Genomic DNA, 72,089 nt, shown 5'->3' with positions numbered 1-72,089 from the left:
AAATACCAGTATGGTACTGATGTCTGACTCCCATCCTGTAAGGACCCTGCCATCATGTAACTGGGCTATTTTTGGTTCCTTCATCTTCCCAAACTTGGTTAAAATGTTAGAGTTGTCCAACTGGGAGTTAGGGTCCAGCATGTAGATCAGCTGTCCCAGGTCAGGTGATTTGGCTACAATTTGGGTGAGAAATTGTACCAGGGAATTCTGGTACACCCTCTCCTCTTTTTCTCCCTGTCCTCATCATCACTCTTGTGGGTGGGCCTGGAGCACAAAGAAGGTAAAATGGAATAAGCCTCCTCCTTAGTGGAAAACCTTGTCAATCCTTAATTTGACCTGACTCTCTGAGGGAATGCAGCACATTTTTTCCTACTAGGTCTCCTCATTCATTGGTTCACTCATTTTTCCAATGAATGATTGAATTCATCCATTCTTCCTTGTCTCTCTCTCTTCTTTCTTCCCTTCTTCCATTTCCCCCCTGATTGTAGAAATTTGAGCAGCAGGGCTGCATCCCCATGGGGCCGCCTTGTAAGGTTATGCTCCGAAATAACAACACAAAACTATTCATTTTAACACTGCCTGCCCCATTATTTTCAGCCTCTTAACCCATGTTTAATAATGTATGTTGCAGCACGAGGTGCGCTTAGAAGGAAAGATTTAGCATGTCTGACCTGGTAGCTGGCTGTATCACCATCTGCCTCAGAGTGCAGAGCTACCATTTCTGCCCATGGGAGAGGTGCATGGCATCTCTAAGCTCAATTCCTATTCCTCCCAGCATTCTCTTATGTTTATTCCACCCACCTATGTTCTAACCTTTCAGGCCAAACAGTTTCTTTATTTAATTAACCAATGACCTATACTCCATCATTACTCCTATTTCTGTTTAAACAAGAACGGAATCTTTAACTTTAACATAGCAAAATTACATATAACAAAACAGTTATCAAGCAAGAATTGCAGTTACAATATTTATATCTATTTTATCTTTTATCATAACAATGGAAAACTATAACTATCTATCTATTCTTCAACTCCATCAGAGACTCCAGAATAATACACTATTACCTAAGCAAACAAAAAGTAAGCCATTTTCAAACTCTAGAAATGACAGAGACATCTCGCTGCCTGGACAGTCACCCAAAGTTCCTCTGTACCGTTGGTGTTTCCATCCTCAGCCTACAGGCCCATAGTTTCCAGCAGACATTTCCATGAAGCAGGAAATTTCAAAGGCAGTCACTATCTGCTCGTCTTGAAGAATGTTTTGCTGACCCTTTCCTGAATCAGGAACACGAAAAGATCATCTCACCTTTAGGCAAGTTCAGTAGTCCTAACTCTGAATGTTTTCTGTGTACAGTTTATGCAACAATCCAGGCAAGAGCAGTTTCTTCCCCAAATGGCTATCGAACTCCATAAGGATCCTCTTTGATGCCCATCTTCTTCCTGAAGTAGATTTGTGCTGCCAAGAGTAGAGTGTCTCACTGTCATGAAAAACCCTAAGGTACTAAAACATTAAATACCCTATTTTGTAGTCTAGAGAGATATGAATAATGCCTATCTGACTGAAATATATATATCTATGTAGCTAGAAAATCTAACTAACATGACTACAAACTTGACTATTATTAATGATTATCCATTAATAACCTATATACATTATATTTCTAATGAACTACACAATCACAATACCTTAATTAAGATCAAAAATGCATATACATATAACAAAATTGACCTAAAATCTCTATCAGTAAAGCAAAATCTATACTAATGCAAATATTCATATCTATATCACATCCCACGTTAAATGTAAAAGAACGTTTATAAGCCATATTTGGGAACGTGGGTGCAGTTTTTACTCTCCAAATAGCTTCCTGCTGAATGGTGGCATCATTATTGATTTATCTCAGTTGGCAGTTGAGTGAAGCAATTTTTTAAAGGTGTTCACAGCAACCTTTAAGTAGGGCGTGGTCCATCCTACCATATTAGTATAGAGGCATCCACAGATTATCACCCTCTGTGAAAACAAAATAGAAACTCCTTTCCAAAGCATCATGTCCTTAGATCCAAATTTCAAAGTCAAGGCATTTTCAAAATATCTATGTTGGATTATTTCAGCAGCTTTTATAAAGAAACATCTTTTAGCAGCTATTGCTACTGCCTCAAAATTCAAATGATTCAAAAAGAGCATAATAGCATACAATATCAAAATTCGCTGTGAATTTTCCATCTTTGTGCGCTTCAATTTAACCTCTATTTTGTTTATTTTTCCTTTTTAATTTTTGTCTTTTGAGACAGGTTCTCTGTATCTTTGACCTGGAATAACTCTGGATACCTGTCTGTCCTTGAAGACTCAGAGATCTGCCTCTCTCTGCCTTTCAGGCATTGGGATTAAAGGTGTATGCTACAACACATTGAACTCACAAAGATCTGTTTGTCTCTGCCTTCAAGGCACTAGGATTAAAGGCGTGTGCTACCTCACCTTGAAGGTACAGAGGTCAATCTCTGTACCTTTGTAAGACTGTCCCAGCAACAATATAAGCAATTCTAGGACACCAAAGATGCAGAAAATTTGGTTAATTGGTAATATAGATCGTTCTGATGGGACAAAATAATTTAGAATAAAAAAAACAGATTGGTGTACTCACGATGAATTTATGTGATATGGCAAACACAGGATTCTGGTATTGAATACTTCATGCTCGGTGGGCTTTGGAGATTGTCGTGACCCTGAACCTAGCTGGAGGCTTTGGGGCCTTGAAAAAACAAGACTTAATATTTCAGGACATCCTTGTACTTGGTGCCCACTGTTTACTGATTTCCTTACAGAGAATGAGCAGCCATCTACTCCTGCTGCCATGCCTTCCCCACATGAACAGAGAGAAGACCCTATACACACAGGTCGCTTGTATCACATGTGAAGGCATAAGTCACAAACAAACTCCCACAGTAGTTTAGAATTGTGATTAATAGAATGATTAGTTCTTGAAAGGGGAAAAACTAAGAGATCACAATCCCTTACAAAAGCCCTCTGCAGGATCAGAAAAGGAGCCTAGTAGCCAGAAGGGAAGCTCAAGCAAGGTATCAAGCTGAAGGTAGAAGTTGCTTTTAAAAGAGAGAGAGACCACAACTCTATGGGCTGGTATCTCAGTGGCTATTCAGGAAACATCACAGAGAAAGGATCTGCTTCATGCGTGAGAGTCACCCATGAATTCCCTTTAAGAACAAAACCCATCAAAACTCCCAATTACATCATCAGCATTCAACAACATGTCTATGATTTCTTTGCCTTGCCTTTGATTGTGCAGTAAATGATGCTGATAGTTAATCTGTGCAATTAATGCAAATTTCCTTGTAACTGACTAGACAGAATTGACAGGTTATCTTAAGCACAGCAGGGAGTCACTCTACGATGGAACTGGTTCATCATCACCTGTGTGACAGTGATATAATTAAGATCTAACCTTTGTCTATAAATCTCATTATGTTCAACATGATATGTTGTCATACAGATTTCTTAGGGTTTTGTCCCACTGGTGTGCTTACATAATTTTTGCCAGATCCAATCAGTTTTGCCATGCACTCTCAGCTCCACGTCATTGTGTTCCCCTTATGTTCCAGTCCAGGCATTTTAGACCTCTTGTAACTGTTGTAAGAGTATCTCATCTTCCACCTAAATGATTTAGGGTTTTATTTAGGCTGGCTTTTATCTTCCGTCACTGAGTTCATTGACTTTCCTTGGGCGTAATTCCTGGGACACTGAGCCTAACTCCTGGGGGATTCCTCCAGTTATTTCTCCTTTCTTAGATAGTTTACACTCTCACTATCACTGTGAGAGTGTTTCTGTAGCAAATATTCTTCTCAAGATGAGAAGAAACTTCAATATTACAATCCATTTGTTATTGTGATTCAAATACACACACACAAACACACACATGTTAATGCACATACACTGATGATATCTCAATTTATGGGGCCATTCTGGGGATGTCAAGATCGATATCTCTCGAGTGGTTCTCAGAAGGCCATAGGGTGACCCTCTCTAGGTACTTAAGCAGGGAGGAGAAGTTGACCGCACTGTGACATGTCCCTAGGAACTATGTGTGCCTTGTCCCATAGTCAGACTGATGACTGACTATCTTGAAAACCACCATGGAACTTTTATTTGTCAAATGATGGAGATCAAGTCAAGGTCAAAATCAGAAAACTAGATGGAGCTTCCAAGCTCCAGTGGAAGAGCAGATGGATGGAGATAAAGAGCAAGGATGTCAGGAATATAAGGGCTTGGTCCACACTATGAGACACTGTGCCTGAACTAAGGGGATTTCAACTAATCCAGTGACGTGGGAATGAAAGAACATGTAATCAAACTGGAAGCTATGAATGTGGCTGACAATTGGGGCAGACGGAGAAGCCAAAGATAATGGCACTTGCAATTGTCTGCATATCATACACTGGCTTTTTGTGATCATATTTTTTGTGGATGCATACCTTGCTAAATCTGGATTGATGAAGCGTGGGCTTGGACTTCCCACAGCTCAAAGTACCCTGCCCTCTATTTGGACTGGTGTTTGAGTGAAGAGGTTTATTTGCTGAGCAAGAAGAATGTGGGAGGAGGAAAAGAAGTGGAAAGTTTGATAATTATTATTATGAAGTAATGGAAAAATCAATAGAAAATAACAAATGAGGACATTGGAGCTAGGAAAAAAAACATTCATGTGAGTTGTTGACTCAGACCAAAAATTATTTTACAGAAAAAAAAAACACATAAAGGGGTTGAGTTACTTGGAAAATATGCCTCAAGTAATTGGGAAGAAGATTGGGGTTTTTATTTTGGGTCTTCATGGGGCTGTATGAGCAGCATTTTAGGACCTGTATGCTGGATATTTCTGGGGGTTAGTAGGGAAGAAACCTGGCTAGGAGGAGTTTTATGACATAAGTAGAGCCTTGATGATGTCACAAAGCTTTGGTTGGGGGTGACAACTCTTTTCCACATGAAGCACTAGTCTTCTGTGAAGGTGGGTTTACTATCTTCACGGTGGCTGAGGAGGTCATTTAAGCTCTTGGGCTCCACAACTGTTCAACCGAATTTCCAGAAGTTGGAATCTAGAGAGCCAAGATATTTTCTTTTGGTAAATATGTTTAGGAAGCAACTAGGACCTCTGTAGTCAAAGAAAGGTTTCTTTCAAATCTGCTCTGGGTCCAAAATTTATGTCGTTAACAGCTCCTATATTTGAGAGCTGGGGGACGGTTAATGTCAGGTATTCTCCCCACTCTATCTTTGCTAAAAATGTCCAATTCCTCAGTCCACTTAAATGGCAAAGATCCTCTTTGTCCATATGTGTTTTAAAAGATAATTATTTCTAAGAGGTGCTGTTGCACAGATTAATGTTTCTTTCTTTTGGCAGTTTGACTCACAGTACTCACTTCTCTAATGAAGATACAGAATATCTTTATGTAATCAACCTGGATCTGGATCAGGAGACACAATAGAGAGAGCCAGTGGACTGTAGTGCCATGACCTCGGACAGGTGGTTATAGATCAGCCAACTAACCAGTAGCTTGAGTGGTAAGGAGAGGAGTGGCTCTTCTTTGAATTCTTTGCCATCTGTTCAGATATTTCTTTCTCACTTTAGGTATAGGCATAGCTTCGTCTCTCATTGATATAGTAAGTCAAGAAGTAGGTTTCTCAGTAGAGGTCAATTGCATTTTGCAGCAGGAATATGTCTCTGATACACATATACTGAGCTGTAGACAAGAGTTTGATAATTTTCCTATTCATTTCTTAAGAACATATTCCATTTAGGTATCCAAATGTATTCAGCCCTGCCTTTTTCACCTGCTCCAAAGTTATTCCTAAAAAGAGCCTTGACCTCACATCCTCACCTTCTTATCCTTGCAGGCAATTATGGTGGAGGAAACCACTTTGTGTCTGATTTAAACTGAAGAGTTCTTCCTATGCAGAGATTGGCAACTATGAAGCCCAAGCACAGAAACAGAGCCAAGAGACAGTGGAACAGGAGTGCTGTGGCCTATCTCAGAAAGTCTCCTGCCATGATGAAGATGCCTCTTAGTATGAGTTGCATGCCACATCTCCAGAAGAAGAAAGGGCCATGGCTCTAGAAGCAAAAACTTAGTAAGCCTTTTCAGGCCGTGGAGAATATTGTTGGCCGCAGAATTTCTCATGGCCATAAGGAAGCCAATGAACCAGTCACCCATTGGAAAGCCATCATTCTAGATCAACTGCCAACATATCCCTCTCTCTATTTGTTGAAATATGATGGGATTGATTGTGTCTATGGCTTGGAGCTTCATAGTGATGAAAGGATTTTAAACCTGAAGATCCTGCCTAATAATGTGCCATTTCCTCAGGTGACAGACACTCATCTCTCAAACACCATAGTTGGCAGAGCAGTGAAACATACATTCATGGGCACAAATTGCTCTAAGAATGACTGGAACGGGATGGTCCTAGAAGAGGTGCCAATCATGAAGACCTGGTTTTATATTACCTACAAGAAAGATCCGGTCTTGTACATTTACCACCTCCTGGATGACTACCTGGAAGGCAACCTCCACATCATGCCAGGCTCTAAGGATGAGTGGAGTGGCGTGGTCCCAGATGAGGTGCAGACCATAACGACCTGTTTCTACATTGTCAACGAGAATGATCCGGTCCTGTACCTTTACCACCATCATAATGATTCCATTGAAGGCAAACTCCACATCACGCCAGAATGTCCTTCAGTAGAGGTGACTTTGGAATTAGGCAGGGATTCCTTGGAGTGCAAAAGAGTGCAGTACAACAAAAAAGATGGAACCCAAGAGATAGGTAAAATTATTTGCCAAGTTCCCAACAAACCTTCTGTGTATTTCATCAAGTTTGATAATGACTTCCATATCTATGTCTATGATTTGGTGAAGATCTGTTAAAGTGAAATTCTCAAATTTTGAGGGGCAGACTTAATTCTCTCTTTGGGAATGTGTTTTTTTCAGAGATACCTCAGGTCTTCTATGAATCCTGGTATCTTCTCCAATGGATTATTCTTTCTCAAAGAATAAAAATTTGTTAACATGTTGTGTTATTTGGTCAATGATGGATTGTGTTTGGTGGATGGGGTATCACAGAAACACATGCCTCAAAACAAAGCAGGATTTATGGTCATTTCCCCTTGGAGAGTAAAGGACTGGAGATGCGTGGTGTGGTAAAGGACAAGATGGCTGTCAAGGAAGCAGTGGAGAGGGGACAAAAATTTGTATGATCTCGGGGCGGTATGAAGCTTGAGGGAAAACCATGTCAAATGGAAAGATGTGACCGATATCAGCGTGAGGTATTGGGACTTAAGAGGATAAAGAGTAGATTAATCAGGAAGGGACACAAATGTATACTCAAAATCAGAGAAAATTAGGTTTCATTTGATGAATGGTTTAATTCGTACTGGATGTAAGTCAAAAGATGTTTGATCACCACTACAGCATGTTGCTTAGTGAAAAGTGTCTCTGCTCAGTTGTTCTTCTCCAGTAAGTTGGACATCAAGCTACCTACTTAGTTTTGCCAGAATTCTGTCTGCCACCTACTTTGTCATGCCTGGATTCGTTATGCCTTGAACTCTCATAGGTCTTATCCATGCCATCCAACCCTTGTCAGTTCATTTAAATAATTGCCCTGCCATATCTGGAAAACAGTGTTCCCTTTCATTGATCATGTTCTGTAGTACTTGGGCTATAAAACTCATGAACACACTCACCCACACACAGGATAAACATGTACATATGATGCCCACTAGTGTGTGACATGCACACATATGATGAATGCACCGAACTCCATAATATCAGTAAAGTATGGAATCCATGATGCTAGGTGGAATCTGGCAAAGACCCCACACACCCATCAAACCGCCAAATACCAGTATGGTACTGATGTCTGACTCCCATCCTGTAAGGAACCTGCCATCCTGTAACTGGGCTATTTTTGGTTCCTTCATCTTCACAAACTTGGTTAAAATGTTAGAGTTGTCAAACTGGGAGTTAGGGTCCAGCATGTAGATCAGCTGTCCCAGGTCAGGTGATTTGGCTACAATTTGGGTTAGAAATTGTACCAGGGAATTCTGGTACACCCTCTCCTCTTCTTCTCCCTGTCCTCATCATCACTCTTGTGGGTGGGCCTGGAGCACAAAGAAGGTAAAATGGAATAAGCCTCCTCCTTAGTGGAAAACGTTGTCAATCCTTAATTTGACCTGACTCTCTGAGGGAATGCAGCACATATTTTCCTACTAGGTCTCCTCATTCATTGGTTCACTCATTTTTCCAATGAATGATTGAATCCATCCATTCTTCCTTGTCTCTCTCTCTTCTTTCTTCCCTTCTTCCATTTCCCCCTTGATTGTAGAAATTTGAGCAGCAGGGCTGCATCCCCATGGGGCCGCCTTGTAAGGTTATGCTCCGAAATAACAACACAAAACTATTCATTTTAACACTGCCTGCCCCATTATTTTCAGCCTCTTAACCCATGTCTAATAATGTATGTTGCAGCATGAGGTGTGCTTAGAAGGAAAGATTTAGCATGTCTGACCTGGTGGCTGGCTGTATCGCCATCTGCCTCAGAGTGCAGAGCTACCATTTCTGCCCATGGGAGAGGTGCATGGCATCTCTAAGCTCAATTCCTATTCCTCCCAGCATTCTCTTATGTTTATTCCACCCACCTATGTTCTAACCTTTCAGGCCAAACAGTTTCTTTATTTAATTAACCAATGACCTATACTCCATCATTACTCCTATTTCTGTTTAAACAAGAACGGAATCTTTAACTTTAACATAGCAAAATTACATATAACAAAACAGTTATCAAGCAAAAATTACAGTTACAATATTTATATCTATTTTATCTTTTATCATAACAATGGAAAACTATAACTATCTATCTATTCTTCAACTCCATCAGAGACTCCAGAATAATACAGTATTACCTAAGCAAACAAAAAGTAAGCCATTTTCAAACTCTAGAAATGACAGAGACATCTCGCTGCCTGGACAGTCACCCAAAGTTCCTCTGTACCGTTGGGGTTTCCATCCTCAGCCTACAGGCCCATAGTTTCCAGCAGACATTTCCATGAAGCAGGAAATTTCAAAGGCAGTCACTATCTGCTTGTCTTGAAGAATGTTTTGCTGACCCTTTCCTGAATCAGGAACACGAAAAGATCATCTCACCTTTAGGCAAGTTCAGTAGTCCTCTCTCTGAGTGTTTTCTGTGTACAGTTTATGCAACAATCCAGGCAAGAGGAGTTTCTTCCCCAGATGGCTATCAAGCTCCATAAGGATCCTCTTTGATGCCCATCTTCTTCCTAAAGGAGATATGTGCTGCCAGAGTAGAGTGTCTCACTGTCATGAAAAACCCTAAGGTACTAAAACATTAAATAGCCTATTTTGTAGTCTAGAGAGATATGAATAATGCCTATCTGACTGAAATATATATATCTATGTAGCTAGAAAATCTAACTAACATGACTACAAACTTGACTATTATTAATGATTATCCATTAATAACCTATATACATTATATTTTTAAATGAACTACACAATCACAATACCTTAATTAAGATCAAAAATGCATATACATATAACAAAATTGACCTAAAATCTCTATCAGTAAAGCAAAATCTATATTAATGCAAATATTCATATCTATATCACATCCCACTTTAAATGTAAAAAAACGTTTATAAGCCATATTTGGGAAAGTGGGTGCAGTTTTTTCTCTCCAAAATGCTTCCTGCTGAATGGTGGCATCATTATTGATTTGTCTCAGTTGGCAGTTGAGCGAAGCAATTTTTTAAAGGTGTTCACAGCAACCTTTAAGTAGGGCGTGGTCCATCCTACCATATTAGGATAGAGGCATCCACAGACTATCACCCTCTGTGAAAACAAAATAGAAACTCCTTTCCAAAGCATCATGTCCTTAGATCCAAATTTCAAAGTCAAGGCATTTTCAAAATATCTATGTTGGATTATTTCAGCAGCTTTTATAAAGAAACATCTTTTAGCAGCTATTGCTACTGCCTCAAAATTCAAATGATTCAAAAAGAGCACAATAGCATATAATATCAAAATTCTCTGTGAATTTTCCATCTTTGTGCGCTTCAATTTAACCTCTTTTTTGTTTACTTTTCCTTTTTATTTTTTGCCTTTTGAGACAGGTTCTCTGTATCTTTGACCTGGAATAACTCTGTATACCTGTCTGTCCTTGAAGTCTCAGAGATCTGCCTCTCTCTGCCTTTCAGGCATTGGGATTAAAGGTGTATGCTACTACACATTGAACTCACAAAGATCTGTTTGTCTCTGCCTTCAAGGCACTGGGATTAAAGGCGTGTGCTACCTCACCTTGAAGGTATAGAGGTCAATCTCCCTCTGCCTCCCATGTGTTGGGTTTACAGGTGTGTACTACCACACCCAACAACTCACTTCCTTTTTTTTTAAAATTAAGAACTTCAAATTTTAGCCTGCACATATTTTTAACACACTGTAAATCATTTAAATATTTTCTGTGTCTTTGAATCTCTCTTTACTCTATTTCTCTCTCTGTTTTTCTGACCACATGAGTCTTTCATTTACCAAGCAATCTCAGTAGGACTAAAGCCGTGGCTTTGCTGGCAAATTGTAGCCCATTACTTAGATTTCTGCCATTCCAACCTTGTGGCTGAGGTACCTAACAGAGCCGCATTCAGTGCCACAAGACTACAGTGTTTCAAGGTCCTTGCCATCAAAGAGGCTGCAACAGACAACACTCAAGCCCTCTTTCTGTAGCTGGCCCTCCTTCCTCAAACAGTCAGAGTTTGCCCAGGCAGGATGGCCCAGAAACCCGGCATTTTAAAACAACACAGTTTTTTTTCCTGCTATTGCTGAAAACATACAAGCATTCAGTTGGCTTTTATCAACACCATTTAAATGTTTTGTGGCAGGACCTCTTAAGGGCTGCAGGGTTTTGCAGCTGAAGCTGAGTCAGCAAGCCTCTTTTAGATGAGAGCCCTTGCTTTCTTCTAGCAAGCAGAGTAGACCGAGAAATTGCTGCTACCAAGAAAACATGCTTTACTCTTTCCCAAGCTTTCTTAGGCTTTCAGTGGATTCAGTTGTCCACAAGGCTGCAAGACATTCTGTAGTTATTAGAGCGGCGAGGCTGTGTCCCCAGCACTACGGCCGCATGAAGGTTATGCCTGAAATAAATACACAAAATCTGTATTCTTTTAAACACTGCTGGCCCATTAGATTCAGCATTTTAACCCATTTCTAATAATCAGTGTAGTATAACGAGGTGCACTTACCAGGAAAAATTCAGCATGTCTGACATGGTGGCTGGCTGCATCGCCATCTGCCTCAGAGAGCAGAGCTATGGCATCTGCCGGGGAGAGGGGAGCATGGCTTCTCTGAGCTCACTACCTCTACCTTCCGGCATTCTATTTTGTTTACTCCACCTACCTATGTTCTAACCTATAGGCGAAGCGGATTCTTTCTTTAATTAATCAATAAACTTCTTCTGTCACTTTATCCTTTCAACAGCTTGCCCATATAAATCTCCCATGTGTCTTCTGTTGTATAATCTTTCATTTGTAAAGAACTTGCACTCTCAGGGGAGGATTTTTCTGACATCTCTGTGGATGGAGATCATATGAGGAAGATCAGATGAACAACCATGACAACTCTAATGCTGTAGAGTTAGGTGGACCAGAGATTGATGGCTGACATTCCTGTGCTATGCATCAGATGCCCCTGAACTCTGGCCCTGTTGACAGACAGGCAGACATCAAGTTGGTCACACATACTTAACTCATTCGGGTTCACAGATACTGTAAATGGAGTTTTAATTCTTCTCCTAATCTAATAAAAAAACCAAGATTAGGAGAAGAGAAGAGCCTGAAGTAAGGCCTCAAAATGGGTCATTTTGCAAAGGAAAGGTTACCTGCCTCCATGTATGCTGTCTCCCTTTCTTAGTCAAATCCATCCTTCCAGTGTCTAGCTAACAGCTAACCATAGGATTGAACCCAACTGCCTTTGATTTCTGAAATAAGTGCTGTCCCCTTAAGGTCTCATAACAGCACAGGAAGGTTTGTAAGACTGTCCCAGCAACAATTTAAAGCAATTCTAGGACACCAAAGATGCAGCAAATTTGGTTAATTGGTAATATAGATCGTTCTGATGGGACAAAATAATTTAGAATAAAAAAAAACAGATTGGTGTACTCACGATGAATTTATGTGATATGGCACACACAGGCTTCTGGTTCTGAATACTTCATGCTCGGTGGGTTTTGGAGATTGTCGTGACCCTGAACCTAGCTGGAGGCTTGGGGGCCTTGAAAGGACAAGACTTAATATTTCAGGACATCCTTGTACTTGGTGCCCACTGTTTACTGATTTCCTTACAGAGAATGAGCAGCCATCTACTCCTGCTGCCATGCCTTCCCCACATGAACAGAGAGAAGACCCTATACCCACAGGTCGCATGTATCACATGTGAAGGCATAAGTCACAAACAAACTCCCACAGCAGTTTAGAATTGTGATTAATAGAATGATTAGTTCTTGAAAGGGGAAAAACTTAGAGATCACAATCCCTTACAAAAGCCCTCTGCAGGATCAGAAAAGGAGCCTAGTAGCCGGAAGGGAAGCTCAAGCAAGAGATCAAGCTGAAGGTAGAAGTTGCTTTTTAAAAGAGAGAGAGACCACAACTCAATGGGCTGGTATCTCAGTGGCTATTCAGGAAACATCACAGAGAAAGGATCTGCTTCATGCATGAGAGTCACCGATGATTTCCCTTTAAGAAAAATACCCATCAAAACTCCCAATAACATCATCAGCATTCAACAACATGTCTATGATTTCTTTGCCTTGCCTTTGATTGTGCAGTAAATGATGCTGATAGTTAATCTGTGTAATTAATGCAAATTTCCTTGTAACTGACTAGACAGAATTGACAGGTTATCTTAAACACAGCAGGGAGTCACTCTACGATGGAACTGGTTAATCATCACCTGTGTGACAGTGACATAATTAAGATCTTTCCTTTGTCTATAAATCTCATTATGTTCAACATGATATGTTGTCATACAGATTTCTTAGGGTTTTGTCCCACTGGTGGTTTCCTTGGTATGCTTACATAATTTTTGCCAGATCCAATCAGTTTTGCCATGCACTCTCAGCTCCACTTCCTTGTGTTCCCCTTATGTTCCAGTCCAGGCATTTTAGACCTCTTGTAACTGTTGTAAGAGTATCTCATGTTCCACCTAAATGATTTAGGGTTTTATTTAGGCTGGGTTTTATCTTCCATCACTGAGTTCATTGACTTTCCTTGGGCGTAATTCCTGGGGCACTGAGCCTAACTCCTGGGGGATTCCTCCAGTTATTTCTCCTTTCTTAGATAGTTTACACTCTCACTATTACTGTGAGAGTGTTTCTGTAGCAAATATTCTTCTCAAGATGAGAAGAAACTTCAATATTACAATCCATTTGTTATTGTGATTCAAATACACACACACAAATACACACAAGTTAATGCAAATACACTGATGATATCTCAATTTATGGGGCCATTCTGGGGATGTCAATTTCGATATCTCTCGAGTGGTTCTCAGAAGGCCATAGGGTGACCCTCTCTAGGTACTTAAGCAGGGAGGAGAAGTTGACCGCACTGTGACATGTCCCCAGGAACTATGCGTGCCTTGTCCCATAGTCAGACTGATGGCTGACTATCTTGAAAACCACCATGGAACTTTTGTTTGGCAAATGATGGAGATCAAGTCAGGGTCAAAATCAGAAAACTAGATGGAGCTTCCAAACTCCAGTGGAAGAGCAGATGGATGGAGAAAAGAGCAAGGATGTCAGGAATATAAGGGCTTGGTCCACACTATGAGACACTGTGCCTGAACTAAGGGTATTTCAACTAATCCAGTGACCTGGGAATGAAAGAACATGGGATCAAACTGGAAGCTCTGAATGTGGCTGACAATTGGGGCAGACGGAGAAGCCAAAGATAATGGCACTTGCAATTGTCTGCATATCATACACTGGCTTTATGTGATCATATTTTCTGTGGATGCATACCTTGCTAAATCTGGATGGATGAAGGGTGGCTTGGACTTCCCACAGCTCAAAGTACCCTGCCCTCTATTTGGACTGGTGTTTGAGTGGAGAGGTTTATTTGCGGAGCAAGAAGAATGTGGGAGGAGGAAGAGAAGTGGAAAGTTTGATAATTATTATTATGAAGTAATGGAAAAATCAATAGAAAATAACCAATGAGGACATTGGAGCTAGGAAAAAAAACATTCATGTGAGTTGATGTCTCAGACAAATAATTATTTTACAGAAAAAAAAACACATAAAGGGGTTGAGTTACTTGGAAAATATGACTCAAGTAATGGGGAAGAAGATTGGGGTTTTTATTTTGGGTCTTCATGGGGCTGTATGAGCAGCATTTTAGGACCTGTATGCTGGATATTTCTGGGGGTTAGTAGGGAAGAAACCTGGCTAGGAGGAGTTTTATGACATAAGTAGAGCCTTGATGATGTCACAAAGCTTTGGTTGGGGGTGGCAACTCTGTTCCACATGAAGCACTAGTCTTCTGTGAAGGTGGGCTTACTATCTTCACGGTGGCTGAGGAGGTCAGTTCAGCTCTTGGGCTCCACAACTGTTCAACCGAATTTCCAGAAGTTGGAATCTAGAGAGCCAAGATATTTTCTTTTGGTAAATATGTTTAGGAAGCAACTAGGACCTCTGTAGTCAAAGAAAGGTTTCTTTCAAATCTGCTCTGGGTCCAAAATTTATGTCGTTAACAGCTCCTATATTTGATAGCTGGGGGACGGTTAATGTCAGGTATTCTCCCCACTCTATCTTTGCTAAAAATGTCCAATTCCTCAGTCCACTTAAATGGCAAAGATCCTCTTTGTCCATATGTGTTTTAAAAGATAATTATTTCTAAGAGGTGCTGTTGCACAGATTAATGTTTCTTTCTTTTGGCAGTTTGACTCACAGTACTCACTTCTCTAATGAAGATACAGAATATCTTTATGTAATCAACCTGGATCTGGATCAGGAGACACAATAGAGAGAGCCAGTGGACTGGAGTGCCATGACCTTGGGCAGGTGGTTATAGATCAGCCAACTAACCAGTAGCTTGAGTGGTAAGGAGAGGAGTGGCTGTTCTTTGAATTCTTTGCCATCTGTTCAGATATTTCTTTCTCACTTTAGGTATAGGCAGAGCTTCGTCTCTCATTGATATAGTAAGTCAGGAAGTAGGTTTCTCAGTAGAGGTCAATTGCATTTTGCAGCAGGAATATGTCTCTGATACACATATACTGAGCTGTAGACAAGAGTTTGATAATTTTCCTATTAATTTCTTAAGAACATATTCCATTTAGGTATCCAAATCTATTCAGCCCTGCCTTTTTCACCTGCTCCAAAGTTATTCCTAAAAAGAGCCTTGACCTCACATGCTCACCTTCTTATCCTTGCAGGCACTTATGGTGGAGGAAACCACATTGTGTCTGATTTAAACTGAAGAGTTCTTCCTATGCAGAGATTGGCAGCTATGAAGCCCAAGCACAGAAACAGAGCCAAGAGACAGTGGAACAGAAGTGCTGTGGCCTATCTCAGAAAGTCTCCCGCCATGATGAAGATGCCTCTTAGTATGAGTTGCATGCCACATCTCCAGAAGAAGAATGAGCCATCGCTCCAGAAGCAAAAACTTAGTAGGCCTTTTGAGGCCCTGGAGAATATTGTTGGCCGCAGAATTTCTCATGGCTGGAAGGAAGCCAATGAACCAGTCACCCATTGGAAAGCCATCATTCTAGATCAACTGCCAACATATCCCTCTCTCTATTTGTTGAAATATGATGGGATTGATTGTGTCTATGGCTTGGAGCTTCATAGTGATGAAAGGATTTTAAACCTGAAGATCCTGCCTAATAATGTGCCATTTCCTCAGGTGACAGACACTCATCTCTCAAACACCATAGTTGGCAGAGCAGTGAAACATACATTCATGGGCACAAATTGCTCTAAGAATGACTGGTAGGGATGGTCCTAGAAGAGGTGCCAATCATGAAGACCTGGTTTTATATTACCTACAAGAAAGATCCGGTCTTGTACATTTACCACCTCCTGGATGACTACCTGGAAGGCAACCTCCACATCATGCCAGGCTCTAAGGAAGAGTGGAGTGGCGTGGTCCCAGATGAGGTGCAGACCATAACGACCTGTTTCTACATTGTCAACGAGAATGATCCGGTCCTGTACCTTTCCCACCATCATGATGATTCCATTGAAGGCAACCTCCACATCACGCCTGAATGTCCTCCAGTAGAGGTGACTTTGGAATTAGGCAGGGATTCCTTGGAGGGCAAAAGAGTGCAGTACAACAAAAAAGATGGAACCCAAGAGATAGGTAAAATTATTTGCCATGTTCCCAACAAACCTTCTGTGTATTTCATCAAGTTTGATAATGACTTCCATATCTATGTCTATGATTTGGTGAAGATCTGTTAAAGTGAATTTCTCAAATTTTGAGGGGCAGACTTAATTCTCTCTTTGGGAATGTGTTTTTTCAGAGATACCTCAGGTTTTCTATGAATCCTGGTATCTTTTCCAATGGATTATTCTTTCTCAAAGAATAAAAATTTGTTAACATGTTGTGTTATTTGGTCAATGATGGATTGTGTTTGATGGATGGGGCATCACAGAAATACATGCCTCAAAACAAAGCAGGATTTATGGTCTCTTCCCCTTGGAGAGTAAAGGACTGGGGATGCGTGGTGTGGTAAAGGACAAGATGGCTGTCAAGGAAGCAGTGGAGAGGGCACAAAAAGTTGTATGATCTCGGGGCGGTATTAAGCTTGAGGGAAAACCATGACAAATGGAAAGATGTGACGGATATCAGCGTGAGGTATTGGGACTTAAGAGGATAAAGAGTAGATTAATCAGGAAGGGACACAAATGTCTACTCAATATCAGAGAAAATTAGGTTTCATTTGATGAATGGTTTAATTCGTACTGGATGTAAGTCAAAGGATGTTTGATCTCTTCTAGAGCATGTTGCTTAGTGAAAAGTGTCTCCGCTCAGTTGCTCTTCTCCAGTAAGTTGGACATCAAGCTACCTACTTAGTTTTGCCAGAATTCTGTCTGCCACCTACTTTGTCATGCCTGGATTCGGTATGCCTTGAACTCTCATAGGTCTTATCCATGCCATCCAACCCTTGTCAGTTCATTTAAATAATTGCCCTGCCATATCTGGAAAACAGTGTTCCCTTTCATTGATCATGTTCTGTAGTACTTGGGCTATAAAACTCATGAACACACTCACCCACACACAGGATAAACATGTACATATGATGCCCACTAGTGTGTGACATGCACACATATGATGAATGCACCGAACTCCATAATATCAGTAAAGTAGGGAATCCATGATGCTAGGTGGAGTCTTGCAAAGACCCCACACACCCATCAAACCGCCAAATACCAGTATGGTACTGATGTCTGACTTCCATCCTGTAAGGAACCTGCCGTCCTGTAACTGGGCTATTTTTGTTTCCTTCATCTTCACAAACTTGGTTAAAATGTTATAGTTGTCAAACTGGGAGTTAGGGTCCAGCATGTAGATCAGCTGTCCCAGGTCAGGTGATTTGGCTACAATTTGGGTGAGAAATTGTACCAGGGAATTCTGGTACATCCTCTCCTCTTCTTCTCCCTGTCCTCATCATCACTCTTGTGGGTGGGCCTGGAGCACAAAGAAGGTAAAATGAAATAAGCCTCCTCCTTAGTGGAAAACCTTGTCAATCCTTAATTTGACCTGACTCTCTGAGGGAATGCAGCACATTTTTTCCTACTAGGTCTTCTCATTCATTGGTTCACTCATTTTTCCAATGAATGATTGAATCCATCCATTCTTCCTTGTCTCTCTCTCTTCTTTCTTCCCTTCTTCCATTTCCCCCTTGATTGTAGAAATTTGAGCAGCAGGGCTGCATCCCCATGGGGCCGACTTGTAAGGTTATGATCCGAAATAACAACACAAAACTATTCATTTAAACACTGCCTGCCCCATTATTTTCACCCTCTTAACCCATGTCTAAAAATGTATGTTGCAGCACAAGGTGCGCTTAGAAGGAAAGATTTAGCATGTCTGACCTGGTGGCTGGCTGTATCGCCATCTGCCTCAGAGTGCAGAGTTACCATTTCTGCCCATGGGAGAGGTGCATGGCATCTCTAAGCTCAATTCCTATTCCTCCCAGCATTCTCTTATGTTTATTACACCCACCTATGTTCTAACCTTTCAGGCCAAACAGTTTCTTTATTTAATTAACCAATGACCTATACTCCATCATTACTCCTATTTCTGTTTAAACAAGAACGGAATCTTTAACTTTAACATAGCAAAATTACATATAACAAAACAGTTATCAAGCAAGAATTACAGTTACAATATGTATATCTATTTTATCTATTATCATAACAATGGAAAACTATAACTATCTATCTATTCTTCAACTCCATCAGAGAATCCAGAATAATACAGTATTACCTAAGCAAACAAAAAGTAAGCCGTTTTCAAACTCTAGAAATGACAGAGACATCTCGCTGCCTGGACAGTCACCCAAAGTTCCTCTGTACCGTTGGTGTTTCCATCCTCAGCCTACAGGCCCATAGTTTCCAGCAGACATTTCCAAGAAGCAGGAAATTTCAAAGGCAGTCACTATCAGCTTGTCTTGAAGAATGTTTTGCTGACCATTTCCTGAATCAGGAACATGAAAAGATCATCTCACCTTTAGGCAAGTTCAGTAGTCCTCTCTCTGAGTGTTTTCTGTGTACAGTTTATGCAACAATCCAGGCAAGAGCAGTTTCTTCCCCAAATGGCTATCAAACTCCATAAGGATCCTCTTTGATGCCCATCTTGTTCCTGAAGTAGATATGTGCTGCCAAGAGTAGAGTGTCTCACTGTCATGAAAAACCCTAAGGTGTTAAAACATTAAATAGCCTATTTTGTAGTCTAGAGAGATATGAATAATGCCTATCTAACTGAAATATATATATCTATGTAGCTAGAAAATCTAACTAACATGACTACAAACTTGACTATTATTAATGATTATCCATTAATAACCTATATACATTATATTTTTAAATGAACTACACAATCACAATACCTTAATCAAGATCAAAAATGCATATACATATAACAAAATTGACCTAAAATCTCTATCCGTAAAGCAAAATCTATACTAATGCAAATATTCATATCTATATCACATCCCACTTTAAATGTAAAAGAACGTTTATAAGCCATATTTTGGAATGTGGGTGCAGGTTTTTCTCTCCAAAATGCTTCCTGCTGAATGGTGGCATCATTATTGATTTGTCTCAGTTGGCAGTTGAGCGAAGCAATTTTTTAAAGGTGTTCACAGCAACCTTTAAGTAGGGCGTGGTCCATCCTACCATATTAGGATAGAGGCATCCACAGACTATCACCCTCTGTGAAAACAAAATAGAAACTCCTTTCCAAAGCATCATGTCCTTAGATCCAAATTTCAAAGTCAAGGCATTTTCAAAATATCTATATTGGATTATTTCAGCAGCTTTTATAAAGAAACATCTTTTAGCAGCTATTGCTACTGCCTCAAAATTCAAATGATTCAAAAAGAGCATAATAGCATACAATATCAAAATTCGCTGTGAATTTTCCATCTTTGTGCACTTCAATTTACCTCTATTTTGTTTATTTTTCCTTTTTATTTTTTGCCTTTTGAGACAGGTTCTCTGTATCTTTGACCTGGAAAAACTAACTCTGTATACCTGTCTGTCCTTGAAGTCTCAGAGATCTGCCTCTCTCTGCCTTTCAGGCATTGGGATTAAAGGTGTATGCTACTACACTTTGAACTCACAAAGATCTGTTTGTCTCTGTCTTCAAGGCACTGGGATTAAAGGCGTGTGCTACCTCACCTTGAAGGTACCGAGGTCAATCTCCCTCTGGCTCCATGTGTTGGGTTTACAGGTGTGTACTACCACACCCAACAACTCTCTTCCTTTTTTTAACTTTAAGAACTTCAAATTTTAGCCTGCACATATTTTTAACACACTGTAAATCATTTAAAAATTTTCTTTGTCTTTGAATCTCTCTTTACTCTATTTCTCTCTCTGTTTTTCTGACCACATGAGTCTTTCATTTACCAAGCAATCTCAGTAGGACTAAAGCCGTGGCTTTGCTGGCCAGATGTAGCCCATTCCTTAGCTTTCTGCCATTCCAACCTTGTGGCTGAGGTACCGAACAGAGCCGCATTCAGTGCCACAAGTCTACAGTGTTTCAAGGTCCTTGCCATCAAAGAGGCTGCAACAGACAACACTCAAGCCCTCTTTCTGTAGCTGGCCCTCCTTCCTCAAACAGTCAGAGTTTGCCCAGGCAGGATGTCCCAGAAAGCCGGCATTTTAAAACAACACAGTTTTTTTTCCTGCTACTGCTGAAAACATACAAGCATTCAGTTGGCTTTTATCAACATCATTTAAATGTTTTGTGGCAGGACCTCTTAAGGGCTGCAGGGTTTTGCAGCTGAAGCTGAGTCAGCAAGCCTCTTTTAGATGAGAGCCCTTGCTTTCTTCTAGCAAGCAGAGCAGACCGAGAAATCGCTGCTACCAAGAAAACATGCTTTACTCTTTCCCAAGCTTTCTCAGGCTTTCAGTGGATTCAGTTGTCCACAAGGCTGCAAGACAATCTGTAGTTATTTGAGCAGCGAGGCTGTGTCCCCGGCACCACGGACGCATGAAGGTTATGCCTGAAATAAATACACAAAATCTGTATTCTTTTAAACACTGCTGGCCCATTAGATTCAGCATTTTAACCCATTTCTAATAATCAGTGTAGTATAACGAGGTGCACTTACCAGGAAAAATTCAGCATGTCTGACATGGTGGCTGTCTGCATCGACATCTGCCTCAGAGAGCAGAGCTATGGCATCTGCCGGGGAGAGGGGAGCATGGCTTCTCTGAGCTCACTACCTCTACCTCCCGGCATTCTATTTTGTTTACTCCACCTACCTATGTTCTAACCTATCAGCTGAAGCGCATTCTTTCTTTAATTAATCAATAAACTTCTTCTGTCACTTTATCTTTTCAACAGCTTGCCCATATAAATCTCCCATGTGTCTTCTGTTGTATAATCATTCATTTGTAATGAACTTGCACTCTCAGGGGAGGATTTTTCTGACATCTCTGTGGATGGAGATCATATGAGGAAGATCAGATGAGCAAACATGACAACTCTAAGGATGTAGAGTTAGGTGGACCAGAGATTGATGGCTGACATTCCTGTGCTATGCATCAGATGCCCCTGAACTCTGGCCCTGTTGACAGACAGGCAGACATCAAGTTGGTCACACATACTTAACTCATTCAGGTTCACAGATACTGTAAATGGAGTTTTAATTCTTCTCCTAAACTAATAAAAAAACCAAGATTAGGAGAAGAGAAGAGCCTGAAGTAAGGCCTCAAAATGGGTCATTTTTCAAAGGAAAGGTTACCTGCCTCCATGTATGCTGTCTCCCTTTCTTAGTCAAATCCATCCTTCCAGTGTCTAGCTAACAGCTAACCATAGGATTGAACCCAACTGCCTTTGATTTCTGAAATAAGTGCTGTCCCTTAAGGTCTCATAACAGCACAGGAAGGTTTGTAAGACTGTCCCAGCAACAATTTAAAGCAATTCTAGGACACCAAAGATGCAGCAAATTTGGTTAATTGGTAATATAGATCGTTCTGATGGGAAAAAATAATTTAGAATTAAAAAAAAACAGATTGGTGTACTCAGGATGAATTTATGTGATATGGCACACACAGGCTTCTGGTTCTGAATACTTCATGCTCAGTGGGTTTTGGAGATTGTCGTGACCCTGAACCTAGGTGGAGGCTTTGGGGCCTTGAAAGGACAAGACTTAATATTTCAGGACATCCTTGTACTTGGTACCAACTGTTTACTGATTTCCTTACAGAGAATGAGCAGCCATCTACTCCTGCTGCCATGCCTTCCCCACATGAACAGAGAGAAGACCCTATACACACAGGTCGCTTGTATCACATGTGAAGGCATAAGTCACAAACAAACTCCCACAGCAGTTTAGAATTGTGATTAATAGAATGATTAGTTCTTGAAAGGGGAAAAACTTAGAGATCACAATCCCTGACAAAAGCCCTCTGCAGGATCAGAAAAGGAGCCTAGTAGCCGGAAGGGAAGCTCAAGCAAGAGATCAAGCTGAAGGTAGAAGTTGCTTTTTAAAAGAGAGAGAGACCACAACTCAATGGGCTGGTATCTCAGTGGCTATTCAGGAAACATCACAGAGAAAGGATCTGCTTCATGCATGAGAGTCTCCGATGATTTCCCTTGAAGAAAAAAACCCATCAAAACTCCCAATAACATCATCAGCATTCAACAACATGTCTATGATTTCTTTGCCTTGCCTTTGATTGTGCAGTAAATGATGCTGATAGTTAATCTGTGCAATTAATGCAAATTTCCTTGTAACTGACTAGACAGAATTGACCGGTTATCTTAAACACAGCAGGGAGTCACTCTACGATGGAACTGGTTCATCATCACCTGTGTGACAGTGACATAATTAAGATCTTTCCTTTGTCTATAAATCTCATTATGTTCAACATGATATGTTGTCATACAGATTTCTTAGGGTTTTGTCCCACTGGTGGTTTCCTTGGTATGCTTACATAATTTTTGCCAGATCCAATCAGTTTTGCCATGCACTCTCAGCTCCACGTCCTTGTGTTCCCCTTATGTTCGAGTCCAGGCATTTTAGACCTCTTGTAACTGTTGTAAGAGTATCTCATGTTCCACCTAAATGATTTAGGGTTTTATTTAGGCTGGGTTTTATCTTCCATCACTGAGTTCATTGACTTTCCTTGGGCGTAATTCCTGGGGCACTGAGCCTAACTCCTGGGGGATTCCTCCAGTTATTTCTCCTTTCTTAGATAGTTTACACTCTCACTATTACTGTGAGAGTGTTTCTGTAGCAAATATTCTTCTCAAGATGAGAAGAAACTTCAATATTACAATCCATTTGTTATTGTGATTCAAATACACACACACAAACACACACAAGTTAATGCAAATACACTGAGGATATCTCAATTTATGGGGCCATTCTGGGGATGTCAAGATCGATATCTCTCGAGTGGTTCTCAGAAGGCCATAGGGTGACCCTCTCTAGGTACTTAAGCAGGGAGGAGAAGTTGACCGCACTGTGACATGTCCCTAGGAACTATGCGTGCCTTGTCCTATAGTCAGACTGATGGCTGACTATCTTGAAAACCACCATGGAACTTTTGTTTGGCAAATGATGGAGATCAAGTCAGGGTCAAAATCAGAAAACTAGATGGAGCTTCCAAGCTCCATTGGAAGAGCAGATGGATGGAGAAAAGAGCAAGGATTTCAGGAATATAAGGGCTTGGTCCACACTATGAGACACTGTGCCTGAACTAAGGGTATTTCAACTAATCCAGTGACCTGGGAATGAAAGAACATGGGATCAAACTGGAAGCTCTGAATGTGGCTGACAAGTGGGGCAGACGGAGAAGCCAAAGATAATGGCACTTGCAATTGTCTGCATATCATACACTGGCTTTTTGTGATCATATTTTCTGTGGATGCATACCTTGCTAAATCTGGATGGATGAAGGGTGGGCTTGGACTTCCCACAGCTCAAAGTACCCTGCCCTCTATTTGGACTGGTGTTTGAGTGGAGAGGTTTATTTGCGGAGCAAGAAGACTGTGGGAGGAGGAAGAGAAGTGGAAAGTTTGATAATTATTATTATGAAGTAATGGAAAAATCACTAGAAAATAACCAAAGAGGACATTGGAGCTAGGAAAAAAAAACATTCATGTGAGTTGTTGTCTCAGACAAATAATTATTTTACAGAAAAAAAAAAACACATAAAGGGGTTGAGTTACTTGGAAAATATGACTCAAGTAATTGGGAAGAAGATTGGGGTTTTTATTTTGGGTCTTCATTGGGCTGTATGAGCAGCATTTTAGGACCTGTATGCTGGATATTTCTGGGGGTTAGTAGGGAAGAAACCTGGCTAGGAGGAGTTTTATGACATAAGTAGAGCCTTGATGATGTCACAAAGCTTTGGTTGGGGGTGGCAACTCTGTTCCACATGAAGCACTAGTCTTCTGTGAAGGTGGGCTTACTATCTTCACGGTGGCTGAGGAGGTCAGTTCAGCTCTTGGGCTCCACAACTGTTCAACCGAATTTCCAGAAGTTGGAATCTAGAGAGCCAAGATATTTTCTTTTGGTAAATATGTTTAGGAAGCAACTAGGACCTCTGTAGTCAAAGAAAGGTTTCTTTCAAATCTGCTCTGGGTCCCAAATTTATGTCGTTAACAGCTCCTATATTTGATAGCTGGGGGACGGTTAATGTCAGGTATTCTCCCCACTCTATCTTTGCTAAAAATGTCCAATTCCTCAGTCCACTTAAATGGCAAAGATCCTCTTTGTCCATATGTGTTTTAAAAGATAATTATTTCTAAGAGGTGCTGTTGCACAGATTAATGTTTCTTTCTTTTGGCAGTTTGACTCACAGTACTCACTTCTCTAATGAAGATACAGAATATCTTTATGTAATCAACCTGGATCTGGATCAGGAGACACAATAGAGAGAGCCAGTGGACTGGAGTGCCATGACCTTGGGCAGGTGGTTATAGATCAGCCAACTAACCAGTAGCTTGAGTGGTAAGGAGAGGAGTGGCTGTTCATTGAATTCTTTGCCATCTGTTCAGATATTTCTTTCTCACTTTAGGTATAGGCAGAGCTTCGTCTCTCATTGATATAGTAAGTCAGGAAGTAGGTTTCTCAGTAGAGGTCAATTGCATTTTGCAGCAGGAATATGTCTCTGATACACATATACTGAGCTGTAGACAAGAGTTTGATAATTTTCCTATTAATTTCTTAAGAACATATTCCATTTAGGTATCCAAATCTATTCATCCCTGGCTTTTTCACCTGCTCCAAAGTTATTCCTAAAAAGAGCCTTGACCTTACATCCTCACCTTCTTATCCTTGCAGGCACTTATGGTGGAGGAAACCACTTTGTGTCTGATTTAAACTGAAGAGTACTTTTTATGCAGAGATTGGCAGCTATGAAGCCCAAGCACAGAAACAGAGCCAAGAGACAGTGGAACAGGAGTGCTGTGGCCTATCTCAGAAAGTCTCCCGCCATGATGAAGATGCCTCTTAGTATGAGTTGCATGCCACATCTCCAGAAGCAAAAACTTAGTAAGCCTTTTGAGGCCCTGGAGAATATTGTTGGCCACAGAATTTCTCATGGCTGGAAGGAAACCAATGAACCAGTCACCCATTGGAAAGCCATCATTCTAGATCAACTGCCAACATATCCCTCTCTCTATTTGTTGAAATATGATGGGATTGATTGTGTCTATGGCTTGGAGCTTCATAGTGATGAAAGGATTTTAAACCTGAAGATCCTGCCTAATAATGTGCCATTTCCTCAGGTGACAGACACTCATCTCTCAAACACCATAGTTGGCAGAGCAGTGAAACATACATTCATGGGCACAAATGGCTCTAAGAATGACTGGAACGGGATGGTCCTAGAAGAGGTGCCAATCATGAAGACCTGGTTTTATATTACCTACAAGAAAGATCCGGTCTTGTACATTTACCACCTCCTGGATGACTACCTGGAAGGCAACCTCCACATCATGCCAGGCTCTAAGGAAGAGTGGAGTGGCGTGGTCCCAGATGAGGTGCAGACCATAACGACCTGTTTCTACATTGTCAACGAGAATGATCCGGTCCTGTACCTTTCCCACCATCATGATGATTCCATTGAAGGCAACCTCCACATCACGCCTGAATGTCCTCCAGTAGAGGTGACTTTGGAATTAGGCAGGGATTCCTTGGAGGGCAAAAGAGTGCAGTACAACAAAAAAGATGGAACCCAAGGGATAGGTAAAATTATTTGCCATGTTCCCAACAAACCTTCTGTGTATTTCATCAAGTTTGATAATGACTTCCATATCTATGTCTATGATTTGGTGAAGATCTGTTAAAGTGAATTTCTCAAATTTTGAGGGGCAGACTTAATTCTCTCTTTGGGAATGTGTTTTTTCAGAGATACCTCAGGTCTTCTATGAATCCTGGTATCTTTTCCAATGGATTATTCTTTCTCAAGAATAAAAATTTGTTAACATGTTGTGTTATTTGGTCAATGATGGATTGTGTTTGGTGGATGGGGCATCACAGAAATACATGCCTCAAAACAAAGCAGGATTTATGGTCTTTTCCCCTTGGAGAGTAAAGGACTGGGCATGCATGGTGTGGTAAAGGACATGATGGCTGTCAAGGAAGCAGTGGAGAGGGGACAAAAAGTTGTATGATCTCGGGGCGGTACGAAGCTTGAGGGAAAACCATGTCAAATGGAAAGATGTGACCGATATCAGCGTGAGGTATTGGGACTTACTTAAGGGGATAAAGAGTAGATTAATCAGGAAGGGACACAAATGTATACTCAAAATCAGAGAAAATTAGGTTTCATTTGATGAATGGTTTAATTCGTACTGGCTGTAAGTCAAAGGATATTTCATCTCCCGTAGAGCATGTTGCTTAGTGAAAAGTATCTCTGCTCAGTTGCTCTTCTCCAGTAAGTTGGACATCAAGCTACCTACTTAGTTTTGCCAGAATTCTGTCTGCCACCTATTTTGTCATACCTGGATTCGGTATGCCTTGAACTCTCATAGGTCTTATCCATGCCATCCAACCCTTGTCAGTTCATTTAAATAATTGCCCTGCCATATCTGGAAAAGTGTTCCCTTTCATTGATCATGTTCTGTAGTACTTGGGCTATAAAACTCATGAACACACTCACCCACACACAGGATAAACATGTACAAATGATGCCCACTAGTGTGTGACATGCACACATATGATGAATGCACCGAACTCCATAATATCAGTAAAGTAGGGAATCCATGATGCTAGGTGGAGTCTGGCAAAGACCCCACACACCCATCAAACCGCCAAATACCAGTATGGTACTGATGTCTGACTCCCATCCTGTAAGGAACCTGCCATCCTGTAACTGGGCTATTTTTGGTTCCTTCATCTTCACAAACTTGGTTAAAATGTTAGAGTTATCAAACTGGGAGTTAGGGTCCAGCATGTAGATCAGCTGTCCCAGGTCAGGTGATTTGGCTACAATTTGGTTGAGAAATTGTACCAGGGAATTCTGGTACACCCTCTCCTCTTCTTCTCCCTGTCCTCATCATCACTCTTGTGGGTGGGCCTGGAGCACAAAGAAGTTAAAATGGAATAAGCCTCCTCCTTAGTGGAAAACCTTGTCAATCCTTAATTTGACCTGACTCTCTGAGGGAATGCAGCACATTTTTTTCCTACTAGGTCTCCTCATTCATTGGTTCACTCATTTTTCCAAGGAAAGATTGAATTCATCCATTCTTCCTTCTCTCTCTCTCTCTTCTTTCTTCCCTTCTTCCATTTCCCCCTTGATTGTAGAAATTTGAGCAGCAGGGCTGCATCCGCATGGGGACGCCTTGTTAGGTTATGCTCCAAAATAACAACACAAAACTATTCATTTCAACACTGCCTGCCCCATTATTTTCAGCCTCTTAACCCACGTCTAATAATGTATGTTGCAGCACGAGGTGCGCTTAGAAGGAAAGATTTAGCATGTCTGACCTGGTGGCTGGCTGTATCGCCATCTGCCTCAGAGTGCAGAGCTACCATTTCTGCCCATGGGAGAGGTGCATGGCATCTCTAAGCTCAATTCCTATTCCTCCCAGCATTCTCTTATGTTTATTCCCCCCACCTATGTTCTAACCTTTCAGGCCAAACAGTTTCTTTATTTAATTAACCAATGACCTATACTCCATCATTACTCCTATTTCTGTTTAAACAAGAACGGAATCTTTAACTTTAACATAGCAAAATTACATATAACAAAACAGTTATCAAGCAAGAATTACAGTTACCATATTTATATCTATTTTATCTTTTATCATAACAATGGAAAACTATAACTATCTATCTATTCTTCAACTCCATCAGAGACTCCAGAATAATACAGTATTACCTAAGCAAACAAAAAGTAAGCCATTTTCAAACTCTAGAAATGACAGAGACATCTCGCTGCCTGGACAGTCACCCAAAGTTCCTCTGTACCGTTGGTGTTTCCATCCTCAGCCTACAGGCCCATAGTTTCCAGCAGACATTTCCATGAAGCAGGAAATTTCAAAGGCAGTCACTATCTGCTTGTCTTGAAGAATGTTTGCTGACCCTTTCCTGAATCAGGAACACGAAAAGATCATCTCAACTTTAGGCAAGTTCAGTAGTCCTCTCTCTGAGTGTTTTCTGTGTACAGTTTATGCAACAATCCAGGCAAGAGCAGTTTCTTCCCCAAATGGCTATCAAACTCCATAAGGATCCTCTTTGATGCCCATCTTCTTCCTGAAGTAGATATGTGCTGCCAAGAGTAGAGTGTCTCACTGTCATGAAAAACCCTAAGGTACTAAAACATTAAATAGCCTATTTTGTAGTCTAGAGAGATATGAATAATGCCTATCTAACTGAAATATATATATCTATGTAGCTAGAAAATCTAACTAACATGACTACAAACTTGACTATTATTAATGATTATCCATTAATAACCTATATACATTATATTTTTAAATGAACGACACAATCACAATACCTTAATTGAGATCAAAAATGCATATACATATAACAAAATTGACCTAAAATCTCTATCAGTAAAGCAAAATCTATACTAATGCAAATATTCATATCTATATCACATCCCATTTTAAATGTAAAAGAACGTTTATAAGCCATATTTGGGAAGGTGGGTGCAGTTTTTTCTCTCCAAAATGCTTCCTGCTGAATGGTGGCATCATTATTGATTTATTTCAGTTGGCAGTTGAGCGAAGCAATTTTTTAAAGGTGTTCACAGCAACCTTTAAGTAGGGCGTGGTCCATCCTACCATATTAGGATAGAGGCATCCACAGACTATCACCCTCTGTGAAAACAAAATGGAAACTCCTTTCCAAAGCATCATGTCCTTAGATCCAAATTTCAAAGTCAAGGCATTTTCAAAATATCTATGTTGGATTATTTCAGCAGCTTTTATAAAGAAACATCTTTTAGCAGCTATTGCTACTGCCTCAAAATTCAAATGATTCAAAAAGAGCATAAGAGCATACAATATCAAAATTCGCTGTGAATTTTCCATCTTTGTGCGCTTCAATTTAACCTCTATTTTGTTTATTTTTCCTTTTTATTTTTTGCCTTTTGAGACAGGTTCTCTGTATCTTTGACCTAGAATAACTCTGGATACCTGTCTGTCCTTGAAGTCTCAGAGATCTGCCTCTCTCTGCCTTTCAGGCATTGGGATTAAAGGTGTATGCTACTACACATTGAACTCACAAAGATCTGTTTGTCTCTGCCTTCAAGGCACTGGGATTAAAGGCGTGTGCTACCTCACCTTGAAGGTACAGAGGTCAATCTCCCTCTGCCTCCCATGTGTTGGGTTTACAGGTGTGTACTACCACACCCAACAACTCTTTTCCTTTTTTTAACTTTAAGAACTTCAAATTTTAGCCTGCACATATTTTTAACACACTGTAAATCATTTAAAAATTTTCTTTGTCTTTGAATCTCTCTTTACTCTACTTCTCTCTCTGTTTTTCTGACCACATGAGTCTTTCATTTACCAAGCAATCTCAGTAGGACTAAAGCCGTGGCTTTGCTGGCCAGATGTAGCCCATTCCTTAGCTTTCTGCCATTCCAACCTTGTGGCTGAGGTACCGAACAGAGCCGCATTCAGTGCCACAAGTCTACAGTGTTTCAAGGTCCTTGCCATCAAAGAGGCTGCAACAGACAACACTCAAGCCCTCTTTCTGTAGCTGGCCCTCCTTCCTCAAACAGTCAGAGTTTGCCCAGGCAGGATGGCCCAGAAAGCCGGCATTTTAAAACAACACAGTTTTTTTTCCTGCTACTGCTGAAAACATACAAGCATTCAGTTGGCTTTTATCAACACCATTTAAATGTTTTGTGGCAGGACCTCTTAAGGGCTGCAGGGTTTTGTAGCTGAAGCTGAGTCAGCAAGCCTCTTTTAGATGAGAGCCCTTGCTTTCTTCTAGCAAGCAGAGCAGACCGAGAAATCGCTGCTACCAAGAACACATGCTTTACTCTTTCCCAAGCTTTCTCAGGCTTTCAGTGGATTCAGTTGTCCACAAGGCTGCAAGTCATTCTGTAGTTATTTGAGCAGCAAGGCCGTGTCCCCAGCACCATGGCTGCATGAAGGTTATGCCTGAGATAAATACACAAAAACTGTATTCTTTTAAACACTGCTGGCCCATTAGATTAAGCATTTTAACCCATTTCTAATAATCAGTGTAGTATAACGAGGTGCACTTACCAGGAAAAATTCAGCATGTCTGACATGGTGGCTGGCTGCATCGACATCTGCCTCAGAGAGCAGAGCTATGGCATCTGCCGGGGAGAGGGGAGCATGGCTTCTCTGAGCTCACTACCTCTTCCTCCCAGCATTCTATTTTGTTTACTCCACCTACCTATGTTCTAACCTATCAGCTGAAGCGGATTCTTTCTTTAATTAATCAATAAACTTCTTCTGTCACTTTATCCTTTCAACAGCTTGCACATATAAATCTCCCATGTGTCTTCTGTTGTATAATCTTTCATTTGTAAAGAACTTGCACTCTCAGGGGAGGATTTTTCTGACATCTCTGTGGATGGAGATCATATGAGGAAGATCAGATGAGCAACCATGACAACTCTAATGCTGTAGAGTTAGGTGGACCAGAGATTGATGGCTGACATTCCTGTGCTATGCATCAGATGCCCCTGAACTCTGGCCCTGTTGACAGACAGGCAGACATCAAGTTGGTCACACATACTTAACTCATTCGGGTTCACAGATACTGTAAAGGGAGTTTTAATTCTTCTCCTAAACTAATAAAAAAAAAAACAAGATTAAGAGAAGAGAAGAGCCTGAAGTAAGGCCTCAAAATGGGTCATTTTGCAAAGGGAAGGTTACCTGCCTCCATGTATGCTGTCTCCTTTTCTTAGTCAAATCCATCCTTCCAGGGTCTAGCTAACAGCTAACCATAGGATTGAACCCAACTGCCTTTGATTTCTGAAATAAGTGCTGTCCCCTTAAGGTCTCATAACAGCACAGGAAGGTTTGTAAGACTGTCCCAGCAACAATTTAAAGCAATTCTAGGACACCAAAGATGCAGCAAATTTGGTTAATTGGTAATATAGATCGTTCTGATGGGACAAAATAATTTAGAATTAAAAAAAAAGCAGATTGGTGTAGTCACGATGAATTTATGTGATATGGCACACACAGGTTTCTGGTTCTGAATACTTCATGCTCGGTGGGTTTTGGAGATTGTCGTGACCCTGAAGCTAGCTGGAGGCTTTGGGGCCTTGAAAGGACAAGACTTAATATTTCAGGACATCCTTGTACTTGGTGCCCACTGTTTACTGATTTCCTTACAGAGAATGAGCAGCCATCTACTCCTGCTGCCATGCCTTCCCCACATGAACAGAGAGAAGACCCTATACACACAGGTCGCTTGTATCACATGTGAAGGCATAAGTCACAAACAAACTCCCACAGCAGTTTAGAATTGTGATTAATAGAATGATTCGTTCTTGAAAGGGGAAAAACTTAGAGATCACAATCCCTTACAAAAGCCCTCTGCAGGATCAGAAAAGGAGCCTCGTAGCCGGAAGGGAAGCTCAAGCAAGAGATCAAGCTGAACGTAGAAGTTGCTTTTTAAAAGAGAGAGAGACCACAACTCAATGGGCTGGTATCTCAGTGGCTATTCAGGAAACATCACAGAGAAAGGATCTGCTTCATGCATGAGAGTCACCGATGATTTACCTTGAAGAAAAAAACCCATCAAAACTCCCAATAACATCATCAGCATTCAACAACATGTCTATGATTTCTTTGCCTTGCCTTTGATTGTGCAGTAAATGATGCTGATAGTTAATCTGTGCAATTAATGCAAATTTCCTTGTAACTGACTAGACAGAATTGACAGGTTATCTTAAACACAGCAGGGAGTCACTCTACGATGGAACTGGTTCATCATCACCTGTGTGACAGTGACATAATTGAGATCTTTCCTTTGTCTATAAATCTCATTATGTTCAACATGATATGTTGTCATACAGATTTCTTAGGGTTTTGTCCCACTGGTGGTTTCCTTGGTATGCTTACATAATTTTTGCCAGATCCAATCAGTTTTGCCATGCACTCTCAGCTCCACGTCATTGTGTTCCCCTTATGTTCCAGTCCAGGCATTTTAGACCTCTTGTAACTGTTGTAAGAGTATCTCATGTTCCACCTAAATGATTTAGGGTTTTATTTAGGCTGGGTTTTATCTTCCATCACTGAGTTCATTGACTTTCCTTGGGCATAATTCCTGGGACACTGAGCCTAACTCCTGGGGGATTCCTCCAGTTATTTCTCCTTTCTTAGATAGTTTACACACTCACTATTACTGTGAGAGTGTTTCTGTAGCAAATATTCTTCTCAAGATGAGAAGAAACTTCAATATTACAATCCATTTGTTATTGTGATTTAAATACACACACACAAACACACACAAGTTAATGCACATACACTGATGATATCTCAATTTATGGGGCCATTCTGGGGATGTCAAGATCGATATCTCTCGAGTGGTTCTCAGAAGGCCATAGGGTGACGCTCTCTAGGTACTTAAGCAGGGAGGAGAAGTTGACCGCACTGTGACATGTCCCTAGGAACTATGTGTGCCTTGTCCCATAGTCAGACTGATGACTGACTATCTTGAAAACCACCATGGAACTTTTGTTTGGCAAATGATGGAGATCAAGTCAGGGTCAAAATCAGAAACCTAGATGGAGCTTCCAAGCTCCAGTGGAAGAGCAGATGGATGGAGAAAAAGAGCAAGGATGTCAGGAATATAAGGGCTTGGTCCACACAATGAGACACTGTGCATGAACTAAGGGGATTTCAACTAATCCAGTGACCTGGGAATGAAAGAACATGGGATCAATCTGGAAGCTCTGAATGTGGCTGACAATTGGGGCAGACGGAGAAGCCAAAGATAATGGCACTTGCAATTGTCTGCATATCATACACTGGCTTTTTGTGATCATATTTTTTGTGGATGCATACCTTGCTAAATCTGGATGGATGAAGGGTGGGCTTGGACTTCCCACAGCTCAAAGTACCCTGCCCTCTATTTGGACTGGTGTTTGAGTGGAGAGGTTTATTTGCGGAGCAAGAAGAATGTGGGAGGAGGAAGAGAAGTGGAAAGTTTGATAATTATTATTATGAAGTAATGGAAAAATCAATAGAAAATAACCAATGAGAACATTGGAGCTAGGAAAAAAAACATTCATGTGAGTTGTTGACTCAGACCAAAAATTATTTTACAGAAAAAAAAAAAACACATAAAGGGGTTGAGTTACTTGGAAAATATGACTCAAGTAATTGGGAAGAAGATTGGGGTGTTTATTTTGGGTCTTCATGGGGCTGTATGAGCAGCATTTTAGGACCTGTATGCTGGATATTTCTGGGGGTTAGTAGGGAAGAAACCTGGCTAGGAGGAGTTTTATGACATAAGTAGAGCCTTGATGATGTCACAAAGCTTTGGTTGGGGGTGGCAACTCTGTTCCACATGAATGTCTTCTGTGGAGGTGGGCTTACTATGTTCACGGTGGCTGAGGAGGTCAGTTCAGCTCTTGGGCTCCACAACTGTTCAACCGAATTTCCAGAAGTTGGAATCTAGAGAGCCAAGATATTTTCTTTTGGTAAATATGTTTAGGAAGCAACTAGGACCTCTGTAGTCAAAGAAAGGTTTCTTTCAAATCTGCTCTGGGTCCAAAATTTATGTCGTTAACAGCTCCTATATTTGATAGCTGGGGGACGGTTAATGTCAGGTATTCTCCCCACTCTATCTTTGCTAAAAATGTCCAATTCCTCAGTCCACTTAAATGGCAAAGATCCTCTTTGTCCATATGTGTTTTAAAAGATAATTATTTCTAATAGGTGCTGTTGCACAGATTAATGTTTCTTTCTTTTGGCAGTTTGACTCACAGTACTCACTTCTCTAATGAAGATACAGAATATCTTTATGTAATCAACCTGGATCTGCATCAGGAGACACAATAGAGAGAGCCAGTGGACTGGAGTGCCATGACCTTGGGCAGGTGGTTATAGATCAGCCAACTAACCAGTAGCTTGAGTGGTTAAGGAGAGGAGTGGCTGTTCTTTGAATTCTTTGCCATCTGTTCAGATATTTCTTTCTCACTTTAGGTATAGGCATAGCTTCCTCTCTCATTGATATAGTAAGTCAGGAAGTAGGTTTCTCAGTAGAGGTCAATTGCATTTTGCAGCAGGAATATGTCTCTGATACACATATACTGAGCTGTAGACAAGAGTTTGATAATCTTCCTATTAATTTCTTCAGAATATATTCCATTTAGGTATCCAAATCTATTCAGCCCTGCCTTTTTCACCTGCTCCAAAGTTATTCCTAAAAAGAGCCTTGACCTCACATCCACACCTTCTTATCCTTACAGGCACTTATGGTGGAGGAAACCACTTTGTGTCTGATTTAAACTGAAGAGTTCTTCCTATGCAGAGATTGGCAGCTATGAAGCCCAAGCACAGAAACAGAGCCAAGAGACAGTGGAACAGGAGTGCTGTGGCCTATCTCAGAAAGTCTCCCGCCAGGATGAAGATGCCTCTTAGTATGAGTTGCATGCCACATCTCCAGAAGATGAATGGGCCATCGCTCCAGAAACAAAAACTTAGTAAGCCTTTTGAGGCCCTGGAGAATATTGTTGGCCGCAGAATTTCTCATGGCTGGAAGGAAGCCAATGAACCAGTCACCCATTGGAAAGCCATCATTCTAGATCAACTGCCAACATATCCCTCTCTCTATTTGTTGAAATATGATGGGATTGATTGTGTCTATGGCTTGGAGCTTCATAGTGATGAAAGGATTTTAAACCTGAAGATCCTGCCTAATAATGTGCAATTTCCTCAGGTGACAGACACTCATCTCTCAAACACCATAGTTGGCAGAGCAGTGAAACATACATTCATGGGCACAAATTGTTCTAAGAATGACTGGAACGGGATGGTCCTAGAAGAGGTGCCAATCATGAAGACCTGGTTTTATATTACCTACAAGAAAGATCCGGTCTTGTACATTTACCACCTCCTGGATGACTACCTGGAAGGCAACCTCCACATCATGCCAGGCTCTAAGGAAGAGTGGAGTGGCGTGGTCCCAGATGAGGTGCAGACCATAACGACCTGTTTCTACATTGTCAACGAGAATGATCCGGTCCTGTACCTTTACCACCATCATGATGGTTCCATTGAAGGCAACCTCCACATCACGCCTGAATGTCCTCCAGTAGAGGTGACTTTGGAATTAGGCAGGGATTCCTTGGAGGGCAAAAGAGTGCAGTACAACAAAAAAGATGGAACCCAAGAGATAGGTAAAATTATTTGCCATGTTCCAAACAAACCTTCTGTGTATTTCATCAAGTTTGATAATGACTTCCATATCTATGTCTATGATTTGGTGAAGATCTGTTAAAGTGAAATTCTCAAATTTTGAGGGGCAGACTTAATTCTCTCTTAAGGAATGTGTTTTTTCAGAGATACCTCAGGTCTTCTATGAATCCTGGTATCTTTTCCAATGGATTATTCTTTCTCAAGAATAAAAATTTGTTAACATGTTGTGTTATTTGGTCAATGATGGATTGTGTTTGGTGGATGGGGCATCACAGAAATACATGCCTCAAAACAAAGCAGGATTTATGGTCTTTTCCCCTTGGAGAGTAAAGGACTGGGGATGCGTGGTGTGGTAAAGGACAAGATGGCTGTCAAGGAAGCAGTGGAGAGGGGACAAAAAGTTGTATGATCTCAGGGTGGTATGAAGCTTGAGGGAAAACCATGTCAAATGGAAAGATGTGACCGATATCAGCGTGAGTTATTGGGACTTAAGAGGATAAAGAGTAGATTAATCAGGAAGGGACACAAATGTATACTCAAAATCAGAGAAAATTAGGTTTCATTTGATGAAAGGGTTAATTCGTACTGGCTGTAAGTCAAAGGATATTTCATCTCCACTAGAGCATGTTGCTTAGTGAAAAGTATCTCTGCTCAGTTGCTCTTCTCCAGTAAGTTGGACATCAAGCTACCTACTTAGTTTTGCCAGAATTCTGTCTGCCACCTACTTTGTCATGCCTGGATTCGGTATGCCTTGAACTCTCATAGGTCTTATCCATGCCATCCAACCCTTGTCAGTTCATTTAAATAATTGCCCTGACATATCTGGAAAACAGTGTTCCCTTTCATTGATCATGTTCTGTAGTACTTGGGCTATAAAACTCATGAACACACTCACCCACACACAGGATAAACATGTACAAATGATGCCCACTAATGTGTGACATGCACACATATGATGAATGCACCGAACTCCATAATATCAGTAAAGTAGGGAATCCATGATGCTAGGTGGTGTCTGGCAAAGACCCCACACACCCATCCAACCGCCAAATACCAGTATGGTACTGATGTCTGACTCCCATCCTGTAAGGAACCTGCCATCCTGTAACTGGGCTATTTTTGGTTCCTTCATCTTCACAAACTTGGTTAAAATGTTAGAGTTGTCAAACTGGGAGTTAGGGTCCAGCATGTAGATCAGCTGTCCCAGGTCAGGTGATTTGGCTACAATTTGGGTGAGAAATTGTACCAGGGAATTCTGGTACACCCTCTCCTCTTCTTCTCCCTGTCCTCATCATCACTCTTGTGGGTGGGCCTGGAGCACAAAGAAGGTAAAATGGAATAAGCCTCCTCCTTAGTGGAAAACCTTGTCAATCCTTAATTTGACCTGACTCTCTGAGGGAATGCAGCACATTTTTTTCCTACTAGGTCTCCTCATTCATTGGTACACTCATTTTTCCAAGGAAAGATTGAATTCATCCATTCTTCCTTGTCTCTCTCTCTTCTTTCTTCCCTTCTTCCATTTCCCCCTTGATTGTAGAAATTTGAGCAGCAGGGCTGCATCCCCATGGGGCCGCCTTGTTAGGTTATGCTCCGAAATAACAACACAAAACTATTCATTTCAACACTGCCTGCCCCATTATTTTCAGCCTCTTAACCCACGTCTAATAATGTATGTTGCAGCACGAGGTGCGCTTAGAAGGAAAGATTTAGCATGTCTGACCTGGTGGCTGGCTTTATCACCATCTGCCTCAGAGTGCAGAGCTACCATTTCTGCCCATGGGAGAGGTGCATGGCATCTCTAAGCTCAATTCCGATTCCTCCCAGCATTCTCTTATGTTTATTCCACCCACCTATGTTCTAACCTTTCAGGCCAAACAGTTTCTTTATTTAATTAACCAATGACCTATACTCCATCATTACTCCTATTTCTGTTTAAACAAGAACGGAATCTTTAACTTTAACATAGCAAAATTACATATAACAAAACAGTTATCAAGCAAGAATTACAGTTACCATATTTATATCTATTTTATCTTTTATCATAACAATGGAAAACTATAACTATCTATCTATTCTTCAACTCCATCAGAGACTCCAGAATAATACAGTATTACCTAAGCAAACAAAAAGTAAGACATTTTCAAACTCTAGAAATGACAGAGACATCTCGCTGCCTGGACAGTCACCCAAAGTTCCTCTGTACCGTTGGTGTTTCCATCCTCAGCCTACAGGCCCATAGTTTCCAGCAGATATTTCCATGAAGCAGGAAATTTCAAAGGCAGTCACTATCTGCTTGTCTTGAAGAATGTTTGCTGACCCTTTCCTGAATCAGGAACACGAAAAGATCATCTCACCTTTAGGCAAGTTCAGTAGACCTCTCTCTGAGTGTTTTCTGTGTACAGTTTATGCAACAATCCAGGCAAGAGCAGTTTCTTCCCCAAATGGCTATCAAACTCCATAAGGATCCTCTTTGATGCCCATCTTCTTCCTGAAGTAGATATGTGCTGCCAAGAGTAGAGTGTCTCACTGTCATGAAAAACCCTAAGGTACTAAAACATTAAATAGCCTATTTTGTAGTCTAGAGAGATATGAATAATGCCTATCTGACTGAAATATATATATCTATGTAGCTAGAAAATCTAACTAACATGACTACAAACTTGACTATTATTAATGATTATCCATTAATAACCTATATACATTATATTTTTAAATGAACGACACAATCACAATACCTTAATTAAGATCAAAAATGCATATACATATAACAAAATTGACCTAAAATCTCTATCAGTAAAGCAAAATCTATACTAATGCAAATATTCATATCTATATCACATCCCATTTTAAATGTAAAAGAACGTTTATAAGCCATATTTGGGAACGTGGGTGCAGTTTTTTCTCTCCAAAATGCTTCCTGCTGAATGGTGGCATCATTATTGATTTATTTCAGTTGGCAGTTGAGCGAAGCAATTTTTTAAAGGTGTTCACAGCAACCTTTAAGTAGGACGTGGTCCATCCTACCATATTAGGATAGAGGCATCAACAGACTCTCACCCTCTGTGAAAACATAATAGAAACTCCTTTCCAAAGCATCATGTCCTTAGATCCAAATTTCAAAGTCAAGGCATTTTCAAAATATCTATGTTGGATTATTTCAGCAGCTTTTATAAAGAAACATCTTTTAGCAGCTATTGCTACTGCCTCAAAATTCAAATGATTCAAAAAGAACGTAATAACATTCAATATCAAAATTCGCTGTGAATTTTCTATCTTTGTGCGCTTCAATTTAACCTCTATTTTGTTTATTTTTCCTTTTTATTTTTTGCCTTTTGAGACAGGTTCTCTGTATCTTTGACCTGGAATAACTCTGTATACCTGTCTGTCCTTGAAGTCTCAGAGATCTGCCTCTCTCTGCCTTTCAGGCATTGGGATTAAAGGTGTATGCTACTACACATTGAACTCACAAAGATCTGTTTGTCTCTGCCTTCAAGGCACTGGGATTAAAGGCGTGTGCTACCTCACCTTGAAGGTACAGAGGTCAATCTCCCTCTGCCTCCCATGTGTTGGGTTTACAGGTGTGTACTACCACACCCAACAACTCTCTTCCTTTTTTTAACTTTAAGAACTTCAAATTTTAGCCTGCACATATTTTTAACACACTGTAAATCATTTAAAAATTTTCTTTGTCTATTAATCTCTCTTTACTCTATTTCTCTCTCTGTTTTTCTGAGCACATGAGTCTTTCATTTACCAAGCAATCTCAGTAGGACTAAAGCCGTGGCTTTGCTGGCCAGATGTAGCCAATTCCTTAGCTTTCTGTCATTCCAACCTTGTGGCTGAGGTACCGAACAGAGCCGCATTCAGTGCCACAAGTCTACAGTGTTTCAAGGTACTTCCCATCAAAGAGGCTGCAACAGACAACACTCAAGCCCTCTTTCTGTAGCTGGCCCTCCTTCCTCAAACAGTCAGAGTTTGCCCAGGCAGGATGGCCCAGAAAGCCGGCATTTTAAAACAACACAGTTTTTTTTTCCTGCTACTGCTGAAAACATACAAGCATTCAGTTGGCTTTTATCAACACCATTTAAATGTTTTGTGGCAGGACCTCTTAAGGGCTGCAGGGTTTTGTAGCTGAAGCTGAGTCAGCAAGCCTCTTTTAGATGAGAGCCCTTGCTTTCTTCTAGCAAGCAGAGCAGACCGAGAAATCGCTGCTACCAAGAAAACATGCTTTACTCTTTCCCAAGCTTTCTCAGGCTTTCAGTGGATTCAGTTGTCCACAAGGCTTCAAGCCATTCTGTAGTTATTTGAGCAGCGAGGCTGTGTCCCCAGCACCATGGCCGCATGAAGGGTATGCCTCAAATAAATACACAAAAACTGTATTCTTTTAAACACCGCTGGCCCATTAGATTCAGCATTTTAACCCATTTCTAATAATCAGTGTAGTATAACGAGGTGCACTTACCAGGAAAAATTCAGCATGTCTGACATGGTGGCTGGCTGCATAGACATCTGCCTCAGAGAGCAGAGCTATGGCATCTGCCGGGGAGAGGGGAGCATGGCTTCTCTGAGCTCACTACCTCTTCCTCCCGGCATTCTATTTTGTTTACTCCACCTACCTATGTTCTAACCTATCAGCTGAAGCAGATTCTTTCTTTAATTAATCAATAAACTTCTTCTGTCACTTTATCCTTTCAACAGCTTGCCCATATAAATCTCCCATGTGTCTTCTGTTGTATAATCTTTCATTTGTAAAGAACTTGCACTCTCAGGGCAGGATTATTCTGACATCTCTGTGGATGGAGATCATACGAGGAAGATCAGTGGAGCAACCATGACAACTCTAATGCTGTAGAGTTAGGTGGACCAGAGATTGATGGCTGACATTCCTGTGCTATGCAGCAGATGCCCCTGAACTCTGGCCCTGTTGACAGACAGGCAGACATCAAGTTGTTCACACATACTTAACTCATTCGGGTTCACAGATACTGTAAATGGAATTTTAATTCTTCTACTAAACTAATAAAAAAAACAAGATTAGGAGAAGAGAAGAGCCTGAAGTAAGGCCTCAAAATGGGTCATTTGCAAAGGAAAGGTTACCTGCCTCCATGTATGCTGTCTCCCTTTCTTAGTCAAATCCATCCTTCCAGTGTCTAGCTGACAGCTAGCCATAGGATTGATCCCAACTGCCTTTGATTCCTGAAATAAGTGCTGTCCCCTTAAGGTCTCATAACAGCACAGGAAGTTTTGTATGTCTGTCCCAGCAACAATTTAAAGCAATTCTAGGACACCAAAGATGCAGCAAATTTGGTTAATTGGTAATATAGATTGTTCTGATGGGACAAAATAATTTAGAATTAAAAAAAAACAGATTGGTGTACTCACGATGAATTTATGTGATATGGCACACACAGGCTTCTGGTTCTGAATACTTCATGCTTGGTGGGTTTGGAGATTGTCGTGCCCTTGAACCTAGCTGGAGGCTTTAGGGCCTTGAAAGGAAAAGACTTAATATTTCAGGACATCCTTGTACTTGGTGCCCACTGTTTACTGATTTCCTTACAGAGAATGAGCAGCCATCTACTCCTGCTGCCATGCCTTCCCCACATGAACAGAGAGAAGACCCTATACACACAGGTCGCTTGTATCACATGTGAAGGCATAAGTCACAAACAAACTCCCACAGCAGTTTAGAATTGTGATTAATATAATGATTATTTCTTGAAAGGGGAAAAACTTAGAGATCACAATCCCTTACAAAAGCCCTCTGCAGGATCAGAAAAGGAGCCTAGTAGGTGGAAGGGAAGCTCAAGCAAGAGATGAAGCTGAAGGTAGAAGTTGCTTTTTAAAAGAGAGAGAGACCACAACTCAATGGGCTGGTATCTCAGTGGCTATTCAGGAAACATCACAGAGAAAGGATCTGCTTCATTCGTGAGAGTCACCGATGATTTCCCTTTAAGAAAAAAACCCATCAAAACTCCCAATAACATCATCAGCATTCAACAACATGTCTATGATTTCTTTGCCTTGCCTTTGATTGTGCAGTAAATGATGCTGATAGTTAATCTGTGCAATTAATGCAAATTTCCTTGTAACTGACTAGACAGAATTGACAGGTTATGTTAAACACAGCAGGGAGTCACTCTACGATGGAACTGGTTCATCATCACCAGTGTGACAGTGACATAATTGAGATCATTCCTTTGTCTATAAATCTCATTATGTTCAACATGATATGTTGTCATACAGATTTTTTAGGGTTTTGTCCCACTGGTGGTTTCCTTGGTATGCTTACATAATTTTTGCCAGATCCAATCAGTTTTGCCATGCACTCTCAGCTCCACGTCATTGTGTTCCCCTTATGTTCCAGTCCAGGCATTTTAGACCTCTTGTAACTGTTGTAAGAGTATCTCATGTTCCACCTAAATGATTTAGGGTTTTATTTAGGCTGGGTTTTATCTTCCATCACTGAGTTCATTGACTTTCCTTGGGCGTAATTCCTGGGACACTGAGCCTAACTCCTGGGGGATTCCTCCAGTTATTTCTCCTTTCTTAGATAGTTTACACTCTCACTATTACTGTGAGAGTGTTTCTGTAGCAAATATTCTTCTCAAGATGAGAAGAAACTTCAATATTACAATCCATTTGTTATTGTGATTTAAATACACACACACAAACACACACAAGTTAATGCACATACACTGATGATATCTCAATTTATGGGGCCATTCTGGGGATGTCAAGATCGATATCTCTCGAGTAGTTCTCAGAAGGCCATAGGGTGACCCTCTCTAGGTACTTAAGCAGGGAGGAGAAGTTGACCGCACTGTGACATGTCCCTAGGAACTATGTGTGCCTTGTCCCATAGTCAGACTGATGACTGACTATCTTGAAAACCACCATGGAACTTTTGTTTGGCAAATGATGGAGATCAAGTCAGGGTCAAAATCAGAAACCTAGATGGAGCTTCCAATCTCCAGTGGAAGAGCAGATGGATGGAGAAAAAGAGCAAGGATGTCAGGAATATAAGGGCTTGGTCCACACTATGAGACACTGTGCCTGAACTAAGGGGATTTCAACTAACCCAGTGACCTGGGAATGAAAGAACATGGGATCAAACTGGAAGCTCTGAATGTGGCTGACAATTGGGGCAGATGGAGAAGCCAAAGATAATGGCACTTGCAATTGTCTGCATATCATACACTGGCTTTTTGTGATCATATTGTTTGTGGATGCATACCTTGCTAAATCTGGATGGATGAAGGGTGGGCTTGGACTTCCCACAGCTCAAAGTACCCTGCCCTCTATTTGGACTGGTGTTTGAGTGGAGAGGTTTATTTGCGGAGCAAGAAGACTGTGGGAGGAGGAAGAGAAGTGGAAAGTTTGATAATTATTATTATGAAGTAATGGAAAAATCACTAGAAAATAACCAATGAGGACATTGGAGCTAGGAAAAAAAAACATTCATGTGAGTTGTTGACTCAGACCAAAAATTATTTTACAGAAAAAAAAACACATAAAAGTGTTGAGTTGCTTAAAAAATATGACTCAAGTAACTGGGAAGAAGATTGGGGTTTTTATTTTGGGTCTTCATGGGGCTGTATGAGCAGGATTTTAGGACCTGTATGCTGGATATTTCTGGGGGTTAGTAGGGAAGAAACCTGGCTAGGAGGAGTTTTATGACATAAGTAGAGCCTTGATGATGTCACAAAGCTTTGTTTGGGGTGGCAGCTCTGTACCACATGAAGCACTAGTCTTCTGTGAAGGTGGGCTTACTATCTTCAAGGTGGCTGAGGAGGTGAGTTCAGCTCTTGGGCTCCACAACTGTTCAACCGAATTTCCAGAAGTTGGAATCTAGAGAGCCAAGATATTTTCATTTGGTAAATATGTTTAGGAAGCAACTAGGACCTCTGTAGTCAAAGAAAGGTTTCTTTCAAATCTGCTCTGGGTCCAAAATTTATGTCGTTAACAGCTCCTATATTTGATAGCTGGGGGACGGTTAATGTCAGGTATTCTCCCCACTCTATCTTTGCTAAAAATGTCCAATTCCTCAGTCCACTTAAGTGGCAAAGATCCTCTTTGTCCATATGTGTTTTAAAAGCTAATTATTTCTAATAGGTGCTGTTGCACAGATTAATGTTTCTTTCTTTTGGCAGTTTGACTCACAGTACTCACTTCTCTAATGAAGATACAGAATATCTTTATGTAATCAACCTGGATCTGGATCAGGAGACACAATAGAGAGAGCCAGTGGACTGGAGTGCCATGACCTTGGGCAGGTGGTTATAGATCAGCCAACTAACCAGTAGCTTGAGTGGTAAGGAGAGGAGTGGCTGTTCTTTGAATTCTTTGCCATCTGTTCAGATATTTCTTTCTCACTTTAGGTATAGGCATAGCTTCGTCTCTCATTGATATAGTTAGTCAGGAAGTAGGTTTCTCAGTAGAGGTCAATTGCATTTTGCAGCAGGAATATGTCTCTGATACACATATACTGAGCTATAGACAAGAGTGTGATAATTTTCCTATTCATTTCTTAAGAACATATTCCATTTAGGTATCCAAATCTATTCAGCCCTGCCTTTTTCACCTGCTCCAAAGTTATTCCTAAAAAGAGCCTTGACCTCACATCCTCACCTTCTTATCCTTGCAGGCACTTATGGTGGAGGAAACCACTTTGTGTCTGATTTAAACTGAAGAGTTCTTCCTATGCAGAGATTGGCAGCTATGAAGCACAAGCACAGAAACAGAGCCAAGACACAGTGGAACAGGAGTGCTGTGGCCTATCTCAGAAAGTCTCCCGCCATGATGAAGATGCCTCTTAGTATGAGTTGCATGCCACATCTCCAGAAGAAGAATGGGCCATCGCTCCAGAAGCAAAAACTTAGTAAGCCTTTTGAGGCCCTGGAGAATATTGTTGGCCGCAGAATTTCTCATGGCTGGAAGGAAGCCAATGAACCAGTCACCCATTGGAAAGCCATCATTCTAGATCAACTGCCAACATATCCCTCTCTCTATTTGTTGAAATATGATGGGATTGATTGTGTCTATGGCTTGGAGCTTCATAGTGATGAAAGGATTTTAAACCTGAAGATCCCGCCTAATAATGTGCAATTTCCTCAGGTGACAGACACTCATCTCTCAAACACCATAGTTGGCAGAGCAGTGAAACATACATTCATGGGCACAAATGGCTCTAAGAATGACTGGAACGGGATGGTCCTAGAAGAGGTGCCAATCATGAAGACCTGGTTTTATATTACCTACAAGAAAGATCCAGTCTTGTACATTTACCACCTCCTGGATGACTACCTGGAAGGCAACCTCCACATCATGCCAGGCTCTAAGGAAGAGTGGAGTGGCGTGGTCCCAGATGAGGTGCAGAGCATAACGACCTGTTCCTACATTGTCAACGAGAATGATCCGGTCCTGTACCTTTACCACCATCATGATGATTCCATTGAAGGCAACCTCCACATCTCGCCTGAATGTCCTCCAGTAGAGGTGACTCTGGAATTAGGCAGGGATTCCTTGGAGGGCAAAAGAGTGCAGTACAACAAAAAAGATGGAACCCAAGAGATAGGTAAAATTATTTGCCAAGTTCCCAACAAACCTTCTGTGTATTTCATCAAGTTTGATAATGACTTCCATATCTATGTCTATGATTTGGTGAAGATCTGTTAAAGTGAAATTCTCAAATTTTGAGGGGCAGACTTAATTCTCTCTTTGGGAATGTGTTTTTTCAGAGATACCTCAGGTCTTCTATGAATCCTGGTATCTTTTGCAATGGATTATTCTTTCTCAAATAATAAAAATTTGTTAACATGTTGTGTTATTTGGTCAATGATGGATTGTGTTTGGTGGATGGGGCATCACAGAAATACATGCCTCAAAACAAAGCAGGATTTATGGTCTTTTCCCCTTGGAGAGTAAAGGACTGGGGATGTGTGGTGTGGTAAAGGACAAGATGGCTGTCAAGGAAGCAGTGGAGAGGGGACAAAAAGTTGTATGATCTCGGGGTGGTATGAAGCTTGAGGGAAAACCATGTCAAATGGAAAGATGTGACCGATATCAGCGTGAGGTATTGGGACTTAAGAGGATAAAGAGTAGATTAATCAGGAAGGGACACAAATGTATACTCAAAATCAGAGAAAATTAGGTTTCATTTGATGAATGGTTTAATTCGTACTGGCTGTAAGTCAAAGGATGTTTGATCTCCACTGGAGCATGTTGCTTAGTGAAAACTGTCTCCGCTCAGTTGCTCTTCTCCAGTAAGTTGGACATCAAGCTACCTACTTAGTTTTGCCAGAATTCTGTCTGCCACCTACTTTGTCATGCCTGGATTCGGTATGCCTTGAACTCTCATAGGTCTTATCCATGCCATCCAACCCTTGTCAGTTCATTTAAATAATTGCCCTGCCATATCTGGAAAACAATGTTCCCTTTCATTGATCATGTTCTGTAGTACTTGGGCTATAAAACTCATGAACACACTCACCCACACACAGGATAAACATGTACATATGATGCCCACTAGTGTGTGACATGCACACATATGATGAATGCACCGAACTCCATAATATCAGTAAAGTAGGGAATCCATGATGCTAGGTGGTGTCTGGCAAAGACCCCACACACCCATCAAACCGCCAAATACCAGTATGGTACTGATGTCTGACTCCCATCCTGTAAGGAACCTGCCATCCTGTAACTGGGCTATTTTTGGTTCCTTCATCTTCACAAACTTGGTTAAAATGTTAGAGTTGTCAAACTGGGAGTTAGGGTCCAGCATGTAGATCAGCTGTCCCAGGTCAGGTGATTTGGCTACAATTTGGGTGAGAAATTGTACCAGGGAATTCTGGTACACCCTCTCCTCTTCTTCTCCCTGTCCTCATCATCACTCTTGTGGGTGGGCCTGGAGCACAAAGAAGGTAAAATGGAATAAGCCTCCTCCTTAGTGGAAAACGTTGTCAATCCTTAATTTGACCTGACTCTCTGAGGGAATGCAGCACATTTTTTCCTACTAGGTCTCCTCATTCATTGGTTCACTCATTTTTCCAAGGAATGATTGAATTCATCCATTCTTCCTTGTCTCTCTCTCTTCTTTCTTCCCTTCTTCCATTTCCCCCTTGATTGTAGAAATTTGAGCAGCAGGGCTGCATCCCCATGGTGCCGCCTTGTAAGGTTATGCTCCGAAATAACAACTCAAAACTATTCATTTCAACACTGCCTGCCCCATTATTTTCAGCCTCTTAACCCATGTCTAATAATGTATGTTGCAGCACGAGGTGCGCTTAGAAGGAAAGATTTAGCATGTCTGACCTGGTGGCTGGCTGTATCGCCATCTGCCTCAGAGTGCAGAGCTACCATTTCTGCCCATGGGAGAGGTGCATGGCATCTCTAAGCTCAATTCCTATTCCTCCCAGCATTCTCTTATGTTTATTCCACCCACCTATGTTCTAACCTTGCAGGCCAAACAGTTTCTTTATTTAATTAACCAATGACCTATACTCCATCATTACTCCTATTTCTGTTTAAACAAGAACGGAATCTTTAACTTTAACATAGCAAAATTACATATAACAAAACAGTTATCAAGCAAGAATTACAGTTACAATATTTATATCTATTTTATCTTTTATCATAACAATGGAAAACTATAACTATCTATCTATTCTTCAACTCTATCATAGACTCCAGAATAATACAGTATTACCTAAGCAAACAAAAAGTAAGCCATTTTCAAACTCTAGAAATGACAGAGACATCTCGCTGCCTGGACAGTCACCCAAAGTTCCTCTGTACCGTTGGTGTTTCCATCCTCAGCCTACCGGACCATAGTTTCCAGCAGACATTTCCATGAAGCAGGAAATTTCAAAGGCAGTCACTATCTGCTTGTCTGGAAGAATGTTTTGCTGACCCTTTCCTGAATCAGGAACACGAAAAGATCATCTCACCTTTAGGCAAGTTCAGTAGTCCTCTCTCTGAGTGTTTTCTGTGTACAGTTTATGCAACAATCCAGGCAAGAGCAGTTTCTTCCCCAAATGGCAATCAAACTCCATAAGGATCCTCTTTGATGCCCATCTTCTTCCTGAAGTAGTTATGTGCTGCCAAGGGTAGAGTGTCTCACTGTCATGAAAAACCCTAAGGTGCTAAAACATTAAATAGCCTATTTTGTAGTCTAGAGAGATATGAATAATGCCTATCTGACTGAAATATATATATCTATGTAGCTAGAAAATCTAACTAACATGACTACAAACTTGACTATTATTAATGATTATCCATTAATAACCTATATACATTATATTTTTTAATGAACTACACAATCACAATACCTTAATTAAGATCAAAAATGCATATACATATAACAAAATTGACCTAAAATCTCTATCAGTAAAGCAAAATCTATACTAATGCAAATATTCATATCTATATCACATCCCACTTTAAATGTAAAAGAACGTTTATAAGCCATATTTGGGAACGTGGGTGCAGTTTTTTCTCTCCAAAATGCTTCCTGCTGAATGGTGGCATCATTATTGATTTATCTCAGTTGGCAGTTGAGCGAAGCAATTTTTTAAAGGTGTTCACAGCAACCTTTAAGTAGGGCGTGGTCCATCCTACCATATTAGGATAGAGGCATCCACAGACTATCACCCTCTGTGAAAACAAAATAGAAACTCCTTTCCAAAGCATCATGTCCTTAGATCCAAATTTCAAAGTCAAGGCATTTTCAAAATATCTATGTTGGATTATTTCAGCAGCTTTTATAAAGAAACATCTTTTAGCAGCTATTGCTACTGCCTCAAAATTCAAATGATTCAAAAAGAGCATAATAGCATACAATATCAAAATTCGCTATGAATTTTCCATCTTTGTGCGCTTCAATTTAACCTCTATTTTGTTTATTTTTCCTTTTTATTTTTTGCCTTTTGAGACAGGTTCTCTGTATCTTTGACCTGGAATAACTCTGTGTACCTATCTGTTCTTGAAGTCTCAGAGATCTGCCTCTCTCTGCCTTTCAGGCATTGGGATTAAAGGTGTATGCTACTACACATTGAAATCACAAAGATCTGTTTGTCTCTGCCTTCAAGGCACTGGGATTAAAGGCGTGTGCTACCTCACCTTGAAGGTACAGAGGTCAATCTCCCTCTGCCTCCCATGTGTTGGGTTGACAGGTGTGTACTACCACACCCAACAACTCTCTTCCTTTTTTTAACTTTAAGAACTTCAAATTTTAGCCTGCACATATTTTTAACACACTGTAAATCATTTAAAATTTTTCTTTGTCTTTGAATCTCTCTTTACTCTATTTCTCTCTCTGTTTTTCTGACCACATGAGTCTTTCATTTACCAAGCAATCTCAGTAGGACTAAAGCCGTGGCTTTGCTGGCCAGATGTAGCCCATTCCTTAGCTTTCTGCCATTCCAAACTTGTGGCTGAGGTACCGAACAGAGCCGCATTCAGTGCCACAAGTCTACAGTGTTTCAAGGTCCTTGCCATCAAAGAGGCTGCAACAGACAACACTCAAGCCCTCTTTCTGTAGCTGGCCCTCCTTCCTCAAACAGTCAGAGTTTGCCCAGGCAGGATGGCCCAGAAAGCCGGCATTCTAAAACAACACAGTTTTTTTCCTGCTACTGCTGAAAACATACAAGCATTCAGTTGGCTTTTATCAACACCATTTAAATGTTTTGTGGCAGGACCTCTTAAGGTCCTCAGGGTTTTGCAGCTGAAGCTGAGTCAGCAAGCCTCTTTTAGATGAGAGCCCTTGCTTTCTTCTAGCAAGCAGAGCAGACCGAGAAATCGCTGCTACTAAGAACACATGCTTTACTCTTTCCCAAGTTTTCTCAGGCTTTCAGTGGATTCAGTTGTCCACAAGGCTGCAAGCCATTCTGTAGTTATTTGAGCAGCGAGGCTGTGTCCCCAGCACCATGGCTGCATGAAGGTTATGCCTGAAATAAATACACCAAAACTGTATTCTTTTAAACACTGCTGGCCCATTAGATTCAGCATTTTAACGCATTTCTAATAATCAGTGTAGTATAACGAGGTGCACTTACCAGGAAAAATTCAGCATGTCTGACATGGTGGCTGGCTGCATCGACATCTGCCTCAGAGAGCAGAGCTATGGCATCTGCCGGGGAGAGGGGAGAATGGAATGATTAGTTCTTGAAAGTGGAAATTCTTAGAGATCACAATCCCTTACAAAAGCCCTCTGCAGGATCAGAAAAGGAGCCTAGTAGCCGGAAGGGAAGCTCAAGCAAGAGATCAAGCTGAAGTTAGAAGTTGCTTTTTAAAAGAGAGAGAGACCACAACTCAATGGGCTGGTATCTCAGTGGCTATTCAGGAAACATCACAGAGAAAGGATCTGCTTCATGCATGAGAGTCACCGATGATTTCCCTTTAAGAAAAAAACCCATCAAAACTCCCAATAACATCATCAGCATTCAACAACATGTCTATGATTTCTTTGCCTTGCCTTTGATTGTGCAGTAAATGATGCTGATAGTTAATCTGTGCAATTAATGCAAATTTCCTTGTAACTGACTAGACAGAATTGACAGGTTATCTTAAACACAGCAGGGAGTCACTCTACGATGGAACTGGTTCATCATCACCTGTGTGACAGTGACATAATTAAGATCTTTCCTTTGTCTATAAATCTCATTATGTTCAACATGATATGTTCTCATACAGATTCCTTAGGGTTTTGTCCCACTGGTGGTTTCTTTGGTATGCTTACATAATTTTTGCCAGATCCAATCAGTTTTGCCATGCACTCTCAGCTCCACGTCATTGTGTTCCCCTTATGTTCCAGTCCAGGCATTTTAGACCTCTTGTAACTGTTGTAAGAGTATCTCATGTTCCACCTAAATGATTTAGGGTTTTATTTAGGCTGGGTTTTATCTTCCATCACTGAGTTCATTGACTTTCCTTGGGCGTAATTCCTGGGACACTGAGCCTAACTCCTGGGGGATTCCTCCAGTTATTTCTCCTTTCTTAGATAGTTTACACTCTCACTATTACTGTGAGAGTGTTTCTGTAGAAAATATTCTTCTCAAGATGAGAAGAAACTTCAATATTACAATCCATTTGTTATTGTGATTTAAATACACACACACAAACACACACAAGTTAATGCACATACACTGAGGATATCTCAATTTATGAGGCCATTCTGGGGATGTCAAGATCGATATCTCTCCAGTGGTTCTCAGAAGGCCATAGGGTGACCCTCTCTAGGTACTTAAGCATGGAAGAGAAGTTGATCGCACTGTGACATGTCCCTAGGAACTATGGGTGCCTTGTCCCATAGTCAGACTGATGGCTGACTATCTTGAAAACCACCATGGAACTTTTGTTTGGCAAATGATGGAAATCAAGTCAGGGTCTAAATCAGAAACCTAGATGGAGCTTCCAAGCTCCAGTGGAAGAGCAGATGGATGGAGAAAAAGAGCAAGGATGTCAGGAATATAAGGGCTTGGTCCACACTATGAGACACTGTGCCTGAACTAAGGGGATTTCAACTAATCCAGTGACCTGGGAATGAAAGAACATAGGATCAAACCGGAAGCTCTGAATGTGGCAGACAATTGGGAGAGACAGAGAAGCCAAAGATAATGGCACTTGCAATTGTCTGCATATCATACACTGGCTTTTTGTGATCATATTTTCTGTGGATGCATACCTTGCTAAATCTGGATGGATGAAGGGTGGGCTTGGACTTCCCACAGCTCAACGTACCCTGCCCGCTATTTGGACTGGTGTTTGAGTGGAGAGGTTTATTTGCGGAGCAAGAAGAATGTGGGAGGAGGAAGAGAAGTGGAAAGTTTGATAATTATTATTATGAAGTGCTGGAAAAATCAATAGAAAATAACCAATGAGGACATTGGAGCTAGGAAAAAAAACATTCATGTGAGTTGTTGACTCAGACCAAAAATTATTTTACAGAAAAAAAAAGCACATAAAGGGGTTGAGTTACTTGGAAAATATGACTCAAGTAATTGGGAAGAAGATTGGGGTTTTTATTTTGGGTCTTCATGGGGCTGTATGAGCAGCATTTTAGGACCTGTATGCTGGATATTTCTGGGGGTTAGTAGGGAAGAAACCTGGCTAGGAGGAGTTTTATGACATAAGTAGAGCCTTGATGATGTCACAAAGCTTTGGTTGGGGGTGGCAACTCTGTTCCACATAAAGCACTAGTCTTCTGTGAAGGTGGGCTTACTATGTTCACGGTGGCTGAGGAGGTCAGTTCAGCTCTTGGGCTCCACAACTGTTCAACCGAATTTCCAGAAGTTGGAATCTAGAGAGCCAAGATATTTTCTTTTGGTAAATATGTTTAGGAAGCAACTAGGACCTCTGTAGTCAAAGAAAGGTTTCTTTCAAATCTGCTCTGGGTCCAAAATTTATGTCGTTAACAGCTCCTATATTTGATAGCTGGGGGACGGTTAATGTCAGGTATTCTCCCCACTCTATCTTTGCTAAAAATGTCCAATTCCTCAGTCCACTTAAATGGCAAAGATCCTCTTTGTCCATATGTGTTTTAAAAGCTAATTATTTCTAATAGGTGCTGTTGCACAGATTAATGTTTCTTTCTTTTGGCAGTTTGACTCACAGTACTCACTTCTCTAATGAAGATACAGAATATCTTTATGTAATCAACCTGGATCTGCATCAGGAGACACAATAGAGAGAGCCAGTGGACTGGAGTGCCATGACCTTGGGCAGGTGGTTATAGATCAGCCAACTAACCAGTAGCTTGAGTGGTAAGGAGAGGAGTGGCTGTTCTTTGAATTCTTTGCCATCTGTTCAGATATTTCTTTATCACTTTAGGTATATGCATAGCTTCCTCTCTCATTGATATAGTAAGTCAGGAAGTAGGTTTCTCAGTAGAGGTCAATTGCATTTTGCAGCAGGAATATGTCTCTGATACACATATACTGAGCTGTAGACAAGAGTTTGATAATTTTCCTATTAATTTCTTAAGAACATATTCCATTTAGGTATGCAAATCTATTCAGCCCGGCCTTTTTCACCTGCTCCAAAGTTATTCCTAAAAAGAGCCTTGACCTCACATCCTCACCTTCTTATCCTTGCAGGCACTTAAGGTGGAGGAAACCACATTGTGTCTGATTTAAACTGAAGAGTTCTTCCTATGCAGAGATTGGCAGCTATGAAGCCCAAGCACAGAAACAGAGCCAAGAGACAGTGGAACAGGAGTGCTGTGGCCTATCTCAGAAAGTCTCCCGCCATGATGAAGATGCCTCTTAGTATGAGTTGCATGCCACCTCTCCAGAAGAAGAATGGGCCATCGCTCCAGAAGCAAAAACGTAGTAAGCCTTTTGAGGCCCTGGAGAATATTGTTGGCCGCAGAATTTCTCATGGCTGGAAGGAAGCCAATGAACCAGTCACCCATTGGAAAGCCATCATTCTAGATCAACTGCCAACATATCCCTCTCTCTATTTGTTGAAATATGATGGGATTGATTGTGTCTATGGCTTGGAGCTTCACAGTGATGTAAGGATTTTAAACCTGAAGATCCTGCCTAATAATGTGCCATTTCCTCAGGTGACAGACACTCATCTCTCAAACACCATAGTTGGCAGAGCAGTGAAACATACATTCATGGGCACAAATGGCTCTAAGAATGACTGGAACGGGATGGTCCTAGAAGAGGTGCCAATCATGAAGACCTGGTTTTATATTACCTACAAGAAAGATCCGGTCTTGTACATTTACCACCTCCTGGATGACTACCTGGAAGGCAACCTCCACATCATGCCAGGCTCTAAGGAAGAGTGGAGTGGCGTGGTCCCAGATGAGTTGCAGAGCATAACGACCTGTTCCTACATTGTCAACGAGAATGATCCGGTCCTGTACCTTTACCACCATCATGATGATTCCATTGAAGGCAACCTCCACATCACGCCTGAATGTCCTCCAGTAGAGGTGACTTTGGAATTAGGCAGGGATTCCTTGGAGGGCAAAAGAGTGCAGTACAACAAAAAAGATGGAACCCAAGAGATAGGTAAAATTATTTGCCAAGTTCCCAACAAACCTTCTGTGTATTTCATCAAGTTTGATAATGACTTCCATATCTATGTCTATGATTTGGTGAAGATCTGTTAAAGTGAAATTCTCAAATTTTGAGGGGCAGACTTAATTCTCTCTTTGGGAATGTGTTTTTTCAGAGATACCTCAGGTCTTCTATGAATCCTGGTATCTTTTCCAATGGATTATTCTTTCTCAAAGAATAAAAATTTGTTAACATATTGTGTTATTTGGTCAATGATGGATTGTTTTTGGTGGATGGGGCATCACAGGAATACATGCCTCAAAACAAAGCAGGATTTATGGTCTTTTCCCCTTGGGGAGTAAAGGACTGCGGATGCGTGGTGTGGTAAAGGACAAGATGGCTGTCAAGGAAGCAGTGGAGAGGGGACAAAAAGTTGTATGATCTCGGGGCGGTATGAAGCTTGAGGGAAAACCATGTCAAATGGAAAGATGTGACCGATATCAGTGTGAGTTATTGGGACTTAAGAGGATAAAGAGTAGATTAATCAGGAAGGGACACAAATGTATACTCAAAATCAGAGAAAATTAGGTTTCATTTGATGAATGGTTTAATTCGTACTGGCTGTAAGTCAAAGGATGTTTGATCTCCACTAGAGCATGTTGCTTAGTGAAAAGTGTCTCCGCTCAGTTGCTCTTCTCCAGTAAGTTGGACATCAAGCTACCTACTTAGTTTTGCCAGAATTCTGTCTGCCACCTACTTTGTCATGCCTGGATTCGGTATGCCTTGAACTCTCATAGGTCTAATCCATGCCATCCAACCCTTGTCAGTTCATTTAAATAATTGCCCTGCCATATCTGGAAAACAGTGTTCCCTTTCATTGATCATGTTCTGTAGTACTTGGGCTATAAAACTCATGAACACACTCACCCACACACAGGATAAACATGTACATATGATGCCCACTAGTGTGTGACATGCACACATATGATGAATGCACCGAACTCCATAATATCAGTAAAGTAGGGAATCCATGATGCTAGGTGGTGTCTGGCAAAGACCCCACACACCCATCAAACCGCCAAATACCAGTATGGTACTGATGTCTGACTCCCATCCTGTAAGGAACCTGCCATCCTGTAACTGGGCTATTTTTGGTTCCTTCATCTTCACAAACTTGGTTAAAATGTTAGAGTTGTCAAACTGGGAGTTAGGGTCCAGCATGTAGATCAGCTGTCCCAGGTCAGGTGATTTGGCTACAATTTGGGTGAGAAATTGTACCAGGGAATTCTGGTACACCCTCTCCTCTTCTTCTCCCTGTCCTCATCATCACTCTTGTGGGTGGGCCTGGAGCACAAAGAAGGTAAAATGGAATAAGCCTCCTCCTTAGTGGAAAACCTTGTCAATCCTTAATTTGACCTGACTCTCTGAGGGAATGCAGCACATTTTTTCCTACTAGGTCTCCTCATTCATTGGTTCACTCATTTTTCCAAGGAATGATTGAATTCATCCATTCTTCCTTGTCTCTCTCTCTTCTTTCTTCCCTTCTTCCATTTCCCCCTTGATTGTAGAAATTTGAGCAGCAGGGCTGCATCCCCATGGGGACGCCTTGTAAGGTTATGCTCTGAAATAACAACACAAAACTATTCATTTAAACACTGCCTGCCCCATTATTTTCAGCCTCTTAACCCATGTCTAATAATGTATGTTGCAGCACGAGGTGCGCTTAGAAGGAAAGATTTAGCATGTCTGACCTGGTGGCTGGCTGTATCGCCATCTGCCTCAGAGTGCAGAGCTACCATTTCTGCCCATGGGAGAGGTGCATGGCATCTCTAAGCTCAATTCCGATTCCTCCCAGCATTCTCTTATGTTTATTCCACCCACCTATGTTCTAACCTTTCAGGCCAAACAGTTTCTTTATTTAATTAACCAATGACCTATACTCCATCATTACTCCTATTTCTGTTTAAACAAGAACGGAATCTTTAACTTTAACATAGCAAAATTACATATAACAAAACAGTTATCAAGCAAGAATTACAGTTACAATATGTATATCTATTTTATCTATTATCATAACAATGGAAAAGTATAACTATCTATCTATTCTTCAACTCCATCAGAGACTCCAGAATAATACAGTATTACCTAAGCAAACAAAAAGTAAGCCATTTTCAAACTCTAGAAATGACAGAGACATCTCGCTGCCTGGACAGCAACCCAAAGTTCCTCTGTACCTTTGGTGTTTCCATCCTCAGCCTACAGGCCCATAGTTTCCAGCAGACATTTCCATGAAGCAGGAAATTTCAAAGGCAGTCACTATCTGCTTGTCTTGAAGAATGTTTTGCTGACCCTTTCCTGAATCAGGAACATGAAAAGATCATCTAACCTTTAGGCAAGTTCAGTAGTCCTCTCTCTGAGTGTTTTCTGTGTACAGTTTATGCAACAATCCAGGCAAGAGCAGTTTCTTCCCCAAATGGCTATCAAACTCCATAAGGATCCTCTTTGATGCCCATCTTCTTCCTGAAGTAGATATGTGCTGCCAAGAGTAGAGTGTCTCACTGTCATGAAAAACCCTAAGGTACTAAAACATTAAATAGCCTATTTTGTAGTCTAGAGAGATATGAATAATGCCTATCTCACTGAAATATATATATATCTATGTAGCTAGAAAATCTAACTAACATGACTACAAACTTGACTATTATTAATGATTATCCATTAATAACCTATATACATTAGGTTTTTAAATGAACTACACAATCACAATACCTTAATTAAGATCAAAAATGCATATACATATAACAAAATTGACCTAAAATCTCTATCAGTAAAGCAAAATCTATAATAAAGCAAATATTCATATCTATATCACATCCCACTTTAAATGTAAAAGAACGTTTATAAGCCATATTTGGGAATGTGGGTGCAGGTTTTTCTCTCCAAAATGCTTCCTGCTGAATGGTGGCATCATTATTGATTTGTCTCCGTTGGCAGTTGAGCAAAGCAATTTTTTAAAGGTGTTCAAAGCAACCTTTAAGTAGGGCGTGGTCCATCCTACCATATTAGGAAAGAGGCATCCACAGACTATCACCCTCTGTGAAAACAAAATAGAAACTCCTTTCCAAAGCATCATGTCCTTAGATCCAAATTTCAAAGTCAAGGCATTTTCAAAATATCTATGTTGGATTATTTCAGCAGCTTTTATAAAGAAACATCTTTTAGCAGCTATTGCTACTGCCTCAAAATTCAAATGATTCAAAAAGAGCATAATAGCATACAATATCAAAATTCGCTGTGAATTTTCCATCTTTGTGCGCTTCAATTTAACCTCTATTTTGTTTATTTTTCCTTTTTATTTTTTGCCTTTTGAGACAGGTTCTCTGTATCTTTGACCTGGAAAAACTAACTCTGTATACCTGTCTGTCCTTGAAGTCTCAGAGATCTGCCTCTCTTTGCCTTTCAGGCATTGGGATTAAAGGTGTATGCTACTACACATTGAACTCACAAAGATCTGTTTGTCTCTGCCTTCAAGGCACTGGGATTAGAGGCATGTGCTACCTCACCTTGAAGGTACAGAGGTCAATCTCCCTCTGCCTCCCATGTGTTGGGTTTACAGGTGTGTACTACCACACCCAACAACTCTCTTCCTTTTTTTAACTTTAAGAACTTCAAATTTTAGCCTGCACATATTTTTAACACACTGTAAATCATTTAAAAATTTTCTTTGTCTTTGAATCTCTCTTTACTCTATTTCTCTCTCTGTTTTTCTGACCACATGAGTCTTTCATTTACCAAGCAATCTCAGTAGGACTAAAGCCGTGGCTTTGCTGGCCAGATGTAGCCCATTCCTTAGCTTTCTGCCATTCCAACCTTGTGGCTGAGGTACCGAACAGAGCCGCATTCAGTGCCACAAGTCTACAGTGTTTCAAGGTCCTTGCCATTAAAGAGGCTGCAACAGACAACACTCAAGCCCTCTTTCTGTAGCTGGCCCTCCTTCCTCAAACAGTCAGAGTTTGCCCAGGCAGGATGGCCCAGAATGCCGGCATTTTAAAACAACACAGTTTTTTTTCCTGCTACTGCTGAAAACATACAAGCATTCAGTTGGCTTTTATCAACATCATTTAAATGTTTTGTGGCAGGACCTCTTAAGGGCTGCAGGGTTTTGCAGCTGAAGCTGAGTCAGCAAGCCTCTTTTAGATGAGAGCCCTTGCTTTCTTCTAGCAAGCAGAGCAGACCGAGAAATCGCTGCTACCAAGAAAACATGCTTTACTATTTCCCAAGCTTTCTCAGGCTTTCAGTGGATTCAGTTGTCCACAAGGCTGCAAGCCATTCTGTAGTTATTTGAACAGCGAGGCTGTGTCCCCAGCACCACGGCCGCATGAAGGTTATGCCTGAAATGAATACACAAAAACTGTATTCTTTTAAACACTGCTGGCCCATTAGATTCAGCATTTTAACCCATTTCTAATAATCAGTGTAGTATAACGAGGTGCACTTACCAGGAAAAATTCAGCATGTCTGACATGGTGGCTGGCTGCATCAACATCTGCCTCAGAGAGCAGAGCTATGGCATCTGCCGGGGAGAGGGGAGCATGGCTTCTCTGAGCTCACTACCTCTTCCTCCCGGCATTCTATTTTGTTTACTCCACCTACCTATGTTCTAACCTATCAGCTGAAGCGGATTCTTTCTTTAATTAATCAATAAACTTCTTCTGTCACTTTATCCTTTCAACAGCTTGCCCATATAAATCTCCCATGTGTCTTCGGTTGTATAATCTTTCATTTGTAAAGAACTTGCACTCTCAGGGGAGGATTTTTCTGACATCTCTGTGGATGGAGATCATATGAGGAAGATCAGATGAGCAACCATGACAACTCTAATGCTGTAGAGTTAGGTGGACCAGAGATTGATGGCTGACATTCCTGTGCTATGCATCAGATGCCCCTGAACTCTGGCCCTGTTGACAGACAGGCAGACATCAAGTTGGTCACACATACTTAACTCATTCAGGTTCACAGATAGTGTAAATGGAGTTTTAATTCTTCTCCTAAACTAATAAAAAAACCAAGATTAGGAGAAGAGAAGAGCCTGAAGTAAGGCCTCAAAATGGGTCATTTTTCAAAGGAAAGGTTACCTGCCTCCATGTATGCTGTCTCCCTTTCTTAGTCAAATCCATCCTTCCAGTGTCTAGCTAACAGCTAGCCATAGGATTGAACCCAACTGCCTTTGATTTCTGAAATAAGTGCTGTCCCCTTAAGGTCTCATAACAGCACAGGAAGGTTTGTAAGACTGTCCCAGCAACAATATAAAGCAATTCTAGGACACCAAAGATGCAGCAAATTTGGTTAATTGGTAATATAGATCGTTCTGATGGGAAAAAAAATAATGTAGCATTAAAAAAAAAAACAGATTGGTGTACTCACGATGAATTTATGTGATATGGCACACACAGGCTTCTGGTTCTGAATACTTCATGCTCAGTGGGTTTTGGAGATTTTCGTGACCCTGAACCTAGCTGGAGGCTTTGGGGCCTTGAAAGGACAAGACTTAATATTTCAGGACATCCTTGTACTTGGTCCCCACAGTTTACTGATTTCCTTACAGAGAATGAGCAGCCATCTACTCCTGCTGCCATGCCTTCCCCACATGAACAGAGAGAAGACCCTATACACACAGGTCACATGTATCACATGTGAAGGCATAAGTCACAAACAAACTCCCACAGCAGTTTAGAATTGTGATTAATAGAATGATTAGTTCTTGAAAGGGGAAAAACTTAGAGATCACAATCCCTTACAAAAGCCCTCTGCAGGATCAGAAAAGGAGCCTAGTAGCCGGAAGGGAATCTCAAGCAAGAGATCAAGCTGAAGGTAGAAGTTGCTTTTTAAAAGAGAGAGAGACCACAACTCAATGGGCTGGTATCTCAGTGGCTATTCAGGAAACATCACAGAGAAAGGATCTGCTTCATGCATGAGAGTCACCGATGATTTCCCTTTAAGAAAAAAACCCATCAAAACTCCCAATAACATCATCAGCATTCAACAACATGTCTATGATTTCTTTGCCTTGCCTTTGATTGTGCAGTAAATGATGCTGATAGTTAATCTGTGCAATTAATGCAAATTTCCTTGTAACTGACTAGACAGAATTGACAGGTTATCTTAAACACAGCAGGGAGTCACTCTACGATGGAACTGGTTCATCATCACCTGTGTGACAGTGACATAATTGAGATCATTCCTTTGTCTATAAATCTCATTATGTTCAACATGATATGTTGTCATACAGATTTCTTAGGGTTTTGTCCCACTGGTGGTTTCCTTGGTATGCTTACATAATTTTTGCCAGATCCAATCAGTTTTGCCATGCACTCTCAGCTCCACGTCATTGTGTTCCCCTTATGTTCCAGTCCAGGCATTTTAGACCTCTTGTAACTGTTGTAAGAGTATCTCATGTTCCACCTAAATGATTTAGGGTTTTATTTAGGCTGGGTTTTATATTCCATCACTGAGTTCATTGACTTTCCTTGGGCGTAATTCCTGGGACACTGAGCCTAACTCCTGGGGGATTCCTCCAGTTATTTCTCCTTTCTTAGATAGTTTACACTCTCACTATTACTGTGAGAGTGTTCCTGTAGCAAATACTCTTCTCAAGATGAGAAGAATCTTCAGCTCTCCCCCCTCCCTTCCCTGGTGGCAGAGAGCCTCCCTACTCTGCCTGCTTGGGCGCGGGGTCCTAACCCCAAGCGTAGGGTAAAGGGGAGCTCGGGGGCTTCTTTGTCCCCATAGCCCGCCTGCAGCAAGCAGGGTGGGCCCTTTGTCTGCGAGCGAACCAAGCAGCATGGAGTTTCGGTCAGGGCACCTAGTGAGACATCATTGTTGTGAGTGAGTGCTTCAGCACCCGGGAACAGCCCGCCTACACTTCCTGATCAACATACAGGGCTACACTGCCCGGTACCTCCTCTCTCTTCCTATCCCATCCAGCTTACATCCAGATCCCCCCACCCTCTGTTTCTCTCCCCCCTCCCTTCCCTGGTGGCAGAGAGCCTCCCTGCTCTGCCTGCTTGGGCGCTGGGTCCTAACCCCAAGCGTAGGGTAAAGGGGAGCTCGGGGGCTTCTTTGTCCCCAAAGCCCGCCTGCAGCAAGCAGGGTGGGCCCTTTGTCTGCGAGCGAACCAAGCAGCATGGAGTTTCATCAGGGCACCTAGTGAGACATCATTGTGGTGAGTGAGTGCTGCGGCACCCGGGAACAGCCCGCCTACACTTCCTGATCAACCTACAGGGCTACACTGCCCGGTACCTCCTCTCTCTTCCTATCCCATCCAGCTTACATCCAGATCCCCCTACCCCCTGTCTCCCTCCATCCCTCCCTTCTTGGAGCAGAGTGCCTCCCTGTTCAGCCTGCCTGGGCGCTGGGACTGAACCCGAAGGTGAGTGCAAAGGGGAAGGTGGTAGCTCCTTTGTCTCCATAACCTGCCTGCAGCAAGCAGGGTGGGCCTTTGTTTGGAAGCTAACCAAGCAGCAAGGAGATCGGAACTGGACTCCAGGAGAAACATCACGGGGGAGTGACATCACTTGGAAGGTACATCAGTTGGCAAGAAGACCTGATCCTGTAAAAGAAGATCCATAGGAGAATATTGGAAGGAAGAGATGGGGAGACGCCAATGCAAGAATTCACCCAACAATCTGAAGAACAACACGAAACCACCAGAAGCCAGCGACCTCACAACAGGAGGACATGAACACCTTAATCATGAAGAAGGAGAAAAAACTGACTTCATGACAGTGATTGACACCCTTAAACAGCATATAAAAAACGCCCTTATAGAAATGGATGAGAAGTATAACAGAATGTTCGAGGAATTGAGTAAATCAGTGTATGACACCCTAGGAAAGCAAGGACAAACAATCAAGCAGATAATGGAAACAGTTCATGATTTGAAAAATGAAATGGAGGCAAAGAAGAAAACACAAACAGAGGGCCGGCTGGACATGGAAAATCTAGGTAAACGAATAGAGACTACAGAAACAAGCATAACCAGCAGAATACAAGAGATAGAAGAAAGAATCTCAGAGTCTGAGGATAACATAGAGAAAATAAACGCACTGATCAAAGAAAACAGCAAGTCCAACAAACTCTCATCACAAAACATTCAGGAAATATGGGACACAATAAAAAGACCAAACCTAAGAATAATTGGAGTAGAAGAAGGAGAAGAAGTGCAGCTCAACGGTCCAGAAAATATACTTAACAAAATTATAGAAGAAAACTTTCCCAACCTGAAGAAGGATGTACCTATGAAGGTTCAAGAGGCATACAGAACCCCAAATAGGCTGGATCAAAAAAAACATCCCCTCGCCATATAATAATCAAAACACAAAATATACAGAATAAAGAAAGAATATTAAGAGCCGCAAAGGAAAAAGGCCAACTTACTTATAAAGGTAAACCTATCAGACTTACACCTGACTTCTCTATGGAAACCATGAAAGCCAGAAGGTCCTGGATAGATGTACTGCAAAAACTAAGAGACCATGGATGCAAGCCCAGACTACTATATCCAGCCAAGCTTTCGTTCACCATAAATGGAGAAAAGAAAATTTTCCAGGATAAAAACAAATTTAAGCAATACGTAGCCACAAATCCAGCCTTACAGAAAATAATAGAAGGAAAATCACTAACCAAGGAGTCCAACAAAGACCTCAATAACTCAGACATCTAGAGACCCTTCACCAGCGCAACTCAAAGAAGGGAAACACACAAACCCTACTACTTAAAAAGTGACCGGAGTTAACAACCACTGGTCATTAATATCACTTAATGTCAATGGACTCAACTCACCTATAAAAAGGCACAGGCTAAGAGACTGGGATACGAAAACAGGATCCAACATTCTGCTGTCTACAAGAAACACACCTCAACCACAAAGACAGGCACCTACTCAGAGTAAAGGGCTGGGAAAAGGCTTATCAAGCAAATGGACCTAAGAAACAAGCAGGTGTGGCCATACTAATTTCTAACAAAGTTGACGTCAAACTTAAATCAATCAAAAGAGATGGAGAGGGACATTTTATACTCATAACAGGAAAAATTCATCAGGAAGAAATCTCAATCCTGAATATCTATGCCCCTAATATCAAAGCACCCACGTATGTAAAAGAAACATTGCTAAAATTCAAGGCAACCATCAAACCGCACACACTAATAGTAGGAGACTTCAACACTCCTCTTTCACCAATGGACAGGTCAATCAGACAGAAACCTAACAGAGAAATTAGAGAATTAATGGAGGTATTGAAGCAAATGGACTTAACAGACATCTATAGAATATTCCACCCAAATAGGAAAGAATATACCTTTTTCTCTGCAGCTCATGGAACCTTCTCGAAAATTGACCACATACTTGGTAACAAAGCTAACTTACACAGCTACAAAAAAATATTACTAACCACCTGTGTCTTATCAGACCACCATGGATTAAAGTTAGAATTCAACAACAATGCTACCCCCAGAAGCCTACAAACTCATGGAAACTGAACAGTCAACTACTGAACCATACCTGGATTAAGGAGGAAATGAAGAAAGAAATTAAAGTCTTCCTTGAATTCAATGAAAATAAAGAAACAACATACTCGAACTTATGGGACACTATGAAAGCAGTCCTGAGAGGAAAGTTCATAGCACTAAGTGCCCACTTAAAGAAAACAGAGAAAGCACATATTGGAGACTTAACAGCCCACCTGAAAGCTCTAGAAAAAAAAGAAGCAGACTCACCTAGGAGGAGTAGAAGACTGGAAATAATCAAACTGAGGGCTGAAATCAACAAAATAGAAACACAAAAAACAATCCAAAGAATCAATGAATCAAGAAGCTGGTTCCTGGAAAAAATCAACAAGATTGACAAACCCCTATCCAAACTAATCAAACGGCAGAGAGAAAATTTGCAAATTAATAAGATCAGAAATGAAAAGGGGGACATAACCACAAACACAGAGGAAATTCAGAGAGTCATTAGATCTTACTACAAAAGCTTGTATGCCACTAAACTGGAAAATGTAAAAGAAATGGACACTTTCTTAGATAAATACGATTTACCAAAATTAAATCAGGACCAGGTGAACAAGCTAAACAGACCTGTCAGTCGCGAAGAACTAGAAGCTGTTATCAAAAACCTCCCTACCAAAAAAAGCCCAGGGCCAGATGGTTTCAATGCGGAATTCTACCAGAACTTCCAAGAAGACCTAATACCTATACTCCTCAATGTATTCCACAATATAGAAACAGAAGGGTCATTACCAAATTCCTTTTATGAAGCTACAGTTACTCTGATACCAAAACCACAAAAAGACTCAACCAGGAAAGAGAATTACAGGCCGATCTCACTCATGGATATCGACGCAAAAATCCTCAACAAAATACTGGCAAACCGAATCCAAGAACACATCCGAAAAATTATCCATTATGATCAAGTAGGCTTCATTCCTGAGATGCAGGGCTGGTTCAACATACGAAAATCTATCAATGTAATCCATCATATAAATAAACTGAAAGAAAAAAAACATATGATCATTTCATTAGATGCTGAAAAAGCATTTGACAAAATTCAACATCCATTTATGTTAAAAGTCTTGGAGAGATTAGGGATACAAGGGTCATACCTAAATATAATAAAAGCTATATACAGCAAGCTGACAGCTAACATCAAATTAAATGGAGAGAAACTCAAAGCCATCCCGCTTAACTCAGGAACACGACAAGGCTGCCCACTTTCGCCATACCTCTTCAATATAGTGCTGGAAGTTCTAGCAATAGCAATAAGACAGCATAATGGGATCAAGGGGATTCGAATTGGAAATGAAGAAGTTAAACTTTCGTTATTCGCAGATGATATGATAGTGTACATAAGCGACCCCCAAAATTCCACCAAAGAACTTTTACAGCTGATAAACAGCTTTAGTAATGTGGCAGGATACAAGATCAACTCCAAAAAATCAGTCGCCCTCCTATACTCAAAGGATATGGAAGCAGAGAGGGAAATCAGAGAAGCTTCACCATTCACGATAGCCACAAACAGCATAAAATATCTTGGGGTAAATCTAACCAAGGAAGTGAAAGATCTATTTGACAAGAACTTTAAGGCATTGAAGAAAGAAATTGAAGAGGATACCAAAAAATGGATGGACATCCCTTGCTCTTGGATTGGGAGGATCAACATAGTAAAAATGGCAATTCTACCAAAGGCAATTTATAGATTCAATGCAATCCCCATCAAGATCCCATCAAAATTCTTCACAGATCTGGAGAGGACAATAATCAACTTTATATGGAAAAACAAAAAACCCAGGATAGCCAAAACAATCCTATACAATAAAGGATCTTCTGGAGGCATTACCATCCCTGACTTCAAACTCTATTACCGAGCTACAGTAATGAAAACAGGGTGGTACTGGCATAAAAACAGAGAAGTCGACCAATGGAATCGTATAGAAGACCCGGACTTTATCCCACAAACCTATGAACACCTCATTTTCGATAAAGGAGCTAAAAGTTTACATTGGAAGAAAGAAAGCATCTTCAACAAATGGTGCTGGCACAACTGGATGTCAACCTCTAGAAGAATGAAAATAGACCCCTATCTATCACCGTGCACAAAACTCAAGTCCAAATGGATTAAAGACCTCAATATCAGCCCGAAAACACTGAATCTGATAGAAGAGAAAGTGGGCAATACCCTACAACAGATGGGCACAGGCGATCGCTTCTTAGGTATAACCCCAGAAGCACAGACATTAAGGGCAACATTGAATAAATGGGACCTACTAAAACTGAGAAGCTTCTGTAAAGCAAAGGACACTGTCACTAAGACACAAAGGCAACCTACTGACTGGGAGAAGATCTTCACCAACCCCGCAACAGACAAAGGTCTGATCTCCAAAATATATAGAGAACTCAAGAAACTAGACTTTAAAATGCTAATTAACCCAATTAAAAAATGGGGCGCTGAACTGAACAGAGAATTCTCAACAGAAGAAGTTCAAATGACCAAAAGACACTTAAGGTCATGCTCAACCTCCTTAGCGATCAGGGAAATGCAAATCAAAACAACTTTGAGATATCATCTTACACCTGTAAGATTGGCTAAAGTCAAAAACACCAAGGATAGCCTTTGCTGGAGAGGCTGTGGAGGAAGGGGTACCCTAATCCATTGCTGGTGGAAATGCAATCTTGTGCAACCACTGTGGAAGTCAGTGTTTCGGTTTCTCCGGAAATTCGGGATCAACCTACCCCTGGACCCAGCAATACCACTCTTGGGAATTTACCCAAGAGATGCTCTATCACATGTCAAAAGCATTTGTTCAACTATGTTCATAGCAGTATTATTTGTAATAGCCAGAACCTGGAAACAACCTAGATGCCCTTCAATGGAAGAATGGATGAAGAAAGTATGGAATATATACACACTAGAGTACTACGCTGCGGTAAAAAACAATGACTTCTCGAATTTTGCATGCAAATGGATGGAAATAGAAAACACTATCCTGAGTGAGGTATCCCAGGCCCAAAAAGACGAACATGGGATGTACTCACTCATAATTGGTTTCTAGCCATAAATAGGGTTCACGGAGTCTACAATAGGCGAATCTAAAGAAGCTAAGTAAGAAGGTGAACCCAAGGAAAAACATATAGTTATCTTCTTGGATAAGGGAAGTAGACAAAATTGCCGGGGGGGAAAAGTGGGATCTTGGGGGTGGGGTGTGATGGGGGTTAGGGGAGATGGGGAGAGAAAAGGTAGAAGGGAAGGAGGGTGGACTTGGGGAAACAGGAGGATCGGGATAAAGGAAGGTTGGATAGGGGAGCACGGAACCACAATTCTTAGTTAAGGGACCCACTTTAGGGTGGGCAGGAGACTTGACCCTAGAGGGGCTCCCAGGTGCCCAAGCTGAGGTCCCCAGTTAGTTCCCTGGGCAGCTGAGGATAGGGAACCTGAAATGACCCTACCCTAGAGCAATACTGACGAATATATTGCATATCATCCTAGAAATTGCATCTGGCGATGGATGGAGATAGAGACAGAGACCCACACTGGAGCACTGGACTGAGCTCCCAAGGTCCCAATGAGGAGCAGAAGGAGTGAGAACATGAGCAAAGATGTCGGGACCACGAGGAGTGCACCCACCCACTGAGACACTGGAGATGATCTACTGGGAGCTCACCAAGGCCAGCTGGACTGTTACCAGAAAAAGCATGGGATAAAACTGGACTCTCGGAACATGGCGAACAATGAGGGCTGATGAGACGCCAAGACAATGGCATGCGGTTTTGATCCTACGCAATGTGCTGGCTTGGTGGGAGCCTAGCCAGTCTGGATGTTCACCTTCCTAGATATGGATGGAGGGGGGAGGACCTAGGAGGTACCACAGGGCAGGGAACCCTGACAGCTCTATGGACTGGAAAGGGAGGGGGAAAGGGTGGGAGGAAGGGGAGAGGGGTGGGAGGAGGGAAAGAAGAGTGGGAGGAGGGGGAGAAGAGTGGGAGGAGGGGGAAGGAAATGGGAGGCTGGTGGGAGGAGGTGGAAATTTGTTTTTTTTTCTTTTCTTTATCCTCCTTTTATCAATAAAAAAATTAAAAAAAAATTAAAAAAAAGAAAAAAAAAGAATCTTCAATATTACAATCCATTTGTTATTGTGATTTAAATACACACACACACACACACACACACAAGTTAATGCACATACACTGATGATATCTCAATTTATGGGGCCATTCTGGGGATGTCAAGATCGATATCTCTTGAGTGGTTCTTAGAAGGCCATACGGTGACCATCTCTAGGTACTTAAGCAGGGAGGAGAAGTTGATCGCACTGTGACTTGTCTATAGGAACTATGTGTGCCTTGTCCCATAGTCAGACTGATGACTGACTATCTTGAAAACCACCATGGAACTTTTGTTTGGCAAATGATGGAGATCAAGTCAGGGTCAAAATCAGAAACCTAGATGGAGCTTCCAAGCTCCAGTGGAAGAGCAGATGGATGGAGAAAAAGAGCAAGGATGTCAGGAATATAAGGGCTTGGTCCACACTATGAGACACTGTGCCTGAACTAAGGGGATTTCAACTAATCCAGTGACCTGGGAATGAAAGAACATGGGATCAAACTGGAAGCTCTGAATGTGGCTGACAATTGGGGCAGACGGAGAAGCCAAAGATAATGCCACTTGCAATTGTCTGCATATCATACACTGGCTTTTTGTGATCATATTTTTTGTGGATGCATACCTTGCTAAATCTGGATGGATGAAGGGTGGGCTTGGACTTCCCACAGCTCAAAGTACCCTGCCCTCTATTTGGACTGGTGTTTGAGTGGAGAGGTTTATTTGCGGAGCAAGAAGAATGTGGGAGGAGGAAGAGAAGTGGAAAGTTTGATAATTATTATTATGAAGTGCTGGAAAAATCAATAGAAAATAACCAATGAGGACATTGGAGCTAGGAAAAAAAAAACATTCATGTGAGTTGTTGACTCAGACCAAAAATTATTTTACAGAAAAAAAAAACACATAAATGGGTTGAGTTACTTGGAAAATATGACTCAAGTAATTGGGAAGAAGATTGGGGTGTTTATTTTGGGTCTTCATGGGGCTGTATGAGCAGCATTTTAGGACCTGTATGCTGGATATTTCTGGGGGTTAGTAGGGAAGAAACCTGGCTAGGAGGAGTTTTATGACATAAGTAGAGCCTTGATGATGTCACAAAGCTTTGGTTGGGGGTGGCAACTCTGTTCCACATGAAGCACTAGTCTTCTGTGAAGGTGGGCTTACTATGTTCACGGTGGCTGAGGAGGTCAGTTCAGCTCTTGGGCTCCACAACTGTTCAACCGAATTTCCAGAAGTTGGAATCTAGAGAGCCAAGATATTTTCTTTTGGTAAATATGTTTAGGAAGCAACTAGGACCTCTGTAGTCAAAGAAAGGTTTCTTTCAAATCTGCTCTGGGTCAAAAATTTATGTCGTTAACAGCTCCTATATTTGATAGCTGGGGGACGGTTAATGTCAGGTATTCTCCCCACTCTATCTTTGCTAAAAATGTCCAATTCCTCAGTCCACTTAAATGGCAAAGATCCTCTTTTTCCATATGTGTTTTAAAAGATAATTATTTCTAATAGGTGCTGTTTCACAGATTAATGTTTCTTTCTTTTGGCAGTTTGACTCTCAGTACTCCCTTCTCTAATGAAGATACAGAATATCTTTATGTAATCGACCTGGATCTGCATCAGGAGACACAATAGAGAGAGCCAGTGGACTGGAGTGCCATGACCTTGGGCAGGTGGTTATAGATCAGCCAACTAACCAGTAGCTTGAGTGGTAAGGAGAGAAGTGGCTGTTCTTTGAATTCTTTGCCATCTGTTCAGATATTTCTTTCTCACTTTAGGTATAGGCATAGCTTCGTCTCTCATTGATATAGTAAGTCAGGAAGTAGGTTTCTCAGTAGAGGTCAATTGCATTTTGCAGCAGGAATATGTCTCTGATACACATATACTGAGCTGTAGACAAGAGTTTGATAATTTTTCTATTAATTTCTTAAGAACATATTCCATTTAGGTATCCAAATCTATTCAGTCCTGATTTTTTCACCTGCTCCAAAGTTATTCCTAAAAAGAGCCTTGACCTCACATGCTTACCTTCTTATCCTTGCAGGCACTTATGGTGGAGGAAACCACTTTGTGTCTGATTTAAACTGAAGAGTTCTTCCTATGCAGAGATTGGCAGCTATGAAGCACAAGCACAGAAACAGAGCCAAGAGACAGTGGAACAGGAGTGCTGTGGCCTATCTCAGAAAGTCTCCCGCCATGATGAAGATGCCTCTTAGTATGAGTTGCATGCCACATCTCCAGAAGAAGAATGGGCCATCGCTCCAGAAGCAAAAACTTAGTAAGCCTTTTGAGGCCCTGGAGAATATTGTTGGCCGCAGAATTTCTCATGGCTGGAAGGAAGCCAATGAACCAGTCACCCATTGGAAAGCCATCATTCTAGATCAACTGCCAACATATCCCTCTCTCTATTTGTTGAAATATGATGGGATTGATTGTGTCTATGGCTTGGAGCTTCATAGTGATGAAAGGATTTTAAACCTGAAGATCCTGCCTAATAATGTGCCATTTCCTCAGGTGACAGACACTCATCTCTCAAACACCATAGTTGGCAGAGCAGTGAAACATACATTCATGGGCACAAATGGCTCTAAGAATGACTGGAACGGGATGGTCCTAGAAGAGGTGCCAATCATGAAGACCTGGTTTTATATTACCTACAAGAAAGATCCGGTCTTGTACATTTACCACCTCCTGGATGACTACCTGGAAGGCAACCTCCACATCATGCCAGGCTCTAAGGAAGAGTGGAGTGGCGTGGTCCCAGATGAGGTGCAGACCATAACGACCTGTTTCTACATTGTCAATGAGAATGATCCGGTCCTGTACCTTTACCACCATCATGATGATTCCATTGAAGGCAACCTCCACATCACGCCTGAATGTCCTCCAGTAGAGGTGACTTTGGAATTAGGCAGGGATTCCTTGGAGGGCAAAAGAGTGCAGTACAACAAAAAAGATGGAACCCAAGAGATAGGTAAAATTATTTGCCAAGTTCCCAACAAACCTTCTGTGTATTTCATCAAGTTTGATAATGACTTCCATATCTATGTCTATGATTTGGTGAAGATCTGTTAAAGTGAAATTCTCAAATTTTGAGGGGCAGACTTAATTCTCTCTTTGGGAATGTGTTTTTTCAGAGATACCTCAGGTCTTCTATGAATCCTGGTATCTTTTCCAATGGATTATTCTTTCTCAAGAATAAAAATATGTTAACATGTTGTGTTATTTGGTCAATGATGGATTGTGTTTGGTGGATGGGGCATCACAGAAATACATGCCTCAAAACAAAGCAGGATTTATGGTCTTTTCCCCTTGGAGAGTAAAGGACTGGGGATGCGTGGTGTGATAAAGGACAAGATGGCTGTCAAGGAAGCAGTGGAGAGGGGACAAAAAGTTGTATGATCTCAGGGCGGTATGAAGCTTGAGGGAAAACCATGTCAAATGGAAAGATGTGACCGATATCAGCGTGAGGTATTGGGACTTAAGAGGATAAAGAGTAGATTAATCAGGAAGGGACACAAATGTATACTCAAAATCAGAGAAAATTAGGTTTCATTTGATGAATGGTTTAATTCGTACTAGCTGTAAGTCAAAGGATGTTTGATCTCCACTAGAGCATGTTGCTTAGTGAAAAGTGTCTCCGCTCAGTTGCTCTTCTCCAGTAAGTTGGACATCAAGCTACCTACTTAGTTTTGCCAGAATTCTGTCTGCCACCTATTTTGTCATGCCTGGATTCGTTATGCCTTGAACTCTCATAGGTCTTATCCATGCCATCCAACCCTTGTCAGTTCATTTAAATAATTGCCCTGCCATATCTGGAAAACAATGTTCCCTTTCATTGATCATGTTCTGTAGTACTTGGGCTATAAAACTCATGAACACACTCACACACACACAGGATAAACATGTACATATGATGCCCACTAGTGTGTGACATGCACACATATGATGAATGCACCGAACTCCATAATATCAGTAAAGTAGGGAATCCATGATGCTAGGTGGAGTCTGGCAAAGACCCCACACACCCATCAAACCGCCAAATACCAGTATGGTACTGATGTCTGACTCCCATCCTGTAAGGAACCTGCCATCCTGTAACTGGGCTATTTTTGGTTCCTTCATCTTCACAAACTTGGTTAAAATGTTAGAGTTGTCAAACTGTGAGTTAGGGTCAAGCATGTAGATCAGCTGTCCCAGGTCAGGTGATTTGGCTACAATTTGGGTGAGAAATTGTACCAGGGAATTCTGGTACACCCTCTCCTCTTCTTCTCCCTGTCCTCATCATCAATCTTGTAGGTGGGCCTGGAGCACAAAGAAGGTAAAATGGAATAAGCCTCCTCCTTAGTGGAAAACCTTGTCAATCCTTAATTTGACCTGACTCTCTGAGGGAATGCAGCACATTTTTTCCTACTAGGTCTCCTCATTCATTGGTTCACTCATTTTTCCAAGGAAAGATTGAATTCATCCATTCTTCCTTGTCTCTCTCTCTTCTTTCTTCCCTTCTTCCATTTCCCCCTTGATTGTAGAAATTTGAGCAGCAGGGCTGCATCCCCATGGGGCCGCCTTGTAAGGTTATGCTCCAAAATAACAACACAAAACTATTCATTTAAACACTGCCTGCCCCATTATTTTCAGCCTCTTAACCCACGTCTAATAATGTATGTTGCAGCACGAGTTGCGCTTAGAAGGAAAGATTTAGCATGTCTGACCTGGTGGCTGGCTTTATCGCCATCTGCCTCAGAGTGCAGAGCTACCATTTCTGCCCATGGGAGAGGTGCATGGCATCTCTAAGCTCAATTCCTATTC

The sequence above is a fragment of the Microtus pennsylvanicus genome, chromosome Y (assembly GCF_037038515.1).
Source record: "Microtus pennsylvanicus isolate mMicPen1 chromosome Y, mMicPen1.hap1, whole genome shotgun sequence".
In the NCBI taxonomy this organism is placed as follows: Eukaryota; Metazoa; Chordata; class Mammalia; order Rodentia; family Cricetidae; genus Microtus; species Microtus pennsylvanicus.
The sequence above is the reverse complement of the archived record's forward strand: the minus strand, read 5'-3'. Positions refer to the sequence as shown.